Source organism: Crinia signifera, chromosome 7 (assembly GCF_055691185.1).
Source record: "Crinia signifera chromosome 7, ASM5569118v1, whole genome shotgun sequence".
Taxonomy (NCBI): Eukaryota; Metazoa; Chordata; class Amphibia; order Anura; family Myobatrachidae; genus Crinia; species Crinia signifera.
Genome location: NC_139223.1, coordinates 131,742,396 through 131,814,484, shown reverse-complemented (window position 1 = coordinate 131,814,484; position 72,089 = coordinate 131,742,396). Strand labels below are relative to the sequence as shown.

Here is a 72,089-nt window from a genome sequence, read left to right as displayed (position 1 = left end):
TTGTGAAAATGAAAAATTTTGAGCCAGAACTGCATTTTTGTGTAAAAAATGTAATTTTGCATTTGCACAGCCCAGTTGTATCAAAATTGGTGAAACCCCTGGGGGTTTGAAATGTACACTATACCCCTAGATGAATTCCCTGAGGGGTGTAGTTTGCAAAATGGGGTCACTTGTGGGGGGGTTCCACTGTATTGGTGCTTGGGGGGTCTTGCTAATGCGACATAGCACCCACCAAAATTCCACCAGAATCTGAGCTGCAAAATCCAAAAATCACTCCTTCCCTTCTGAGTCCTGCCATGCACCCAAATGGTATTTTTTGGTCACATGTGAGGCATTGCCGTACTCGGGAGAAATTGGGGCACCGATTTTGTGGTGCTTTTTCTCCTTCATACCTTCTGAAAATGAAAAATTTTGAGCCAGAACTGCATTTTTGTGTAAAAAAATGTAATTTTTCATTTTCACTGCCCAGTTGTATCAAAATTGGTGAAACCCCTGGGGGTTTGAAATGTACACTATACCCCTAGATGAATTCCCTGAGGGGTGTAGTTTGCAAAATGGGGTCACTTGTGGGGGGGTTCCACTGTATTGGTGCTTGGGGGGTCTTGGTAATGCGACATAGCACCCACCAAAATTCCACCAGAATCTGAGCTGCAAAATCCAAAAATCACTCCTTCCCTTCTGAGTCCTGCCATGCACCCAAATGGTATTTTTTGGTCACATGTGAGGCATTGCCGTATTCGGGAGAAATTGGGGCACAGATTTTGGGGTGCTTTGTCTCCTTCATTCCTTGTGAAAATGAAAAATTTTGAGCCAGAACTGCATTTTTGTGTAAAAAATGTAATTTTGCATTTGCACAGCCCAGTTGTATCAAAATTGGTGAAACCCCTGGGGGTTTGAAATGTACACTATACCCCTAGATGAATTCCCTGAGGGGTGTAGTTTGCAAAATGGGGTCACTTGTGGGGGGGTTCCACTGTATTGGTGCTTGGGGGGTCTTGCTAATGCGACATAGCACCCACCAAAATTCCACCAGAATCTGAGCTGCAAAATCCAAAAATCACTCCTTCCCTTCTGAGTCCTGCCATGCACCCAAATGGTATTTTTTGGTCACATGTGAGGCATTGCCGTACTCGGGAGAAATTGGGGCACCGATTTTGTGGTGCTTTTTCTCCTTCATACCTTCTGAAAATGAAAAATTTTGAGCCAGAACTGCATTTTTGTGTAAAAAAATGTAATTTTTCATTTTCACTGCCCAGTTGTATCAAAATTGGTGAAACCCCTGGGGGTTTGAAATGTACACTATACCCCTAGATGAATTCCCTGAGGGGTGTAGTTTGCAAAATGGGGTCACTTGTGGGGGGGTTCCACTGTATTGGTGCTTGGGGGGTCTTGCTAATGCGACATAGCACCCACCAAAATTCCACCAGAATCTGAGCTGCAAAATCCAAAAATCACTCCTTCCCTTCTGAGTCCTGCCATGCACCCAAATGGTATTTTTTGGTCACATGTGAGGCATTGCCGTACTCGGGAGAAATTGGGGCACAGATTTTGGGGTGCTTTGTCTCCTTCATTCCTTGTGAAAATGAAAAATTTTGAGCCAGAACTGCATTTTTGTGTAAAAAATGTAATTTTGCATTTGCACAGCCCAGTTGTATCAAAATTGGTGAAACCCCTGGGGGTTTGAAATGTACACTATACCCCTAGATGAATTCCCTGAGGGGTGTAGTTTGCAAAATGGGGCCACTTGTGGGGGGGTTCCTAAATTTTAGCATCTTATGGTGCCTAGAAACCTACATGGTGCCTAAAAAATAATCTCATAAAAAGGAGGCTCCAAAATCAAGTAGGTGCTCCTTCTATTATGAAGCCTGTGGTTTGGTCAACGTGCACACTAGGGCCACATATAGGATATTTATGAAAACAAAAGAATTGGGGGACTCAATTTTTAGTCACATTTCTCTAGTAAAATCTACTGTGTTCCTTAGAAAAATGTATTAAAATTGCAAATCTGCAAAAAAAATGAAATTTTGAAATTTCACCTACACTTTGTTTTAATTCCTGTGAAACACCTAAAGGGTTAACAAACTTCCAAAATGCTGTTTTGAATACTGTGAGGGGTGCAGTTTTTGAAATGGTATCATTTATGGGGGTGTCTCACATACAAGTCCCTCAAAGTCACATCAGAACTGAACTGGTCCCTAAAAAAATCAGTGTTTGAAATTTTCTTGAAAATTTGAGAATTTGCTATTCATATTGTAAGCCTCCTAGTGTCCAAAAAAATTAAAAGGAAGTTGAAATAATGATGGAAACATAAAGTAGACATATGGTCTATGTTAGTTATTAACTATTTTGAGTGGTATGATTATTTGTCTCACAAGCAGAAAATTTAACATTTTGCAAATTGCTAAATTTTCCATTTTTTTACGACATTTTGGTATTTTTCACAAAAAAACACAGACTGTATCGACCCAAATTTACCACTAATTTGAAGTACAATGTGTCACGAAAAAACAATCTCAAAATCACTGGGATACGTAAAAGCAAAAAAAAGTTATCCCCACTTAAGTGATACATGTCAGATTTGAAAAAAAGGGCTCTGTCAGGAACGCAAAAACTGGCTCTGTCAGGAAGGGGTTAAAAAGCTGAAAAAATGATTCATGTATTCCAACATTTTGGCCTCGACAGAGGTAATTTATACCAAAAATCCTGAATCCGACCCGGCATTTCGAACACGGATCCAAGCTAGGTCGGATCCGGGATTTGCACCGTTTACACTGCAGTGCCTACCTGCGGTGCCAGGACTGCAAGCACCCCCGCGGGGGCCACTGACTGCCGTGCTGCGGGCAAGCCCAGCACAAAGGTAAGCTGCTGGGCTGCCCCCAACCCTCGTACACACCCCCAGCCTCCGTCTGCAAGGTGAATGGATGCCGCACACAGGCATCCATTCACCTCCTCCCTGCCACGGCTGCTGTCCCCAGGTCCTAGCCGTGTTCAACCCAGGTCAGGACCTGGGTAGAAGTCCCATATAAAGGGACATGGGTGGACCCATTTACAGTGCCACTGACACGGGTTTTTGTGGTGGTGTAAAAGGGGTATTATTTTGTTCCCCATAATCCTTTGCATTGTGTAAGCCTTTGAGTGCCAAGTGAATTTGTCAAAATTGGTGTGAAAATTGTCAAGCAACTTTTTTTTTCATCATAATGACCTGTATATAAAGTAGGAGATATAATCTATTTTTACACAACATTTGTTATTTGAATTTGTATAACAAATGTGAACGATGCTGGCATTTTTAGACAATATTTTTCACATATTTCACAAAACTTGGCACTCATGTTTTGTGCATCTCTCACAGAGATGATGGCACTCAAAGGCGTAAAAAAAAGTTTGCAGTAGTCTCTCACATGATCGCCTGCCAGCTCTGCCGCAAGCCGCAAGCTATTTTTGTAATTAATAATCCAATCAAGTGATGGGGAGAGTGTGTTTTACACTGTTGTGCAAACTCAAGGACAGACTGGTCTTGACAGTAACGTTGGGTAGACACAGGGCTGGCGCCACCACTAGGCAGCTTTAGGCATTTGCCTAGGGTGCCAGCCACTGGAGGGCAGCAGGAGGGAGCAGGTCCCCCCTGGATGGAGGTAAGCAACTCCCCCCTCGCTGGAGCGACTCGGCGCCCACTGCCCCCCGCTGAGTGACTTGGCGGCTGCTGCCGCATCAAATCCCCCCATGCAGTGACTTGGCGGCCTCGCCGCATCACCCGTTGCCCCCCCCCCCGCACACACACACACCGTGGGCGGCCTGTGCAGTGTCATTTGGCACCACCCCTCCCCACATGGAGCAACGTGCACGGCGCATCAAACCCCCCGGCGCCTTGCACCGGCCCTGGGTAGACACTGACCATTATTCTGATTCACTCGCAATGGGAAATTCCCTCTCAAATGGACAAAACCATGTGCACTGCAGATGGGGCAGTGCAGAGAATTAGATTTGGGTGGGGTTTTACTTCAAAGTGAGATCTATATTGCAGTGTAAAAATAAAGCAGTCAGTATTTTCCCTGCACAGAAACAAAATTTGAGAAGGAATTTGCCTTTGCGGGTGAACCAGAATAAGGGCCACTATGTAAATCCCAAAGACAGTTCTTGCGGTAAGATCTGTTCCTGAGTTATATAGAAAGTGCCCTTACTAATGGCAATGGATGCAGTTATAAACAGAAGAACTGTACTGTGATCATTAGGTATGTGCACTGGGCTCTTTTCGTGTTCCGTGAAAAACGTTTTGGGTCTGTACCTTGGGCAGTGTTTTGAAACTGGATCTGTTCCAAAACACCACCATTTTTGTGTTTTGGGTTTTGGGTAAAAACTGCAAAAATTGCAGTTTTTTTTTTTTTTTTTTTTTTTTGCTCCTATGCTATTATTAACCTCAATATCATTAAGTTCCACTAATTTCCAGTCTATTCTGAACACCTCACACCTCATAATATTGTTTTTAGGGCAAAAGGTTGCACTGGGGTAGCTTAATAACTATGCTAAGCCACACCAGTGTGTGGCACAAACACGTGGCTCATCGAGGAGTTCCACTGCAGCGGCAGACAGGATGGCAGTTTTAAAAACTAGGCCCCACAAAGCACATAATGGTGAAAAAAAGAGGTGCAAGATGGAATTGTCCTTGGGCTCTCCCAACCACCCTTATATTGCGTAAATAGCACACTTTAACAAACCAATCATTTCAACGACAGGGTCTGCCACACAACTGTGACTAAAATGATTGGTTTGTTTGGGCCCCCCACAAAAAAAGAAGCAAGTCACCTCTCACTGCACAAACTGGCTTTATAGAGGCAAGATGTCCTCCTCATCCTCCTCCTCTGATTCCTCACCCCCTTCAGCGTGTACTTCCTAATCCTCACAGATTATCATTTCATCCCCGCTGGACTCCATAATCAAAGGTCCCTCTGTTGTCTCTGGAGACAATTGCTGGTCTTCATTAAAGAATTGATAATTCATTTTGATAAACATCATCGCCACATTTTGCGGAAGCAACCTCCTATGCCGATCACTGACCAGGTTCCACGCTGCACTAAAAACTCTTTCGGAGTACACACTGGAGGGAGGACAACTCAGGTAAAATAGAGCCAGTTTGTACAGGGGCCTCCAAACTGCCTTTTTATCCTGCCAGTACAGATAAGGACTGTCTGGCATGTCTACCTAGATGCTGTCACCAAAGTAATCCTTCACCATTTTTTCAATGGTGACAGCATCCAATGCAGCGACAGTAGACACATCAGCAATCGTTGGCAGGTCCTTTAGTCCGGACCAGATGTCCAACTCCAAACTCCCTCCTGCCTGCCCTGCATCCCCGCTAGTGGGTTGTGTGGGAAATTGCAGCTGTTTCCTCGCAGCCACAGGTGTGGGAGAAAAATGAGGGAGGAGCTGTTGCCGTGTCACGTTCTGCTTCAGATGACAATCTCCTGACCAGCAGGTCTTTGCACCTTTGTAGACTTTTGTCTGCCGGAAACAGAGACACAACATAAGCTTTAAACCGAGGATCGAGCATGGTTGCCAGAATGTATTCCTCTGACTTTAACAGACTGACCACCCTCGTATCCTGGCAAAGCATATGGAGGGCTTCATCCACAAGTGCTACATGCTTTGCAGAATCGCAAAGCTTTAGCTCCTCATTCACTTTCTCCAGCTGCTTCTGCAACAGCAGGATCAGGGGAATCACCTGACTCAAGCTGGCAGTATCGGAGCTGTCTTCACGTGTGGAAAGTTCAAACGGCTGGAGAATCTTGCACAACACAGAAATCAGCCTCCATTGCGCTTGAGTCAGGTGCGTCCCCACTCCTCTGCCTATGTCGTAGGTGACTGAGTAGGCTTGGATGGCCTTTTGCTTCTCCTCCATCCTCTGCAGCATATAGAGAGTGGAGTTCCAGTGCGTCACCACCTCTTGTTTGAGGTGATGGCAGGGCAGGTTGAGGAGTTTTTGCTGCCGCTCCAGCCTTCGGCAGGCAATGGCAGAATGCCGAAAGTGTCAAGCAATTTTGCGGGCCACTGCAAGCATCTCCTGTATGCTCCTGTCACTTTTTAGGAAATGCTGCACCACCAAATTTATAGTGTGAGCAAAACATGGCACGTGCTGAAAATTGCCCATATTTAATGCCCGCACAATGCTAGTGGCATTGTCCGACACCACAAGTGGGGTAAGCCACTGCGAGATGATTTCACTCAGTTTCTCTAAGAGGTTGTTGGCGCTGTGCCTCTTACTGAAAGCGGTGATACACAATGTAGCCTGCCTTGGAAGGAGCTGACGTGCAGTGCATCTACCCAGTGGGCTGTCACAGTCATATAGTCCTTAGTTTGCCCTGAACCACATGTCCACATGTCCGTGGTTAAGTGGACAGTGGGTACAACCGCATTTTTCAGGGCACCGAGGACACTTTTTCGGACGTCTCTGTACATCCTCGGTATCACATGTCTTGAGAAGTGGAATCTAGACGGGATTTGGTACCAGGGACACAATACCTCCATCAACCGTCTAAATCCCACTCCACTGATGGCGGACACCGGATGCACATCGAACACCAACATAGCTGTAAAGGCCGCAGTTATCCGCTTTGCCATCGGATGACTGCTGTCGTACTTCATCCTCATGACAAATGACTGTTGGACAGGACTACCTCCGATCTGGATGGAGGAGGAAATTGATGAGGAGTGACTTGCTGGTGTGGTTTTCAGGTGCTTGGATACAACTGTATCAAGGGATTTAGGTGTCCCTGGACTGCTTACGGTCCTAGCCACAGTTTCTGAACTAAACAGTGACTTATGAATTAACTTCAGGTGACGCAAAAGCGAGGATGTCCCTAGGTGACCAACGTCCCTACCCCTGCTTATTCCAGCTTTACATAAGCTACATATGGCGAGACAGTTGTTGGCTGGATCTGGATAAACATAATTCCAGACCAAAGAGGTGGATTTTTTGGTCTTCTGCCCAGGCATAGTGATGGCCTTTTGTATCCCACGGACAACAACTGTCTTACCCGGTGCCTCATTTAAGAAAACCACATCACCATCAGCAGCATCCTCCTCATCAACTTCCTCCTCAGCGCCAGCTACTGTACATCAATTTCCTCCTCCTGGTGTACAACATTGACAACTTCAAATTCAGAAACTGGACTGTGGGTGATCCTTCCAGCATATGCAGAGGACTTGCTGCAAATGGTGGAAGGAGCCACCTCTTCCAGTACAGTGATGGGAAGGTCAGGCTTTGCAACCACCAACACCCTTGGACTCTCCTTTGGAATTTGTGATACTTTATTGTGTCTTTAGAAGGCTGAGTTGTTTGCTGTATTTTTGTTGACAGCTTAACTTTCTTTAATTTTCTAGGGGGGGGGGAGGGGAGAATGAGGAGGAGGGCTGTGATCGTCCTGTGAAGCTGGACCACTAGTCAAAAACATAGGTAAGGCCCTTAGCCATTCCTTGCCACTCCATGTGGTAAATGGCAGACTGGCAAGCTTACGTTTCTCCTCCAAGGATTTACATTTATTTATTTTTCTTAAACGTACTCAACTTTGCCTTTTTGGATTTCACAAGCCCTCGACGATGACATTCGGGCATCAGCATTGACAGAAGACTTTGATGACATTTCATTGTCATGTTCTATGTCTTGACTAGTTGCAGCAGCTTCAGCACTTGGAGGAAGTGGTTCTTGTACTATTGGAGCCTCCATATTTTGGTTCTCCTTTATCTTTCTGGAGTACAGCCGCACAGCAGCAGAGACACAGAATAATTTTAAAGGATTATTATTTACGTCAGTAACCCTTATTGTAAAAAAAAAGAATGATTTCTTATTTTGCAGGGCGGCAGGGAAGACAGCTAGACGTGCACACTGTTCAATCTCCTAGACTGGAGTGAACATGGTGCCCGCCTGTCCTTATATACATATAGTGACATTGTCTGGATCTCGCGAGATCCAACAGTGGGATCTTGCGGGCTCCGGAAAGGCAGGAAAACCCGAACAGGCTCGTGAACGTGTTCGGATAGGGGTGTTTGGATTCCCGGAATCCGTATGCGCTCATCTCTAGTGAGCATGGCAGTTTCTTGCTTGTATCTGTGTGGATACTCACATTAACATGAAGTAGTCCAATCTGCAGGCAGGGTGATTTCAGCTTAATACTGCCTCTAGCCTGTTACTGCTAACTTGACGACGACTGCATATAAAAACCTCACCTGTTTAAAGGATTCCAGTACCTATATATCTACTTACTGTGCAAGTCTGACTGTAACTTAGGCCCTTATTCTGATCGGTGCGGATATATCCGCGTGCGTTCAGCCCGCCGATGTTTTGTGTCTGCGCATGTGCAGAGGCGTCTCTGCGCATGTGCGAGCGGGGCGTACGGCCAAATTCCGCATGATATGTGAACACTCCGAACAGGGGGTGGAGAGGGGGGTAAAGGGCTATTTGGGCTCATTACCATATGCATACGCCCCGCGTTTCATGGGAGTTCCCATGAAAACGCTGGGCGTACGTATGGTAATGCGGCCGTGACGTACGTGTAGGGGGCGGACATATGACATCGCCGGATGTCAGCTGCCCGCCCAGATCTCTGCTTTTGCACGGAAAAATGTCCGTGTGGTCTGAGGTTGCGGGTGCTGGTGGAGCACTCGGTCCTGCATTCGATGGTCTGCGACCATCGAATGATGGGGGAGGTTCCCTTAGATGGAGGAGGCATATTCCGTGAAAAATACACGTGCGGTCCGTTCGGACAGCTTCTTACCGCATACGGACGGAGTTGGCGATCCGTATGGAAGGCGGGGTTTCGCACGCACGGTCCTGGCCGCATAATCGGCTCCGGCCGCACCGATCAAAATAAGGGCCTTAATGAGACTATATAAGACTGTGTTGCTGCTATCAACACCCTCGGCACACTTGGAGGTATGCTAGCCACCTCCATATTGTACAGTACAAGGACTTCCTTGCAGCAGCCTGCATAAGCTCCTTTACACTTGAGATTCCAGCTGCCTTTTCTATAGTCTTAGTCATGGAAACATCTTTTCAGAAAATTATACAGGCCATATATGCTTCAGCTGACAGGCTTGTTAAAAAGTTTGATGACATCCAGGAAATAACCCTCTCCATCTCTCCTGTCGATACATGTGTGGAGATGTCCGTGGTTCACTATCATGAGGACTGGGTTGTTGTGGCCCTTGCAGCTCCTGCAGCTATGGATGTACGGGAGATTTGCCCTCAGAGATTTCCATGCACATCCACGGCCCCTTTGAATACCCTGCTTCAATGCCCTACACTTGCTTCTGCTTGCCCGGGATTGTCCGACCTATGCTTAAAGGTCTTCGCTCCACCTGTGAACTGCTGCTTTATTTTTTGTGGACGCCATCCCGATGGAGAGAACTCTGGCAACATACCCCCTGCTCACACTGGGCTTGAGGACTGGCCGGACTAATATTCTCTAACTCATTATTGAAAATACAAGGGCTTCCTTTGCTGTCCTTCAGCCCAATCATAAGCCTTTTTCTTTGAATTACTTTTCATGTAATTGCTGATTTAGCTGTTACTTTATAGATAGGCGTTTCATATCATTTATATTCCGTGTATTATATTTGTATACCCTGATGGGGGAGATGATTACCCTGAGATTGATGACATACATAGTAACCTGTTTTTAATATACATTTATTTCTATAATTTGATTTTAGGATATCTGTCCCTCTGGCCGTTATATTGATTTTGCCACTTCATTCTGTGAATATATCCTGCTCTGTATGCCCCTGGTAATTCTCCTTTTAATATCCTATATTTGGGTGGGTTAGTATGGGTGGTAGGGGATAGATAGTGGGGCATATCTTTCATTACCTGGGTGGGTAGAGGAGGGTTGGGTTAGATTAGTATTAGTGTAGTATAGCATTGATATAGTTGGGTGGGCAGGATGGGGGGGAGGCGGGGAGTAGGTTAGGTTTTTGGTACAAGTTAGCTACCATATAGCTAAGGACCAATAATCTGCTTCCCTATAGTTCATAATAGGTAGTAATGGGTAAAGGGGTAGTGTGGTTGCAGGGCTCCAGGTACACCTAAATTGGGGGTGGGTAGTACAGGGTAAGGGGTTATTTGGGAGGTTTGCTTTGGGTCCTTTTGGGGGGGGTGTTGTTTTTCTTAATGTTAGTAGACATTTGGGTTCAGACAGTGGGGTTTTCATTTGTTGTACGACACAGACCAATGGTGCCTTCTGATTTTATATGCACTATGTTTATGTGAATATGCCTTCTTCTACCTCTCTGTTTATGGGAACTTGGATGGCGCCTCCAGGTACTTGATCTAATATGAATCTATATCCTGTGGGGAAGGTACTCGTCTTACGCACAGACCACATATGTTCTTTGCGTGAACACGCAACCTTTATATACTCCTGTACACATACTGTATAATATGTGCGCTGCTACATACCTCCTGTATGCACCTATTGATCCTTTTGAAACTCTGCTGTCTGTTATGTAAATTTATTTTGTTGGTGTTTATTTCATTTTGTAAAATCAATAAAAAAATTACTCAATTAAAAAAAAGAAGTAGTCCAATCTGGTTTCTCATAATTCCCACACTTTGCATCTGAATCAGAATCAGGCATAATATGCCCATACGATAATGAATAGAGAGGGTATAGACATAGGTCTATCCTGTGCCTTTCTGACCTATCACAGAACCCTGAGCTCTTCTTCCTTAAGATGTTACCACTATCCATGTTAAGAGGACTCCTCCTATATTTCTGGTACCTTTCACCTGTCTTTCGTGTTTATCTGTATGATTACTTGTCTAATCCATCCGGCAAAAGCAGTCTTGGATAGGGCATGACCTTCTGAATTCCTAAGACCCTATGTGGTCATGGCTCTGACAAGGATGGCAACACAATGTTCTGGTTAACATGAAGTATAGATACTTCTAGCAAGAAAATGTAATAGCTTCGGGAACTACTTTATTGACATATATATCAATAGAGAGAACAACATACAGCGGCACTCAGAGGACTTGTACGTAGTAAAGCAATTATAGCATTTATTTAAAAATGCACATGTCCTACGTTTCGAGGCTCGAATGCCCCGTTTTCAAGGATACAGTGAGGTGAAAACATTGACATCAAGTGCTTACCTAAATAAGGTGTCTCTCCCGACGTTCATCCCCCTTCCTCCCTGTCTGCCGGGACGCTGAGTAGACCGGAAACTGGAAGCTTACTCTGGCCGGAAATGGTCACTGGAACACATTAGATTGCGCTCCCTTGGAACACACGCTCTGGGTTGTCTTGGCAACCTATGCTGTTTAATTGTTACTCACCGGCATGCTGTTAGACTGTGGGATTCCGGGGGTCTGAACGGAGAATAGACCCATGCACCGTGTTTGTCAAGTGTATAGAACACAATATCGTGAACATATTATGTATAAACATTAAAACAATTGTACAATGCCTGTAGGTGTATCAAACTCAAAATACAGGTTGAGTATCCCTTATCCGAAATGCTCGGGACCACGAGCATTCCGGATAAGGGAATATTCCGGTTTTTGGAATATTTTTTTTTTTAGGCATACTTACCTGCCCCTGGTGGGTCCCCGATGGTCCCTCGGCATCCATGGAGTCCTCCAGCGTCCACGGCAGGCCACCAGCACCGTCTCCGGCGTCTCCAGCGGTCCCAGGAGTGCTTTGCGCAAGATCCCAGGCGAGCCGGTTGTATCAAAATTGGTGAAACCCCTGGGGGTTTGAAATGTACACTATACCCCTAGATGAATTCCCTGAGGGGTGTAGTTTGCAAAATGGGGTCACTTGTGGGGGGGTTCCACTGTATTGGTGCTTGGGGGGTCTTGCTAATGCGACATAGCACCCACCAAAATTCCACCAGAATCTGAGCTGCAAAATCCAAAAATCACTCCTTCCCTTCTGAGTCCTGCCATGCACCCAAATGGTATTTTTTGGTCACATGTGAGGCATTGCCGTACTCGGGAGAAATTGGGGCACCGATTTTGGGGTGCTTTTTCTCCTTCATACCTTCTGAAAATGAAAAATTTTGAGCCAGAACTGCATTTTTGTGTAAAAAAATGTAATTTTTCATTTTCACTGCCCAGTTGTATCAAAATTGGTGAAACCCCTGGGGGTTTGAAATGTACACTATACCCCTAGATGAATTCCCTGAGGGGTGTAGTTTGCAAAATGGGGTCACTTGTGGGGGGGTTCCACTGTATTGGTGCTTGGGGGGTCTTGCTAATGCGACATAGCACCCACCAAAATTCCACCAGAATCTGAGCTGCAAAATCCAAAAATCACTCCTTCCCTTCTGAGTCCTGCCATGCACCCAAATGGTATTTTTTGGTCACATGTGAGGCATTGCCGTACTCGGGAGAAATTGGGGCACAGATTTTGGGGTGCTTTGTCTCCTTCATTCCTTGTGAAAATGAAAAATTTTGAGCCAGAACTGCATTTTTGTGTAAAAAATGTAATTTTGCATTTGCACAGCCCAGTTGTATCAAAATTGGTGAAACCCCTGGGGGTTTGAAATGTACACTATACCCCTAGATGAATTCCCTGAGGGGTGTAGTTTGCAAAATGGGGTCACTTGTGGGGGGGTTCCTAAATTTTAGCATCTTATGGTGCCTAGAAACCTACATGGTGCCTAAAAAATAATCTCATAAAAAGGAGGCTCCAAAATCAAGTAGGTGCTCCTTCTATTATGAAGCCTGTGGTTTGGTCAACGTGCACACTAGGGCCACATATAGGATATTTATGAAAACAAAAGAATTGGGGGACTCAATTTTTAGTCACATTTCTCTAGTAAAATCTACTGTGTTCCTTAGAAAAATGTATTAAAATTGCAAATCTGCAAAAAAAATGAAATTTTGAAATTTCACCTACACTTTGTTTTAATTCCTGTGAAACACCTAAAGGGTTAACAAACTTCCAAAATGCTGTTTTGAATACTGTGAGGGGTGCAGTTTTTGAAATGGTATCATTTATGGGGGTGTCTCACATACAAGTCCCTCAAAGTCACATCAGAACTGAACTGGTCCCTAAAAAAATCAGTGTTTGAAATTTTCTTGAAAATTTGAGAATTTGCTATTCATATTGTAAGCCTCCTAGTGTCCAAAAAAATTAAAAGGAAGTTGAAATAATGATGGAAACATAAAGTAGACATATGGTCTATGTTAGTTATTAACTATTTTGAGTGGTATGATTATTTGTCTCACAAGCAGAAAATTTAACATTTTGCAAATTGCTAAATTTTCCATTTTTTTACGACATTTTGGTATTTTTCACAAAAAAACACAGACTGTATCGACCCAAATTTACCACTAATTTGAAGTACAATGTGTCACGAAAAAACAATCTCAAAATCACTGGGATAAGTAAAAGCAAAAAAAAGTTATCCCCACTTAAGTGATACATGTCAGATTTGAAAAAAAGGGCTCTGTCAGGAACGCAAAAACTGGCTCTGTCAGGAAGGGGTTAAAAAGCTGAAAAAATGATTCATGTATTCCAACATTTTGGCCTCGACAGAGGTAATTTATACCAAAAATCCTGAATCCGACCCGGCATTTCGAACACGGATCCAAGCTAGGTCGGATCCGGGATTTGCACCGTTTACACTGCAGTGCCTACCTGCGGTGCCAGGACTGCAAGCACCCCCGCGGGGGCCACTGACTGCCGTGCTGCGGGCAAGCCCAGCACAAAGGTAAGCTGCTGGGCTGCCCCCAACCCTCGTACACACCCCCAGCCTCCGTCTGCAAGGTGAATGGATGCCGCACACAGGCATCCATTCACCTCCTCCCTGCCACGGCTGCTGTCCCCAGGTCCTAGCCGTGTTCAACCCAGGTCAGGACCTGGGTAGAAGTCCCATATAAAGGGACATGGGTGGACCCATTTACAGTGCCACTGACACGGGTTTTTGTGGTGGTGTAAAAGGGGTATTATTTTGTTCCCCATAATCCTTTGCATTGTGTAAGCCTTTGAGTGCCAAGTGAATTTGTCAAAATTGGTGTGAAAATTGTCAAGCAACTTTTTTTTTCATCATAATGACCTGTATATAAAGTAGGAGATATAATCTATTTTTACACAACATTTGTTATTTGAATTTGTATAACAAATGTGAACGATGCTGGCATTTTTAGACAATATTTTTCACATATTTCACAAAACTTGGCACTCATGTTTTGTGCATCTCTCACAGAGATGATGGCACTCAAAGGCGTAAAAAAAAGTTTGCAGTAGTCTCTCACATGATCGCCTGCCAGCTCTGCCGCAAGCCGCAAGCTATTTTTGTAATTAATAATCCAATCAAGTGATGGGGAGAGTGTGTTTTACACTGTTGTGCAAACTCAAGGACAGACTGGTCTTGACAGTAACGTTGGGTAGACACAGGGCTGGCGCCACCACTAGGCAGCTTTAGGCATTTGCCTAGGGTGCCAGCCACTGGAGGGCAGCAGGAGGGAGCAGGTCCCCCCTGGATGGAGGTAAGCAACTCCCCCCTCGCTGGAGCGACTCGGCGCCCACTGCCCCCCGCTGAGTGACTTGGCGGCTGCTGCCGCATCAAATCCCCCCATGCAGTGACTTGGCGGCCTCGCCGCATCACCCGTTGCCCCCCCCCCGCACACACACACACCGTGGGCGGCCTGTGCAGTGTCATTTGGCACCCCCCCTCCCCACATGGAGCAACGTGCACGGCGCATCAAACCCCCCGGCGCCTTGCACCGGCCCTGGGTAGACACTGACCATTATTCTGATTCACTCGCAATGGGAAATTCCCTCTCAAATGGACAAAACCATGTGCACTGCAGATGGGGCAGTGCAGAGAATTAGATTTGGGTGGGGTTTTACTTCAAAGTGAGATCTATATTGCAGTGTAAAAATAAAGCAGTCAGTATTTTCCCTGCACAGAAACAAAATTTGAGAAGGAATTTGCCTTTGCGGGTGAACCAGAATAAGGGCCACTATGTAAATCCCAAAGACAGTTCTTGCGGTAAGATCTGTTCCTGAGTTATATAGAAAGTGCCCTTACTAATGGCAATGGATGCAGTTATAAACAGAAGAACTGTACTGTGATCATTAGGTATGTGCACTGGGCTCTTTTCGTGTTCCGTGAAAAACGTTTTGGGTCTGTACCTTGGGCAGTGTTTTGAAACTGGATCTGTTCCAAAACACCACCATTTTTGTGTTTTGGGTTTTGGGTAAAAACTGCAAAAATTGCAGTTTTTTTTTTTTTTTTTTTTTGCTCCTATGCTATTATTAACCTCAATATCATTAAGTTCCACTAATTTCCAGTCTATTCTGAACACCTCACACCTCATAATATTGTTTTTAGGGCAAAAGGTTGCACTGGGGTAGCTTAATAACTATGCTAAGCCACACCAGTGTGTGGCACAAACACGTGGCTCATCGAGGAGTTCCACTGCAGCGGCAGACAGGATGGCAGTTTTAAAAACTAGGCCCCACAAAGCACATAATGGTGAAAAAAAGAGGTGCAAGATGGAATTGTCCTTGGGCTCTCCCAACCACCCTTATATTGCGTAAATAGCACACTTTAACAAACCAATCATTTCAACGACAGGGTCTGCCACACAACTGTGACTAAAATGATTGGTTTGTTTGGGCCCCCCACAAAAAAAGAAGCAAGTCACCTCTCACTGCACAAACTGGCTTTATAGAGGCAAGATGTCCTCCTCATCCTCCTCCTCTGATTCCTCACCCCCTTCAGCGTGTACTTCCTCATCCTCACAGATTATCATTTCATCCCCGCTGGACTCCATAATCAAAGGTCCCTCTGTTGTCTCTGGAGACAATTGCTGGTCTTCATTAAAGAATTGATAATTCATTTTGATAAACATCATCGCCACATTTTGCGGAAGCAACCTCCTATGCCGATCACTGACCAGGTTCCACGCTGCACTAAAAACTCTTTCGGAGTACACACTGGAGGGAGGACAACTCAGGTAAAATAGAGCCAGTTTGTACAGGGGCCTCCAAACTGCCTTTTTATCCTGCCAGTACAGGTATGGACTGTCTGACATGTCTACCTAGATGCTGTCACCAAAGGAATCCTTCACCATTTTTTCAATGGTGACAGCATCCAATGCAGCAACAGTAGACACATCAGCAATCGTTGGCAGGTCCTTTAGTCCGGACCAGATGTCCAACTCCAAACTCCCTCCTGCCTGCCCTGCATCCCCGCTAGTGGGTTGTGTGGGAAATTGCAGCTGTTTCCTCGCAGCCACAGGTGTGGGAGAAAAATGAGGGAGGAGCTGTTGCCGTGTCACGTTCTGCTTCAGATGACAATCTCCTGACCAGCAGGTCTTTGCACCTTTGTAGACTTTTGTCTGCCGGAAACAGAGACACAACATAAGCTTTAAACCGAGGATCGAGCATGGTTGCCAGAATGTATTCCTCTGACTTTAACAGACTGACCACCCTCGTATCCTGGCAAAGCATATGGAGGGCTTCATCCACAAGTGCTACATGCTTTGCAGAATCGCAAAGCTTTAGCTCCTCATTCACTTTCTCCAGCTGCTTCTGCAACAGCAGGATCAGGGGAATCACCTGACTCAAGCTGGCAGTATCGGAGCTGTCTTCACGTGTGGAAAGTTCAAACGGCTGGAGAATCTTGCACAACACAGAAATCAGCCTCCATTGCGCTTGAGTCAGGTGCGTCCCCACTCCTCTGCCTATGTCGTAGGTGACTGAGTAGGCTTGGATGGCCTTTTGCTTCTCCTCCATCCTCTGCAGCATATAGAGAGTGGAGTTCCAGTGCGTCACCACCTCTTGTTTGAGGTGATGGCAGGGCAGGTTGAGGAGTTTTTGCTGCCGCTCCAGCCTTCGGCAGGCAATGGCAGAATGCCGAAAGTGTCAAGCAATTTTGCGGGCCACTGCAAGCATCTCCTGTATGCTCCTGTCACTTTTTAGGAAATGCTGCACCACCAAATTTATAGTGTGAGCAAAACATGGCACGTGCTGAAAATTGCCCATATTTAATGCCCGCACAATGCTAGTGGCATTGTCCGACACCACAAGTGGGGTAAGCCACTGCGAGATGATTTCACTCAGTTTCTCTAAGAGGTTGTTGGCGCTGTGCCTCTTACTGAAAGCGGTGATACACAATGTAGCCTGCCTTGGAAGGAGCTGACGTGCAGTGCATCTACCCAGTGGGCTGTCACAGTCATATAGTCCTTAGTTTGCCCTGAACCACATGTCCACATGTCCGTGGTTAAGTGGACAGTGGGTACAACCGCATTTTTCAGGGCACCGAGGACACTTTTTCGGACGTCTCTGTACATCCTCGGTATCACATGTCTTGAGAAGTGGAATCTAGACGGGATTTGGTACCAGGGACACAATACCTCCATCAACCGTCTAAATCCCACTCCACTGATGGCGGACACCGGATGCACATCGAACACCAACATAGCTGTAAAGGCCGCAGTTATCCGCTTTGCCATCGGATGACTGCTGTCGTACTTCATCCTCATGACAAATGACTGTTGGACAGGACTACCTCCGATCTGGATGGAGGAGGAAATTGATGAGGAGTGACTTGCTGGTGTGGTTTTCAGGTGCTTGGATACAACTGTATCAAGGGATTTAGGTGTCCCTGGACTGCTTACGGTCCTAGCCACAGTTTCTGAACTAAACAGTGACTTATGAATTAACTTCAGGTGACGCAAAAGCGAGGATGTCCCTAGGTGACCAACGTCCCTACCCCTGCTTATTCCAGCTTTACATAAGCTACATATGGCGAGACAGTTGTTGGCTGGATCTGGATAAACATAATTCCAGACCAAAGAGGTGGATTTTTTGGTCTTCTGCCCAGGCATAGTGATGGCCTTTTGTATCCCACGGACAACAACTGTCTTACCCGGTGCCTCATTTAAGAAAACCACATCACCATCAGCAGCATCCTCCTCATCAACTTCCTCCTCAGCGCCAGCTACTGTACATCAATTTCCTCCTCCTGGTGTACAACATTGACAACTTCAAATTCAGAAACTGGACTGTGGGTGATCCTTCCAGCATATGCAGAGGACTTGCTGCAAATGGTGGAAGGAGCCACCTCTTCCAGTACAGTGATGGGAAGGTCAGGCTTTGCAACCACCAACACCCTTGGACTCTCCTTTGGAATTTGTGATACTTTATTGTGTCTTTAGAAGGCTGAGTTGTTTGCTGTATTTTTGTTGACAGCTTAACTTTCTTTAATTTTCTAGGGGGGGGGGGGGGGGAGAATGAGGAGGAGGGCTGTGATCGTCCTGTGAAGCTGGACCACTAGTCAAAAACATAGGTAAGGCATTTATTTATTTTTCTTAAACGTACTCAACTTTGCCTTTTTGGATTTCACAAGCCCTCGACGATGACATTCGGGCATCAGCATTGACAGAAGACTTTGATGACATTTCATTGTCATGTTCTATGTCTTGACTAGTTGCAGCAGCTTCAGCACTTGGAGGAAGTGGTTCTTGTACTATTGGAGCCTCCATATTTTGGTTCTCCTTTATCTTTCTGGAGTACAGCCGCACAGCAGCAGAGACACAGAATAATTTTAAAGGATTATTATTTACGTCAGTAACCCTTATTGTAAAAAAAAAGAATGATTTCTTATTTTGCAGGGCGGCAGGGAAGACAGCTAGACGTGCACACTGTTCAATCTCCTAGACTGGAGTGAACATGGTGCCCGCCTGTCCTTATATACATATAGTGACATTGTCTGGATCTCGCGAGATCCAACAGTGGGATCTTGCGGGCTCCGGAAAGGCAGGAAAACCCGAACAGGCTCGTGAACGTGTTCGGATAGGGGTGTTTGGATTCCCGGAATCCGTATGCGCTCATCTCTAGTGAGCATGGCAGTTTCTTGCTTGTATCTGTGTGGATACTCACATTAACATGAAGTAGTCCAATCTGCAGGCAGGGTGATTTCAGCTTAATACTGCCTCTAGCCTGTTACTGCTAACTTGACGACGACTGCATATAAAAACCTCACCTGTTTAAAGGATTCCAGTACCTATATATCTACTTACTGTGCAAGTCTGACTGTAACTTAGGCCCTTATTCTGATCGGTGCGGATATATCCGCGTGCGTTCAGCCCGCCGATGTTTTGTGTCTGCGCATGTGCAGAGGCGTCTCTGCGCATGTGCGAGCGGGGCGTACGGCCAAATTCCGCATGATATGTGAACACTCCGAACAGGGGGTGGAGAGGGGCGTAAAGGGCTATTTGGGCTCATTACCATATGCATACGCCCCGCGTTTCATGGGAGTTCCCATGAAAACGCTGGGCGTACGTATGGTAATGCGGCCGTGACGCACGTGTAGGGGGCGGACATATGACATCGCCGGATGTCAGCTGCCCGCCCAGATCTCTGCTTTTGCACGGAAAAATGTCCGTGTGGTCTGAGGTTGCGGGTGCTGGTGGAGCACTCGGTCCTGCATTCGATGGTCTGCGACCATCGAATGATGGGGGAGGTTCCCTTAGATGGAGGAGGCATATTCCGTGAAAAATACACGTGCGGTCCGTTCGGACAGCTTCTTACCGCATACGGACGGAGTTGGCGATCCGTATGGAAGGCGGGGTTTCGCACACACGGTCCTGGCCGCATAATCGGCTCCGGCCGCACCGATCAAAATAAGGGCCTTAATGAGACTATATAAGACTGTGTTGCTGCTATCAACACCCTCGGCACACTTGGAGGTATGCTAGCCACCTCCATATTGTACAGTACAAGGACTTCCTTGCAGCAGCCTGCATAAGCTCCTTTACACTTGAGATTCCAGCTGCCTTTTCTATAGTCTTAGTCATGGAAACATCTTTTCAGAAAATTATACAGGCCATATATGCTTCAGCTGACAGGCTTGTTAAAAAGTTTGATGACATCCAGGAAATAACCCTCTCCATCTCTCCTGTCGATACATGTGTGGAGATGTCCGTGGTTCACTATCATGAGGACTGGGTTGTTGTGGCCCTTGCAGCTCCTGCAGCTATGGATGTACGGGAGATTTGCCCTCAGAGATTTCCATGCACATCCATGGCCCCTTTGAATACCCTGCTTCAATGCCCTACACTTGCTTCTGCTTGCCCGGGATTGTCCGACCTATGCTTAAAGGTCTTCGCTCCACCTGTGAACTGCTGCTTTATTTTTTGTGGACGCCATCCCGATGGAGAGAACTCTGGCAACATACCCCCTGCTCACACTGGGCTTGAGGACTGGCCGGACTAATATTCTCTAACTCATTATTGAAAATACAAGGGCTTCCTTTGCTGTCCTTCAGCCCAATCATAAGCCTTTTTCTTTGAATTACTTTTCATGTAATTGCTGATTTAGCTGTTACTTTATAGATAGGCGTTTCATATCATTTATATTCCGTGTATTATATTTGTATACCCTGATGGGGGAGATGATTACCCTGAGATTGATGACATACATAGTAACCTGTTTTTAATATACATTTATTTCTATAATTTGATTTTAGGATATCTGTCCCTCTGGCCGTTATATTGATTTTGCCACTTCATTCTGTGAATATATCCTGCTCTGTATGCCCCTGGTAATTCTCCTTTTAATATCCTATATTTGGGTGGGTTAGTATGGGTGGTAGGGGATAGATAGTGGGGCATATCTTTCATTACCTGGGTGGGTAGAGGAGGGTTGGGTTAGCTTAGTATTAGTGTAGTATAGCATTGATATAGTTGGGTGGGCAGGATGGGGGGGAGGCGGGGAGTAGGTTAGGTTTTTGGTACAAGTTAGCTACCATATAGCTAAGGACCAATAATCTGCTTCCCTATAGTTCATAATAGGTAGTAATGGGTAAAGGGGTAGTGTGGTTGCAGGGCTCCAGGTACACCTAAATTGGGGGTGGGTAGTACAGGGTAAGGGGTTATTTGGGAGGTTTGCTTTGGGTCCTTTTGGGGGGGGGTGTTGTTTTTCTTAATGTTAGTAGACATTTGGGTTCAGACAGTGGGGTTTTCATTTGTTGTACGACACAGACCAATGGTGCCTTCTGATTTTATATGCACTATGTTTATGTGAATATGCCTTCTTCTACCTCTCTGTTTATGGGAACTTGGATGGCGCCTCCAGGTACTTGATCTAATATGAATCTATATCCTGTGGGGAAGGTACTCGTCTTACGCACAGACCACATATGTTCTTTGCGTGAACACGCAACCTTTATATACTCCTGTACACATACTGTATAATATGTGCGCTGCTACATACCTCCTGTATGCACCTATTGATCCTTTTGAAACTCTGCTGTCTGTTATGTAAATTTATTTTGTTGGTGTTTATTTCATTTTGTAAAATCAATAAAAAAATTACTCAATTAAAAAAAAGAAGTAGTCCAATCTGGTTTCTCATAATTCCCACACTTTGCATCTGAATCAGAATCAGGCATAATATGCCCATACGATAATGAATAGAGAGGGTATAGACATAGGTCTATCCTGTGCCTTTCTGACCTATCACAGAACCCTGAGCTCTTCTTCCTTAAGATGTTACCACTATCCATGTTAAGAGGACTCCTCCTATATTTCTGGTACCTTTCACCTGTCTTTCGTGTTTATCTGTATGATTACTTGTCTAATCCATCCGGCAAAAGCAGTCTTGGATAGGGCATGACCTTCTGAATTCCTAAGACCCTATGTGGTCATGGCTCTGACAAGGATGGCAACACAATGTTCTGGTTAACATGAAGTATAGATACTTCTAGCAAGAAAATGTAATAGCTTCGGGAACTACTTTATTGACATATATATCAATAGAGAGAACAACATACAGCGGCACTCAGAGGACTTGTACGTAGTAAAGCAATTATAGCATTTATTTAAAAATGCACATGTCCTACGTTTCGAGGCTCGAATGCCCCGTTTTCAAGGATACAGTGAGGTGAAAACATTGACATCAAGTGCTTACCTAAATAAGGTGTCTCTCCCGCCGTTCATCCCCCTTCCTCCCTGTCTGCCGGGACGCTGAGTAGACCGGAAACTGGAAGCTTACTCTGGCCGGAAATGGTCACTGGAACACATTAGATTGCGCTCCCTTGGAACACACGCTCTGGGTTGTCTTGGCAACCTATGCTGTTTAATTGTTACTCACCGGCATGCTGTTAGACTGTGGGATTCCGGGGGTCTGAACGGAGAATAGACCCATGCACCGTGTTTGTCAAGTGTATAGAACACAATATCGTGAACATATTATGTATAAACATTAAAACAATTGTACAATGCCTGTAGGTGTATCAAACTCAAAATACAGGTTGAGTATCCCTTATCCGAAATGCTCGGGACCACGAGCATTCCGGATAAGGGAATATTCCGGTTTTTGGAATATTTTTTTTTTTAGGCATACTTACCTGCCCCTGGTGGGTCCCCGATGGTCCCTCGGCATCCATGGAGTCCTCCAGCGTCCACGGCAGGCCACCAGCACCGTCTCCGGCGTCTCCAGCGGTCCCAGGAGTGCTTTGCGCAAGATCCCAGGCGCGCCGGTGACGTCACCGGCGCGCGCGCGCACTCGCGCAAAGCACTCCTGGGACCGCTGGAGACGCCGGAGAGGATGCTGAAGGCCTGCTATGGACGCCGGAGGACTTGATAAGTATTAAAAGAGGGTATGGGGGGGGGGGGGGATTTTTTTTTTATTATTCCAAAAAAACACGGTTTTTGGAATAATTCGGATACGGGATGCCCGGATACGGGATACCCGACCTGTATTAGTGTAATCAGCGGATTATATTATAGTGCAAAACTCAAATGTGTGTACAGCATTGTACTGTGCTATATTATAACTAAAACTAGTGTGTTATATATAAAACGCTAAGTTAAAAGTATGTAACCGCATCAGAGCTCTACCGTATGTAGACGACACTACATCCTCAAATTAGAACCTGTGACTAACAGCTTACTTATACTTGAACTAGAATACTCTCTGTACACTGCTACATCAGTTTATTTATTCAATGAGACTGCGTCCATAGCATCATGTAGTAATGTCCAGAACCCTCTGTTGGTATGTGAGAACCAGAATATGTTCAGTTGTTGCCAGTACTATTTTTCTGGAAAAATAGGTCCAGGAACTCCAGGTCTGGGGGCGGATCAATTAAATTAAAAAAAAATATATATAATAGAGAGAGGGAGAGAGAGATAGATCTATATATTGGATTTAGAAACAAAGGCACTCACAGGTGACTTTAAAATACAATTTATCTTATGAAAAGTAGATTTTCAGTTCCTGATGATGTCATATTTCATTAGAGGTTCAGGAACTGAGTTCCTGCTGGTTCCTGCTGAAAAATAGCACTGGTTGTTGCCAGCTACACGTCTCTTAGTTATGTTCGGTATCATATACTAAACTCACTGGTTTAGATAAAATGCTCCGGTGCCCTCTGGGTCAATGTAACAGTCAGTGGAAGACCAGCGACACTCTGCACCCTAGATCTAAAAAGGCTGATGGTAAATATACTGCCCTAAAAACCTGCTGATACTATTCCAGGTATATCTAGGAATGGACAGGGTCACCAAGTGCTGCAATACATGCTTTCATTTAAGTGTGGTTTTTACATACTTCTATATATCTGTATTTAATGACATTTTTATATATACCCATGATTTATTGATTAAAATGTGTATTTTAACTTTCTAAAATAAACCTTATATGTAAAGACAATCCAATCGGCATTCAGTGTTCATTATTATTCTTTAGGCGCTGCATTCCTTGTTTCTCTTTTTGTGTATTTTCCCAGGTTTTGACTAAACCTATTTTTGCAGCAGTCACATCAAGTGGAAAAGCCCACTCACTGCGCCCCTTATTTTTCTGTCCCCCTTTTGGAAGACAGAGATACACCCCACCACATGAATAGGTGGGTGTGTAACGTATAGATGATATGTCGGTGAATGACCTTGTTCACAGACATATTGCATGTGCTCTGCAATATAGCAAATGCCAATATATAATGCAGATATGTCGGCGCATATTCATCTGTGAATGGATGGCCCATCAACCACCGACAGTGACATCACAACTGGGCAAGTTGATTTAATGCCTGTGGGGCTGTGATGTCTGGAAAGACATATTGAGTGGACAATTGGTAAGACTATAGGCTACTAAATTTTCCACTCGGTCATTTCACCGATCCATCGTTAAAGTGTACAACTTCTAACATCACCAGTTAATTTGTAACACTTTATGGAGAGGTTGTCAGGCCAAAAGTCAGAAATTTAAATGGGATGTTTTGCCCCATGGTTCAGAGCCTCAGAAACTTCCTTTTGTGAGCTCACAATGGAACATAAAACTAAAGCCTCTACACACGGGGCGAAGGGGAGTCTTTACTGAGGCTAAAGCATGAATACTCAGCACAGATCATGGTACTCCTGAGATGTGTTCTAAATGATTTGTGCAGAGCGGGGCTTCGCCTGTTGTGACTGTGCAAGCAATGTCTTTCCCTACGGGCATTGTCGTCCTCCGGGGCTATACACATGGTGGACGGTTCTGAATGTACAGTATGTAGTAGCGGATCAGTGATATTAGGTGGGCAATATTAAGTACAATATGCCCATTATAATTTGCTTTGCTATTACAGGGTGCTAATGTCATTCTATAAGGGTAGCTTTGATCCCAGGCAAATACAGGAAAACTTTCCTTAGCCATAGATTGTCCACAGAATGTCATTACACTTAGAAATGCTGAGCTGGGCCTGTGTGGTCATTAGAATGCATAAGAGGTGTATCTTGAGCGAGATGACCATGTGACATGTGTATGTTATCTATCTGTACATTCTTGAGGAGCCTCTCTCCGGACAGATCTTCACTTTAAAAATTGTTAATTAGGGAAGAGAGTGAACCAGGAGCTGACAATCAGATTAACTCGGACTGCCACTGTACTAACCAAATGGTTCAGTCTGCTGATGATTGTCATGTCTGTACATCAAAGAAAATGGAATTCAAGGGACAATTACCTGATAGGACCGTCTATTCTCTGTTTTAGCATCTCAAGTGGAGCACCCCATGGAGGGGGGCGGATTGTCATCAGACCACCTGTATATTGTACATTACAAAATAGGACTTCTCTTAGACTGCATTAGATGATGAGACATGTTCCGGATATTAGAGCATGCAGGAAATATTAGGACACATAGCAGAGTTTGGTTTGCAGGTGAGATGGGAAATCTCTAATATGCATTGTTCCCAAGATGTGAAACCTCGTCACTATCCCACGTCACAAACACACACATACATTTATATTCTTGCCTTAAAAATGGATTAAACACCAAAACGTCAGCTATACCATACGTCTTTAGTCGTTTTCTGCAAGTCCTTGAGCTCCAAACTCAGTTGGTGATATGCTTAATTCCATACCTGAGCCATTTGAAGCATTTGCTTCATTTGATCCCACAAATGAAGATGAAGTATCTGCACTTTTCTCTGGCTCCTACTCTACCTCTCCTCTTGACCCTATACCCTCGCAAATAAGTAAATCTCTGTCTCCTGTGCTCATCCCAATCTTAACTAAAATCTGTAACCTCTCTTTCTCTACTGGTGTCTTTCCTTCATTGTTCAAACAAGCAGTTATTACTCCGATTCTGAAAAAAACAGAATTCTGATCCAAGCTCTCTCTCAAACTACCGTCCCATTTCTCAACTTCCATGCACCTCCAAACTACTTGAAAGACTTGCCTATACTCGCCTCACACACTTTCTTAACTCGCACAACTTAATGGACCCGCATCAGTAAGGCTTTCGTGCCCAACACTTCACAGAGACAGCACTGACTAAAGTTGTGAATGATCTGGTCACTGCTAAGTCTAAAGGCCACTACTCACTACTAATTCTTCTAGATCTCTCTGCTGCTTTTGACACTGTTGACCACACACTTCTCATACAAACACTAAAATCCATAGGTCTTAAATACAGAGCCCTCTCTTGGTTCTCATCCTACCTATCTAACCGCTCCTTTAGTGTTCATTTCTCCTCCTACCTTCTCTTCGCTACCTCTTTCAGTTGGAGTACCTCAGGGTTCAGTTTTAGGTCCCCTGCTTTTCTCAATCTATACCTCATCTCTTGGCAAACTAATCAGCTCCTTTGGATTTCAGTATCATCTGTATGCGGATGATACTCAGCTCTACCTATCCTCCCCGGACCTGTCCCCATCTGTATTGAGCCGTGTCTCTGAATGCCTTTCTGCTGTTTCATCCTGGATGTCATCTTGCCACCTCAAACTTAATGTCTCAAAAACAGAATTAATTATATTTCCGCCAATAAATAGTAGTTACCAACCTGATATCTCTATCGCTGTTGAGAACATGACAATCACTCCTACCTCTCAAGCTTGCTGCCTAGGTGTTATCCTTGACTCAGAACTTTCCTTTGTATCCCACATTCAATCTATCTCAAAATCATGCCACATGCACCTAAAAAACATATTTAAAATTTGCCCTTACCTTACACAAGACACTGCAAAAACTCTAATCCATGCTCTCATCATCTCACGCATTGATTATTGCAATAGTCTCCTTATTGGCCTTCCCCAATACAGACCATTATGAATGCAGCTGCAAGGCTACTCTTCCTAGCCAGACGTTCATCGTCTGCAAAGCTACTCTGTCAGTCACTTCATTGGTTACCTGTATTCTACCGTATTCAATACAAAATTATTTTACTTACACACAAAGTCATAAACCAAACTACACCAACATACATATCTTCTCTTATCTCAAAATATCATCCAACACGACCTCTACGCTCCTCCCAAGATCTGAGTCTCTCATCCACACTCATTATTCGCTCCCATTCCCGACTGCAGGACTTTCTTCGGGCTGCACCCACTCTGTGGAATGCCCTCCTAAGCACAATAAGACTCTCCTCCAGTCTCCAAACCTATAAGCGTTCCCTAAAAACTCATCTCTTCAGGCAAGCTTATCAAATTCCAGAACCAGTCATAGAACCTTGCATTCTGGTGGAATCGATGCAATAAAGAATACAGTATCTATCCTTATGTATCAATGCCTATTTCCCTATAGATTGTAAGCTTGCGAGCAGGGCCCTCCTATATTTTGACTGTCTGTAAATACCCTGTTTTGTTGTATCACGGTCCCCTTTGTAAAACGCAACGGAATATGCTGCGCTATATAAGAAACTGTGGTACTTCTTTACTTTCACGGCGCCAGCATGGCGCCGTGCGTCTGAGTCCCCTTGCTTCGCTCGCCCACGCTGCGGGCTCGGTGGCTCGCTACGCTATTTAAAATCAACTCCATGCCAACATGGATAGTGGAGGTATGAACTATCCATGTTGGCATGGCGTTAAGTTCCTTTATTTTACATAGTTTGTGGCGAGCGTAGAAGCCGGAAGTAGCACGGCGCCATGCTGGCGCCGTGAAAGTAAAGAAGTACCGAAACTGTTAATAAATAAAATAAGTCCGAGTGAGAGCCACTACCTCTCCAAGAGAGGTAGGCACAAAACAAGTAGGTAAGACCGGGTTTATTAACAAGGCCTTGCTGTTAAGGCACTCACCCTGTCTCTGTAATAGAAGGTCCCAGACAGGCTCTAGCACAGGGCTGGGCAACACCGGCCCTCCAGATGTTGATGAACTACACATCCCAGCATGCCTTGCATCAGTTTCAGCATGGCCACATAGCAAAACTAATGCAAAGCATCCTGGGATGTGTAGTTCATTAACATCTGGAGGGCCGGTGTTGCCCAGCCCTGCTCTAGCATCACCAGCTCTCTAGCTTGCTTGCTTCATTCCACACAATACCTTCCTTTCTCACAGGCAGTGTCCCCTTTTTAATAATCTTCAGAACTGCACCTGAATTCCCAGTTCAGGAGAGCAACACAAAACCTTGTGTGTAGTATGGGAATGGCCTAGCACGAAATCCCTACCAACACACCAAATCCCAGGACCGTACCATCCATTTCAAACCGGTTTGAGATTTATACCACTGACATCAGCAGTCTCAGTGGCACATACCTGCCATCTAGCAATTTTACTGCTGGCTTCCTACAATATATATATTATATATATGCGGCAATGCAAACACAGGCATCCGCACCGGTTACATTGTTTTAGAAGGCATCCAGGGTTATTGTCCTATTGAAGAGTGCCAAGCTGACTGATTCACACATTTTTTTTTCATATCGTTGTTAAAATAGCAAATACGTTAAATGGGCACCCCATATCTTCAATTAGCAGATCAAGGGAAAGTTATGCACAAAAATGTAATGTTGATTTATAAAGTCACACGAGCATATCCTTGGAGGTCCAAGGTTTCATTATTCGCATCAGCCCATCACCCAGGTGTGGGGGGAGATAAAAAAGGATTGTGATCTATGGTTCTAGGTTGAAAACCGAGGAACCATAACATGGATTTTAACCTGCAGTCTATACATATATTTCTCATTGTTACCATGCGCATAGACCTAGTTTCTGGTTAAGGCTATAAGTTAACCCTATTTTTATTTCCAATTTGCTTACCTGTATGTACAGTATAACTTTTCTCGTAACCACTATTTTTTTGTAACATTCTAAAATACCTATTTTTCAGTTAATAAACCTTCTTGATTATTTAATGTGTAATATGCCTCCAAAATCCACCAATTTAGATTGGCAAGTATATGCTATGAATTGTCAAGTAGGAGGCCATGCAGGACTGGGGTCATTTGTGCTTGGTCAATTTAATGATATTATCAATACCACAAAGCTTATTGATTGCTTAAGTAGGCAGCTTATCGAGCAGATAAGTGTGGAAGTCTGGGGTTTGCCGATCCTAGGCACATTGGTATCGAAAGGGCGATATCAGACTGCATGGATGTGGATACCGCAAATCCTTGTGTGCAATTAGTATACAAGATGTTGGGAGTCCCGCAACTCCCATGGTTTTATCATTTGTAAGATTATTTCGGGTGGTGGCAGAGGTATAAACCCGGTCAGAGGACCTGCACCTCCTTTGGGTCCCTGACAAAGAGGGTAACCCCTTAAAAGCTATTCAGTTGGATCAGTCCTCCACATATAGTACATACGTTTCTAATGGGTGTCGGATGACTGACCGGCAGTCGGGATTCCGACAGTCATTACACCGACGTCGTAATCCTAACTGCTAAACTCCCGACAGATGGGCAGCGGCTATTCTCCTTCATGGGGTGCACGCCCCCATAGAGGGAGAATAGAATAGGTGGCAAGCCTGCAAGGAGCTTCGTTGCGCTCGTCCCGCTGTCTGAGTCCGGGCAGTCTGGATAATGACTGTCGGAATCCCGCCTGTCGGTGTGTTATACCACACCTGTTTCTAAACTATGTTATAAACTTTTTTTAAAAAGACTCAAGTGAAAATCTTAGTCTAAGTATGACTTGGACACACATTATTTTTCGTATTTGGAAAGTATTAGATAGCAATATTGTTGGTGCAGCTGATATCCCTGAGAATGTAACCCATCAATTCAATTTAAAATTCAGCAAAACTATAGCTAAGCATCTGTAATCTCATGACCATTTTGCATTCTCCAGTTCCTTAGTTTATTCTATCTCAACTCCAGTCCTTAAAAAGCATCAAAAGGTCATATTGTAGGGATTTCTTTGGTCATGCACAGATGAATCAATCTATTTCTTCATGTCCATAACTATGCCACCTGCTTCTACAGACAGATCTTTAGAACATGACCTGTTGGGAAAACTTGAGTGTTGAGAACCCATACCTTGGTTTATCAATAAGCGGATTGTTTATGCCAGAAACTGACTGCCTCAATTAGGACCTGTGGCCTAGCTTCTGGACTGTATTGAAAACAATTAAAATAAAGGAGACCGAGTAACCTTAATGAAGCCTTTATTATTTAAAAAGGAGAAACGTAATAAATACAGCAGAAACATTTACAAATCAAACATACAAGGTGACAGACATTGAAAAAACTAACACTGTCCATCTGTTAGACAGTTATAACGTATCTGGTTGTTACAATATTTAAATACAGAGAAAGCATTGGCTAACTATCTTGTTGTAACACTGCCCAAAGCACATAGTTGCATTATTGAAAGCGTACTGCTGTGGTTATACTATTTGAACTTGTGGCAAATTACAGGAATGGAATCCGTTCATTGACATTCCAGCCGAGGCGGAGGGCCTTTCCTCTCTGAAATGTTAGAAGACGACTGTAATTGTGCCAAAAGCTTGCCTAGTGCTGTTGTATAGATGTGGCAGAGTGGTTGTCTACACATGAAACAAAGTGTATAAATTGTCATAACAAAGACACATGCTTCAAATAACGAAGCTGTTAATTGAAAGAATGCTTGCATTCAACAAGCAAGTGGTGGTAAGATATGCAATAGCTGAAATTTTGTTTAAATGACCAGACCTCCCAAGTCAATGCTCCAAAAAGTGAATGTGATGTTGCATATAGTCATCTACATCCTGTGCAAAAAGGGGACTCCTATCCAACCCTTTCATAGTAGAATGCTCAAAGGTCATGGCTGGTAGAAGTTAAATGAAAGGTTCCGGCACATTTGCAGATAACTACTATGTAAACAATAAGAACATTTTCCAAAGAGAAAAAAGGAAAAAATAAAATACAAAAACCAGGGAGACCATGAGATCAGACACTCACTGTTGATTTGCAGAGTTCCATTGACATCTGGCACCTACATTTTTTTTTTACGTTGCAAGGATGGAGTTTACTGAACGTTGAAGGAGTTTCATAGCCTGGTTCACTTTCTGTTGAAAATACCAGCTAATCATATAACTTCAAATATAAACATAACAAAAACATAAAAACGAACAAAAAACGATCACATTAAAAAGCTAGATCACTGAAGACGTACCATGGACTACCTGGCCTATGTAGCTGTGCAATAATGTTATACAAAAAGGAAAAGCCAAGAAGAAGGTTTCCAAAGACTTTTTCCTGTAGAACAGTACAATCGATCACTGTGGTCCTCTTGTACAGAACACGCAGGGTGATTTTAACAAAAGGGTCATCTCTCCAGAGAGCAAAACTCACTACAGCCAGTGAGTACTAAGATTGCTTTGAACTTTTTGGCTAAAGAATGTGGATAAAGACAGGGAATGGAAATTTGAGACTGATTTTTTTTTTTTGAGAAACGTAGACACATTTTCCCCCATCTGTCTAAACATTGCAATTGCTTCCTATTTTTCGGCATATCTTTCTCCAAAAAAAAGAGCGTTCGCTGAAATATCCAACTTTCATCTTCTGTGCGGTCAGCATGCTGCATCCATATCTACCAAATCGATTGTGAAGAAAATCCTTATCAGCTCTGGTTTCCCAACAATATTTACCATTTTGGCAGTGCCCTTCATGGAGTATTCACCAGATCTTCATATGATTCCACTATTAAAATCTGTCACATTATACTGCAGCTCTTGGCTTTATCCTTTCTCAAGTCCGTGGCTACTGTGGTCAGATCTGGTCTGCTAGGCATGTGTGAAATTCTTTTTGTGGTTCTCTGAGTTTTATTCCGTTTGAGATTTTTGTTAGATTTATTGACACATGCCAAAGTGGCCACATGGAAAATGTCCCTTACGCTGTTCTCAGACTGTAAGGCTGAGCATTCTATGTAAGTGGCTGCTCCTATCTGCTTGGCCATATTTGCACCCTATGAAAAAAAGAAATGAGAATTAGAACATGAGAAAAATCTGTGAGAATACAAATTAACAATATGTACTTCTCAAATCAATGAATTTTTCCAACAACATTTCCAAATAGTAAATCAATCAAGTATAAAACGATGTTGGTAAAGCTTTCTTATTTCCATCAAAACAGAAATACATTATGAAGATAACAAGAGAAGTCAGCCCAAGTCAAAACGGTGCCACAATACTAAGTCTGTCCGTACACAAAGCATCGGGTTTTAAAGAATCTAAATTTATTGTCTGGCTTGTGTTAATGGCTCAAGGTTTAAAAACAAGATAACAAAAACAAAAAACACAATGGCATTATCTGTAACAGTGATGACTAACCAGATATTCACATCAAAGGCATTACAATACTCAACCAGGGTTGGCTGGTTTAAACCCCCCAAAAAAGCCCATTGTAAGGGAATCCCTGGTGTCATTCCACATTTTAGTTTAAGGTGGTCTTTATCTTATGGGCCCTACACACGGAGAGCGTTCTGAGCGATGCTACATCACTAATACCCCTTTTACACCGCCGAAAAATCCGGGTCAGCGGCGGGTCAGACCCGGATCTTCGGCGGTGTAAATCCCTAACGCCGTGTCCCTTTACACGGGACTTCTACCCAGGTCCTGACCTGGGTAGAACACGGCTAGGACCTGGGCAGAGGGCGGTGTAAATGGGAACGCCGGGTCGGATGACCCGGCTCCCATTTACATGAATGGGGAACGTCCAACCTGCGGACCGCAGCGTCCGCAGGTTGGACGGATTGTCAGTCTGACACTGACAGCCGGCGCTGCTGTCTGCTATACTCTGCAGACAGCAGCGGCGGCGGGGGGAGGGAGGTGAACGGATTCCTGTGTGCGGCATCCATTCACCTCCTGTCCAATGGCAGGGGGGGGGGGTGCGCGCGGGGACTGGGGGCAGCCTAGCAGCTTACCTTAGTGCTGGGCTGCCCCCAGCAGCATTCCAGGTATGGCGGCGTCGATCGGCGCTTGAAGATGACATTGCGCTGTCATCTTCAAGCGCCGGGAAGGGGCGGGAGGGGGGTGCGGGCGTTTAAGCCCGTCCGGTGTAAAAGCCCCTAAACGCCGGGTCGCACCCGGCTTCAACCAGGGTCCAAAAAGCCGGGTGCGACCCGGCGTTTTGGTCTAAAAGGGGTATTAGTTCTCTCGGCACACAGCGTTCTGTGATGAGTGATCCGTCAGGAGCGGTGTTCTCTGTTGAAAACACTGGCCTCGGCCTATAAGCATTTAGATCACCCTGTGCTCTACACATACACACAGCGATATTCAGGCCTTTTTGAGCAATTTAGTGAAATTATATATATATATATATATATATATATATATATATATATATATATATATATATATATATATATATATATATATATATATATATAAAAAAAATAGCTAAAAAATGCCTGAATATCGCTCCGTGTGTAGGGCTCATAAGTAAGCTGAACCAATGCAGTAAACCACACAGAGAACAAAGATATATGTAGGTAAATCAGAAATAATAGGTGAACATTCTGCCTAGCATCAAGCTTCTCCCCCAACATTTGTTAATCCTAATGCATTTCCCATTATTGAACAACTTCTTCCCACTTCATAATCTCCAACTAGTGTAGAAAACTGTTTTCTTCTTTTGGTTTAGTTTATTTCAATCCTTTGAAAACAGACTGGGAACTGAAAAGGCATCTACTGTAAACTAGTGCTTTAATAAAAAAAAAAGTTTAAGGCCAGTTTTATATCCAGTGCTAATGCTTAACACCTTTTTATGTGTTTGTGCATTTCTCTGAAAAGCATTTTTACATGTTTTAAATTCTGTTTAGTGTAAAATTGGTTGTATTGCAAGATTTCAAATAAAATCATATCAAAACCTAATAACTTTGGATTGTTAATGTTAGAAAGCATTAAAACTTTCTAAATGGTTGATCAAGGTTTTTCATTAAAATGTTAATACAAAAAAAAAAAAAAAAAACCCTCAACCACCAAAAATGTATATTTAAAAAAAATTTAATAATTATTATTTTTTCCAACCCTGTTCTCTTAAGTGTTGAAGAAGAGTTGGTGCTAAACTTAGCAGGGATAAAATAATGTACAGGGCTCAGGACTGAGCTAAGCTGAGGAAGTACAGGAGAAGGCTTAAGGCCCCCCTACAGTCAGCCCAGACTTCCCCAGGAGAGCTCCATAATATTTGGCTAGAAATTCTATTCAAAAGACTGGGCAGCCACTGATTGGCTGAGAATGCCTTTTGAAAAGGATTTTTCTATTCCGTCGCCACCTGCCGCTACCCTGCTCTCTAGTCCCCTCCCGCTGCACCAGGGACCCCCTATTTTTTTATTGTACAGAAATGGGGTATAGTATTCCCTATAACATACAAGTTTCAACTCAGAGCAAATAAAGTTGTGTTCATTATGACATACCTTTGTGGAACAAAGATGAAAAAAAAAAAGTGACCACTTCTATACAAATAAAAGTGGTGTCCTGTATGGTGAGTAGTGAGGTCACAGTTGTAGAACAGATTGCAGGAGGACACTATTCATATAGTCACGTGGCTTGAGTAATAAGCAGTTATTTCCGGTTATATACTTACTATCATGTTGTTTAACTAAAAAACAAAAGTAGTTCTAAATAACTAGAATTAAAAGAGCATGTAGCGTCTGTCCGTTAAGCTTTATAACATGCCCGTTACATAACATTCACATTCCAAGCTTCTGGTTCATGTTCCAGAACTCTTGATTCGCTCATGGCTGAACACTTGAGTACATACAAGTGATAATTACCCAGCGCATGCTTCTAGAAGGCCATCATCGAGCTTTGATTGTAATTCTGACTTATGTGAAGCCCTGATGGATTTAGATAACACATTGTGATACATCTTAAGTACTACATACAGACAGAGGGAGCCTTGTAATTAGCTCAGATTGTATTATCTATAATTAGCTATCTGGTGGGAACATTTCGCCCCAAAGGATTCAAATACGATCAGTCATAGATTTTACTACGATTTCATAGCGTATTTACCTGATCGTATGATACTGGTGTTTGTCTGTGGTTGGACAATTCCACTAGCGTAGTGAGGTCTGTACGTAAATCAGACTTGCAGCCAACCAGCAGCATTTTGGTATTGGGGCAAAACTCCTGAATTTCTCCTTTCCACTGCAAAAAATAAAATAAAACAAAAGTGTAAATGATGAAAATTCTCTATAAAATCCTCAACAATTTTCATTAGGCAATATGTATGCCTTCAAATAAGAAGTGTCATTTTTTAAAGTTATTTATGCAATAGACCTTCTAAAATCCTGGAGTCCATAACTTTGTCTGTGTCTTATAAAACAAAGGGTACTTGTTTCCTAGCACAGCGCCACAGATTTTAATTGTATGCAATCGGGTCAATCGCATCGCATGCAACCAAATTCCATGCGATGCGATTGACCCAACCAACCCGATTTTTTACATTGGAACCAATGTTAAATGCCCACCAGAACCCATTTTTCATTGTATGCCCCCCCATTGTTAACGCCATGATCAACGTGAACCCGAAGCGTGGCGAGCCCGCGAGGGGCGGCGGTATGCATCCTCCGACCTTTTCATACCCCCACTATCCACGTCGGCGTGGAGTTGATTTTATATAGTGTGGCGAGCGCAGCGAGCCAGAAGCGTAGCGAGCTGACGCGTAATACGTCTAAAGTAATGCGCGGGGCTCGCTGCGCTCGCCACACTATAAAAAATCAACTCCACGCCGACGTGGATAGTGGGGGTATAAAAAGGTCGGAGGACGCGTACCACCGCCCCTCGCCACGCTTCGGGTTGGCGTTCGTGGGGTGGCATTTGACATAGAAATTACCCATCAGGGTGGGTATACAATCAAAAATTGGGTATGGGGGGGCCATTTAACATTGGTTCCTATGTAAAATTGGATCCATCACATTGGTCGCATTGTATGCCATTATAATGGCATACAATGGACCCGATTTTACATAGGAATTTAACATTACATACAATGCTTACAGTGAAAAATCGGGTCGGTCGCATCGCATGTCATTATAATGGCATGCAATGGACCAGATTTTAATTTGTCAGGAAACCTAAAAAAAAAGCCAGAAAATCGGGCCCCGTCGGGTCCCATCGCATACCTTAAGTTAAGGTATGCGATGGGACCCGATGGGCGCCGTGCTAGGAAACAAGTACCAAACAAAGTATTTAGTGCACCTAACTCAGAGCCAGCATAGAGGAGAGAATTACCAGGACCCATGGTTTGATTAAGGGGCCCAGCAGTGGCTTAGGCCAGCTGGGCAGGGTCTGGAATGTCCTGCTCCTTGATGTAGAACAGTGCTGCTCAGCTGTGCACTTAGTAGATTTCATTCATTTTTCCGGGGAGACACAGCTACATCACATTGATTTGGACACGTCTACCCCATCACACAGGCCCGTCATTGTGTTCTATGGCCCTGACTAACTGGATAGTATGTAAATTCATAGCTGAACCAACTTGATTTATTAAGCGATTTTTATGCAGTAAAGAACAAGGGAAAAAATAAAAAAGGATTTATGTCAAAATGTAATTACGGTACTTGGTAAACTCCGTGCGAGGCACTTTACTGAATAAGAATGAACGAATAATGTGTTGGACATTCAGAATTGCAAATAAGGGATCTTGGTTTCAGCTCTGTAAATTGCTGACAGTTCATATGCAGAGAAGAGGCGAAGTTACCTTCTTAAGAACGCTATCAAGAGTCTCAGGACGGCTGATGTCAAAACATATTAGGACGGCATCGGAATCTGGGTAAGAGAGTGGACGTACATTGTCATAATAAGGAGAACCTGCAAATTCAAAGAATATCTATGTTAAAATACCAAAGGAGGATAGATTACACACACACACACACACACACACACACACACACACAAAATACATATATTTCAGAACAAACTAAAAAATTCAAGTGACTATTCTATATACAGACAGAAGGGTGGAAAATAAAATAATGGAAAAATAAAAAAAAACAGACAAAGCACGCTATGGTTTCATTTCTAACTAGAAGAAAGAAGTGTATCTTGCCAGCCATAAACATATTAAGAAAATAGCACCTTTATAAAATTATATATACACTTTTTACATGACTATATGAATTACTCAATGTAGCAGGACTCCAAGACAACCTGGAGGCCAGTCAATATAGCAGCCATGTAGCGACCTTTGTGCTGTGGGGTTTATTTACCAAGACAGGAGTTCTATTGAAGATGTGACGTTGCGATGGCCAATTAACCTATCACTATTTATTTTTTTCGAGTGTGGGAAGAAACTGGAGTCCCCGGAGGAAACCCATTCAATTATGAAGAAAAGATACAAACTTCTCACAGAAAGGGCCAAGGTGGGAATCGAACCTATGACCTCAGTGCTGTGAGGCAGTAATGCTGTCCATTACACAATCCATGTTGCCCAGTATAATGGGAAGTTTCCAATGTAATTGTTCTTTAAGGTAATTCCATTTCTAATAGGTCTCACTATTTCCCAAATATCAAAAAGTTTTACTATTGTAAATTCACACACAGAGGCAGATTGTTATCTGTAAGAATGGAGTAGGCATTACATACAGAATAGATGTAAGTGGTGTGTCCTTGAAATGTGATTTTATGGAGAGACAGAACATGAAGTCTCTTCAGGAAAGTGTAAATAGAAGCCTAATGATCTCACCCTGGAACATTCCAGACATACTTGTTCTGTACGTTTCAAATTACTTTAAACAAAACGAGGCAGAAGATTATTTTTGGAATCGCAACTATTGTTTTAAAGGCCACTATATACAGGCAGCAATAAGGGTGCTGGAAACACTCATAAGATTAGGATTAACTTTACTTATAGTTAAGGCTTCTCCTGTGCGTGCGGAAACTTGCTGTGAAGGGAGAATGAATGTACCTTCAGAGCAGTGCAAGTCTCCATTTTCAAATTTCTGTAAATACTTTATGAGCGGCTTGGACAAACAGTGACTCTCCAGCTGCTGTGTTATGTAAAACAAGGTGTATACAAGGATACACACACACTAAGACATTTGGTATTTTGTTATGGTGCTTGAAAATTGCTTTTTTTTTTTTTTTTTTTTTTTTTTAAGTAGCCTGTGTGGTAGGGGTGGCAGGTTAGCAGGTGTCGCTAATATTTTATCATATTAGAGGTAGGCCAGTTCCCATGGGTATGGGTCACAGGGTTAACAGGTCGACCACTATTGATAGACAGGCAAAATGTCGAAATGCCTTAGGTCGATATGATCAGAGGGTTGACACAAGCAATATTGAAAAGCTATGGTTTTTGTTTCCATGTCGTCACAGGTCAACAGACACCATATCAGTGTACCGCTTTGCTCGCCATGTTTTGGGCACCGTTACTTGCTACGCTCGGCACACTATAAAAAGAGGGGGGGGGGGGGGGGGGGGGGTAAAAAAAAAAAAAAAAAAAAACACCACACACACACGTCGCCCTTTTTCAGGTGGACCTATTGCTTGTATAGATCTCTGACCAAGTCTACCTAAGGCATGTGTTGACCAATAGGGACGATCTTTACTATCAACTTGCTGACTGCCTCCCGTGCCCACAGTACTACACTTTCCAGCATGTTCTATCAGCCTCTTCATTATTTTCTTGCGGTCATCTCTCCAAAAATACTGCATAGTAATATAGCACTGACAGCAGAAATTATCGTTACCATTTATTTACACAGAAGCCATTAAGGAGGCCAATCCCAGGATTGGGATCAGCGGTATCCTGGAACTTTGGCCTAAAATCGCCAAGATTGCAGGATCAATATATGCAAGCGAATATGTTTTTTCTACACCAGCATTGAGCACCTTTAGTATACAGCTCAGATGCTGCCTGGCTGCCCCTGCCCCGAGGCTATGCATCAGTGTGCAGTGTGACATGGTGTCACGTTGCGCACCCTGCCCGCTGTACCACACCTGCCACTGAACAAGGGTCCTGCTGCCACCAAAAGTGCAGGGTAGTGGTTGGGGTGGGGGGGTTTCGGTGTGGAGTTATTCTTTTCATTAACAAACTCAATGCCAGGGATCCAAGTGTAGAGCATTTTTCAATCCTAAAATCGCGAATATCCCCAGGCATCACTAGTAGCCATCAAATACTCATCACATAACCCTATGGTTGAAATCACACATAACCCCAGTGCTGTAAGGCAGCAATGCCATCACAATGCCCATCATATACACATAGTCCAATATAAAAGTAATTTATTTAATTTGCAGATCGCTTTGGAACGCTCATCGGTCACAAGAGCCTTTTCGCAACAGAAGCTGTCTGGGCGCGCAGCACTGGTGTGGTTATGCCATCATGTAGTCCTACAGACAGAACAGTAACATTCGAGGAAGTGTGTGTGGGGGGGGAATGAAAATGTAAAAACTAGGTCTCCTAGTATTTTTTTTTAGAAATCATGATTGATATTTGTAGTCAAATTTCATTATGAAAAGCAAATTACTAGTAATCATGATAGCCCTATATTCAGATTCAACATGTGTATGTAAAGCTCCTTCTGACTACTCGTTATACATTGTGCAATAAACTTGCTGTTTAGCATCACCTGACTCAACCATGCATGAAAATGAATGCCATGTGCGATTTTCATAAGCCTCACCCATAGGCAGTGACTTCTAGCTCACATACCTGCTAGCTGAAATCACTGTACTCTCATCCACTATACCATATATGTGCAGAACACTGGGCTGTCCCAGGACACAGCGGTGGCATAAACCCGTGCATTGGTCATGCTAATCACTAGGTAGTCTATTGGCTCTTAAGCTCCATTTATGACAGCAGCGGAAGGCTTGCATAGAAGTGCTTAAAAGCATTTTATAGGTGGTGTGTGACACACTGCTTTACCGAGCATTATAGGATGAGAAACAAAATGGTTAAAAGTACCTAGCTAGTGAAACTATTTTATAGAAAATATTGACTACATTCAGAACAAATTTTTGCTTCAAGCATCAACCTTTGATTGGCTGCATAAATATAAAAATTACAAGTTTTTTTTTTTTTCCAGATTTTACACACTTTATTACCCGAAACCCAGTTATATGATGTGCCACTTACAAAAGGAGTATTCCTGCACTTTCATTGCGTTGTGCTAATCCCAGACCTATTTAACCTCACATTTATACCAAAATATAATGAAGGGTCACCCTTTTGTAGCATATATATCCCCCAAGTGTCATACTGTAAACAGGGAAAGTTGGAAAACAGGGTAATAAATCAGACATGAAATGTTATATTACAAAGTAGGGTACTTCCTCATCTTTGCGGCCACAGCTTATGCCAGTTACGTTAGCCGCTTGCAACAATTTTTCTAGATAGTAATAGATGGTGGTATGGACCCAGGGTGGTGCGGGTAAGATGTGGCAGCAAAGATGAGGAAGTACCCAAAGTAGTTTTTTTTCTTTTTGGTCTTTTAATTAAAAACTTTTAAAAGAAAAAAACTTCAATAAAAAACAAAACAAAAAAAAAAAAACACACTTTCAGCAGATGGAGTCAAGTTTTAACTCTATATGAACAGAGAATGCAAATTCTGAACACCATCAACAGAAATATTCCTACAAAGTCTCGCTTCTAGATGGTAATATTACTCACTCTGGAAAAATGCAAAAAAAGTATACGCCTATCACTTTGGATACATGCCGTGTACATTTCCAGTTCTGTCTGTATCCAAGCTCCCCAGAGTCTTCATTTTCACATTCCCTCTTAATGTGCAAGGGCTAGGACCCTGAAGAACCATGGTTGCACACTGCAAACATTACAGCCCCAGAGAAAAGGAGAGTCCTAGCATTAATCATCCTGTATGCTCAACTATCCGAAGGCTTTTCTATACTGGATTAGGAAGTCAGACTGTTTAAGTGATTAATATACAGAAGGAGGGAGCACATTTACACAGATTTTTAAATTTTCTCCAAAATGGTGCAAATCCCATCCCCCAGTCATAAACGAATAGGATTTGAACAAATTAAAACAGAACCAACTTGAAAAGCCTCAACCATTTATGTGGAGGATATGCATCAAGTCTTGGAGAGCGTCAAATTGAAGTTGCATGAAGCTTCTGACTTCTGTCATTGAAAGCATGTGCTAGATCAGAATTTTCCAAACTCTGCCAATACAGTCCAGATTTTAAGAATATCCAAGCTTGAGCTCAGCTTAGTTTGTACTTCAGGTCAACTTGATATAACCATATGGATATATAAGCATGGATCACCTTAAAACCTGGACATTCATGGTGGAGCCTGAGACCCTTGGCACTAGATAAAAGACAGAAGCAATTTGGTTGCTTTGGACAACTTATCTGCTGTATTAAACTACTGTAGTGTCTTTAAAAGTTGCACTACCACTTAATAAAGTACTGAGGACTTCCCCCTTTACCCCAAAACTGCCCCAATAACCAGAAAAAGAATGGCAAAAGAGGAAGGCATTTTTGAGTGAACGTATTTTATTCAGTAGTGCATAAATGACACAATGGCGCAGATGTATTAAGCCTTAACAAGAGATAAATTCAAGGGTGATAGAGAGATAAACGTCCAGCCAATCACCTGCTAACTGCCATGTTACAGGCTGTGTTTGAAAAAAAGTCAGTAAGGAGCTGATTGGCTGGACGTTTATCTCTCCTTATCACACCTGGATTTATCTCTTGTTAAGGCTTAATACATCTGCCCCAATGAGATTAGACCAGACGTTCCCAAACTTGGTCCCCAAGGCACACCATCAGTACAGAGATATTCATGCTTGAGCATTGGTTAAGTAATTAGCACCTTCGCTATGTTGATTTAACCATCTGTGCTGAAGCATGGATATCACGGAAACCCTGCACTGTTATACCACTTTCAGATATATGACTCAGCAATTCCCCTGCTCCGGCACAGGTATTTTAGCCTCTGAAAAATCCCAGCTTTTGCTCAAGCCCACTTTCGCACTACACCAGAGACCTGAGAAATTCCCCAGTTGACCACTTCCAGACATACTGTAAAGACTGGTCTGCCCCGGCATTCTATGAACCAGGGCTGCAAGGCTGCTCTCATTTCACACTCATACACACACCCAAACCAGAGTTCACAATAATGGGTTCGGTCGGCTGCTGCCACCGCACACTGCAGGGTGGACTGCAGCCCAACACCTCCAAATCACCGATTTATTGCATGTAAAGATAGCACAAGTGCCAAATCACGTGAGCCTCCTGGGGAGCTGGCCAGGGGGCGCTCAAGGGCAAATTGGTCCTTATGATTTGGGTGGGGTGTGTTCAAACTGAAATCTAAATTGCATTGTAAGAATAAAGCAGCCAGTATTTACTCTGCACAGAAACAAAATAACTCGACTATAAAGTATCTCTCTCAGCGCATGTTACATCAGCCCCACCTGCAGTGCACATGGTTTTGTCCATTAAAGAAGGAGTTTGCTTTGAACTATCGCTCTGAACAAATGGCACGTAAAAGACTATTATTTTCGGCTATAGGTAGACATTGACAAAACGTTGACACAAGTAAAGGCCCCCATACACTAGTACAATTTGGGCTGATTTCCCCTATCTCAACGGATGTGTTTGACATCCCATCCCCTCCCCCCTGTGTTGGGTCCGATTTTGTGAGTGCCAGCAGTGAAGCACAGCTGGTACTCACCTAAGTGTACTTACAGGCAGTGTGGCTGACAGGGGCGAGTGCCTTTTATTGTATCGACAGGTTGTTTTAGTTATTTATATAGGGCAGACAATCCGCAGCGCTTTACAGAGAGAATATTTAAAACACTGACATCAGTCCCTGCCCCAGTGCAGCTTGCAATCTATGTTCCCTACCACATGTACATGCACAAAGACATTCTAGGGTTAATTTTTTTGGGAGACAATAAACCCATCATTATAATTTTTGGATTGTGGGAGGAAACCCATGCAAGTATGGGGAGAATATACAAACTCCACACAATTAGGTCCATGGTGGGAATTGAACCCATGACCTCCGTGCTGTGAGGCAGTAATGCTAACCATTACTCCTTAGCAATAATTGGGAACAAATAAAATACTGTAATACACTAAACATGGCATTGATCATGTACACTTTACAATAAACCCACAATTGAAAGTACTAACAATTGCTGACAGAGGTTTTTTTTGCTGTTTGTTTAACACGCAGCCTTTCCAAAGCATTTCTGCTCTGAAACATGCAGCAATAGCCCCGGGACTGTCGGTCACAGTGATGTAGCTAGCACACGGAATGGATTCAGCCTGGCTAGGGCTATTTCACCTATCGGTGGCTAAAATTCTGGCACTCAGTAGGGAGCCTGGGGCTTGTACAGTATATATTAGGGCTGTTTACCTGGCTAAGTGGCTCATGAGCATTTCTAAATAGTTTCTGCAACTGAAAGTATAACTATTGTAAATGTAAAAACTAAATATTTTAAAAATTAAATAATGGTTATTCAGCAAAGTTCCTGTTAAAGATCTTAAGGGGCCTACACATGGGGAGATGTGCCGAGCAATACAAGCTTGCTCGGCACACAGTGATGTGTCAGCGCTGTGTGTTGAGTGATCGGTCAGGACCAGTGTCCGCTGGTGAGAGCACTGGCCCTGACAGATTAATATCCAGCATGCTATATGTTACTTTGTACTGCAAATGGTTAGGCACACGTTGGCGGCTTGTCACACCTCTAAACACGGGGCTGTACCACTGCATGCTCCCGGTGGGCTTTTATAACCGTCTGATGGCAGATGTAACATGTTCAGAGAGAATTAGATTTGGGTGAGTTAGTTATTTTTCTTGCACAGAAAACAAAATTATTTCATTTCTACACTGCAATATAGAGCTCACTTTGAAGAAAACCCCCACCCACCCAAATTTAATTCTTTCTGCATAAGTTACATCTGCCCCACCTGCAGTGCACATGGTTTTGTCCATTTGAGAAGGAATTTGCCTCAGAGTGAACCAGAATAAGGCCCATAGCCATTGTCAAATAGGAGAGGAATTTTCTGGTAACAATCTCATCAGTTCTTTGATTTTACCATCATACAGCAAAAGAGTACTTTGATTGGAGCACATATGATCCTGATTACTGCTAAGTGTACATATAGAGACAGTTTCCACAGAGTGATGATAAATGGATTCAGTCCTCAAACTTTTACATTCTATCTTGATTCAATATCCTCTATATTCAAGTAAAATTAAAGAAACCAATAGTGGCCCCCAGAAGCAAGTTTGTCTCTTGCATTGAATAAGACAGGACTTTTCACATATATAGAACTGAAAACATGTTTTTCAAGGAAGAAATTCCAAACTTTGGAGTCGCTCCTTTACCTACACATAGGGAGACCCCCTTAAGTGCAAGGCATTTGAGGAACGGTGCTCTTCAAAGAGAGCATTTTAGACAAGTGAATGGGCTTGATGGACAAGTCGCTGGTGTGTGGCGAGGGGCAGAACTTGCACAAGATGAAGTTGCTCAGGAGTGCCACAAAGACCTGATGACCCCTCACACTCAGGATTTATTTAAATCAGAAATGGATGCATGCCACCCTCTGGCGCCTGCATACTGGCATCTGTAGTAGCCAGTATGCAAGAGCTGCCACTTGTGATGTGGATCTGTCGCTTGTGATGGCCGGAGTGTAATACAAGGCCACTCAGGAGGTACAAGGGATTTCTGCAGAAAGAAGACCTATTCCTCAGAAGTTATATATAATCGCACTCCATCCAACAAAGGGCATCTCCTAGGGTGTCATCCAGAACCAAAGTCCATGTATGTAGAAAAAAAAGGACGCACTCTCCAGTATTTTAAATGCAATTAAAATTAGCTGTGTACTTGGGACCTTCGTCAGGAGTTAAGCAACAGGTACAGCAATCCAACAGAGGGCACAGCTCAGACCACACGGCTGTAGGAACCTGCTGTGTGGTCTGAGCTGTGCCCTCTGTTGGATTGCTGTACCTGTTGCTTACCTCCTGACGAAGGTCCCAAGTGGACGGAAACGTTGAGTACCCTGATACTTATCCTTTTTGTACATTTTTCTTGAATACACAGCTAATTTTAATTGCATTTAAAATACTGGAGAGTGCGTCCTTTTTTTCTACATATACATATATATATATATATATATATGAATTTTACCACATTTTTGGTCAGAATACAGATGCTGACATCCCAATGGAGAGATTCTGAACAAAGGGTCATGTAATTATATTTACCTTCTCCCTGCCCCCTCCTAACCCTCCCCTTACCCTATCTGCTAGTGCATAACCTTAACTCCACGTCCCCTTTCGCAAAAGAAGCCCCCTCTTGTGTAGCTTGCAATGAAGGAACCATCTATAGAGTGTGGGTGCAGGGAAGGTTGCCCAGACTGGAATACTATCCCCTTTAGGTGGGGCCCCCCTGGCAGAACTCCTCTGATAGATCCTGTGGGGATTAAATGTCAGCCACATGGTAAACATGAGTATTTGTGTGTTGCTCTGATTAAATACTGCAGGAGGCCACGGATTTGCAGTTGGCATTGTTGACGTGTTAGTCAGGGCATAATGAAATATCAAGTGCGTGTGTATTCTGCAGTAGAGTTTATTTTATGGTTTGAGGGCAGCTAATAAGCAACAATTGCTTTACTTCAATAAACTACAGTCCTTAATTTGGGGTAACTATCCTTTAAAATTTACCTCATAAGAGCAGGGTTGCCGACCCTCCCGGAATGGCCGGGAGGATCCCGAAAATTGGGTCTTCCTCCCGGCCCCCCGGAAAGGTGGGCAACCCTTCCGGATTTCGGGGGACCCCCACGCCACCCCCCGTCTTCGCCCATACCTTTGGATTTAAAAGCGTCAATCCGCGGGTCTCAGGAGGGGGCGGAGCTCAAATGTCCACAATCGCGTCATTTTAGCCCCGCCCCCTCCACGGAGATCCGTGAATTGGGGTTTCTTACCATCCTGGGGCGGGGCTTAATGATGTAAAGCTCAAGCCCCGCCCCCGAACTGCAGCTCGAAGTCTCCTCTCTGGGCTTCTCCTGGAGAGGAGACAGAAAAAGTCGGCAACCCTGCATAAGAGTAAAATTATTTGTGGGTTAAGTTGCATGGTTTGCCTGAAGCGATTCCATTTCAGATCTGCAAGCAAATCCAGAGGCCACATGATCACCACTCTCCGCCTAGAGGCTATTGGGGAGGCCATAGCGTTTCTGTCAGAGTAGCTTTGCAGGATCGCAGGGCAGAACTCAACCTGTGGCTGACTCAATTTGTCCCATCGTGTGAAAAAGCAAACTGCAGACACAGTACCAAAGATCACTCATGTTCAGCCATAAAAAGATAAATAGCTGATAATAGTGTTTACTGAATATTTGCGGCACACAATTGTAAGCACACTCCAATACTCCAAGATAACCTTTCTGAGCAGGGAATTCAGAGAACTCATCAGGGCCACACAAACGGTATCGTTTATAATAGAAACAGGAAATTCTTTGCCTGGAATGTCACAAAGCACTGCAGAGTATACATTATATACAGCTGCTGAACATTTTTTTCTGAGGCATCTTCCTCCACTTTCCACGGAGGCCCACGACATGTCCTAGCAGGGGAAGGTTGTGCAACGGAGCCCTGGAAGCCAGCCAGATATACTGGGAGCCTAACATTTTTTTGGCAGATCTTTTTAATCATTTCCATGCTTTTCTAGAAACTTCCATCCCAAACACAAAAGAGCTTTAACACAACCAGGAGATAGCAAACATTTTTAATTAAAACGCAATATCCTTCCACATAGAAATTGCACCAGATTTTTTTTTATTTTATTTTTAAAAAACACCCAAATATATAATGGAAAGTACAAAGCCTCACTAAAACTCACCACACATAAATTGGAAGGCGAATAATCAAATGTTTACTGAGCCTTTGAAGACAAATGGCTTAAAAATGGTTTCTCAAACAACCAGGAGAACACACGTCTGGAATCTGCCATCAGAGAGGGATTTGGTCTTGTTGGGTCTGGGTGACAGTAATTGCAAACAGTTCACACAAACGTGGAGACTCTAATAAGGCTCTGGCTGATGGGGACTTCTCAATACAAAAGTAGCACTATTAATTTTAGAATAAAATATGCAATATCTATGCCAAGGGATTTACAGAGCTTAAAGGAAACAAGTAGAAGCAGCCGCTATGTTGACTGTACAAAGATTAATGAGAACGGCTTCTGGTGAACTGTTGGGTGGCAGTAACGGGACTAAGGATTCCAGGCCATTTGTGCCTCGACTCTCGGTGAGGTAACTAGACCAGAGTAAAAAGGTGAAATGTCCAAATGTCCCAAACATTGGTATATTGGTTCCCCAGAATACATATTTATCCCAGACTGCTTAAAAAGGCCCAATACAGAGCTGTACGCTTATGTATACGCAGCAACTGCAAAAAGATTGCAAATGCCACAGCCACCTGGATTTGTATTGAGCAGACCAGTACTGGACCAGACCCCGGGAATGTCGGACCATCAAACTCTGTATTCCGGAGTTTATAGTGTCTAGCCCAGGGGAGGGGGTGCGTGTGCCCGTGATAGCTTTAACCGGGAACATGGGGGGGGGGGGGGGGGAGAGAGAATTAGTTTCCTCATATGGTCCGGACCATTCCATTTTTCTATTACATCCCCAGACCATGCAGGGAGGTTTTAATTCTCCCACTCCTCCTCTCCCTGGTGATAGGGGTCACAACATCCCCCACCGGACAGAACACCCCACAGACCGGACACTACAAATTCCAGAAGGACAGATATTGATTAAAGGAGCCTGTCCGGTCTTCTGGGGTCCTGTCCGGTTCCTATCCATACCCTGGCTGTGCCCAACAGCAGCTTTGGGAGTTTCATTGGTGGTGTACGAAGATGCAGATTAGTAAACTTAATAGCTCTATGATTACCCAGGAAGTATAATGCCGGAAACACTGCAGTTGCATACGGAATTGCAGTTGCATACGGAATTGCAGTAACAGGCTAGGTCACTCTCTGGAAAGAGCCATGGCATGCCTGCTGTTGCCCCCACGGGCTGTCAAGTCATGGAGAATAAATCTTTTCTGCAAGCGCTGTTGTAAGACCATCAGCACTTGCGCAGCAAGGCATGGATGCATGTGTAAAACTGGGTTTGAAAACATCTGGGAAACAGGCCCTCAATACAACAACAACAACCACCAAACACAAACCTAGGCCTGTATATGTACCATTTACAGGAGGTAAATGTAACACAGTGAGAGAATACCTGGTTGCATCCGGTGGGTGCAGCACTACAGGATATGTGTAAACAGGCCCTGTTAAAACGCTGTGTGTGGCCAAGTCTAATGATACAAATTGAGTAATCACCCAGTCACCTGCTCATTTAGAGCCCAATGCAAAAATGAACATACACTTGTTGGTGGAACAGAATATATTTTCTCAAGGTGTATGTAAATATGGGCAGTGGCGAGCCACATGCATCACTTCCACATGCAACTGTAGAGGCATAACTGGGCTGTTATGGGACAGTCTCATGGAAAAGTTCAGAGAGGCCGTCAGATTTGCAGTATATGCAAAGATGCAGAAAGATGAAAATAGGTCTGTCATCTACACCAAACTGGTGCCGGACAGTTTCCAGACAGTCATTACCCCCGATGCTCTGGGTCCCGGCGGCCACCAGCTATTCTCCCTCGTGCGGGGTCCACGACCTCCATAGAGGGAGAATAGAATAGGTAGCAAGCGTAGTGAGCCACCGTGCCCGCAGCGTGTCGAGCGCAGCGAGCCCGGAAAGGGCTTTGTTGCGCTCGCCATGCTCTCTGTGTCCGGCCAGTTGGGATCCCGACGTCGGGCTAATGACTGTTGGGACCATATACCACACCAAACATAGGGTACACCTTAATGGTGACAAATAGCAGAAGAAGCTTACGGGGGGGGGGGGGGGGGGGGGAGGGGGGGTTTAATAGTGATCCCTGCAGGATTAGATCAGGGCAGTGTGGAGGAGTAAAGAGGGCAGCTTGAGCTCGGCGTCCCGGGCCCGCTGACGTCACTAATGGAGATGCTGGGCTTCTGCAAAGCTTCCTGGTCAATGTGATTAGATGTAATTTGTATGCACACGGTATCTAGTCACGCTGCGACGGGCCTGCCTGTTCAACAGAGTGCTGCTTAATGGGCAAAACAAAATAAAAAATGGTGGGCAGGGAGCAGCACCCTGCTAAAAGTGCCTTGAGTTAACACAGTATTTCCTCATCTTTGCGGCTACCGCTTACGCTACAGAACTTATGTAATGGTGCTGATAAGCATCATCGTTCACTTGCCACACTTCGGGCTCAGTGGCTTGCTCCATATCACTCACTACAACTTTACTAAAAGGTAGCGTGGACACAGGAAGGTGGCGTGGACCCAAGGGGGGTGGTGCAGTTCCCTCACCGAAAATCCTTACGTAGCGGTTAAGAAGCGGCTAACTTAGCTGGCAAAGCGGTGGCCGCAAAGATGAGAAAGTACTGTTAACAGTACTATAAAGAGGTTTAAAAGCTGGTGTGGTATGATTGGTCAACAGTTATGCCAGCATGAGCATGTCAACATAGTTGAACAGTTGCATGCTAAGCAAACAGTGACCATCTTCATATACAACAGGTCTACAAGGATGATTTGTCGACATAGAGAACTGTCAAACAGTCTAGGTAGTCTATTTGTGGGTCTCATGCTGAGCAGTGACCTGCCAATGAATTCTTACCTCATATCCCCAATCCTACCATCTCACCCTTTACCTACCCCCCCCCCCCCCAAATGGAACCCTGTTAGCAGCTGCAAAACAGTATAATTTCACATCTTAACATTGTGAGAATGTCGACATTCTTAGGATGTAGACATGGGGCCTGTCAATATTTTGACATTCTAATGTCATTGCACTTTGTAACACCATATTCCATTGCACTATGCTTAATTGTTACTCGTGAAGTTTTTAAGTAATAGCAGCCAGTGGTAAAATAAGAGGTAAAAAGAAAAAAAAAAATACATGCTAAAATAAAAGAATACAAACCATAAGCAAATCTAGTGCTATTTATGTATAGTAATCTACAAACAAGACTCTATAGAAGAACAACAATCAGGAGTCCTGCCCTAAAATGCAAGAAATAAATGTAGCATAATCTATATTGGAAAAAATAACATAGAAAACATTAGCCATCACAGAACACATGAAAGGACAGAGATTGTGGCACTATCCAAATATATCAGACCCAGCAGGTGCGAGATACAACACGTCTGGACACAAGGCAGTTAAATCCTTGTTTCCTATTTTTCTTCCTCCCATAGATTCCATTGCCTGAGATCAGCTTTCAAGTGCCTGGGCAGGGAACCATGGTTTTCCCCACACCCTTTGTCCCCAGAGATCAGTTTACAGGTCCTGTACTGACAATCAGGATGTCCTTGAATCTGCAGGACACAGGTTCCCTCCCACCCCTCTGCAATGTGCCTAACAGGTCAGCAAAGGTCATCCCCCATTTGTTGTAATCTCTCTTTTTGTACCTATGGAGATCACAATGCATTCTGCTTAGGAGGAGAGTCCACAGGGAATGCTGGAACCATGTGAAAATGTGAATATACTTCTGTTGGATTGATGGTTTCCAGCTCATAAGAGCAGCTATATAACAACGGAGTACTTCAGTCCAACAATAGTTAATAGGGCCGGAAGTAGATGTTCCACATGAACACTGAATGGCCCATCTCAGGTCCCACTCCCCCAGCTATTCACCACTTCCACAGTCAGCAGACCAGCTGCCAGAAACCTAAGGAATGTCAAATATTTCCATAGGAGCCACCCTATTCAGCACACAGTGTGGAACAAATCTGCGCAAGCTAAGGGGTTAACCAGCTGCAGAGTATCAGGGCCACATGAATAAGCAACAAAGCAGATTAGGACATAGGATTCACTGGCTACTTCTTTCAGTAGGAGAAACTGAAATAAGCATAATCATAAATGAAAGAAGCCATTTACAATCTATATTCTAGTCAATAAAAAAACACAAAAACCTACAAATTGCAAATATACATACAAAGACACAACACAAATTATCCTTAAAATCACTGTTATTGTTGATATAGGTTATGCTTTGCATATAGGAAGCCAACTTGTTCCAAAGTACTGTACAATCAAGGAGACGGATGGAAATGGCCATGAGGTAACGATGTTCCGACCATTTTTAAAAGAAACCTCGGGACAATCAACGTCTCACATGTTTCCTTGCACCTTATAAAGACATGCTTAAAATCCTGTAATGTTTGACTACAGATTATTTTTATGAATATATTTTATGGTATTACATACAATGCCATACAGTGATAAGAGAAATACACAGAACAAACAAGAAATATTAATGATAAAACTAAAGACGAATGGATGGGACCAACAAAACTTGGGATTAGCACCAATTGCACAGCGTACCGAATTGCCCAGAATAAAACAAAATAGGTGCGAGGGCCAAGTCTTCAGCCCAATACACAGTAAGCAATATTTTAACCGATATCACTCATTTTGGCCTTTCAAAGCTATACCGTTTGTAAGATCACTTAGACCTGCGCACTCCTGCAGGTCATTAACGATGGCCTCAATTGTCTGCACATGCAGCTCCATTTGACTAGATCGTTAATGACTGCATGTAGGGTGCGGGGAAAGGATGACATTAGCAAGATCGTTCAGTTTGTATGCACTATCGTTCCCCTGGGAAATCGTTGATATCACTCATGGAGGGCAATTATCTAGTGTACCCGGCTTAGGTTGCGCACCCAGACCAAAAGGAGCCTTTACATCGGTTTGTTCTGGATTCGCAAACTGACCACTTAGTGAACAGATTTGACCACACAGTATGTGTGTGACAAAGCTGATTGGTGCACAGCCACCTTAATATACCAGAGGTAGTATTTGCTTTGCATATCTAATACTTTGATATTTGAATAAAATCCACATTATATTGCAAGAAAAAAATTGGAGAAAAAGGATAATTGCAAATCTTGATTTTATTTTAATGCAGCAGCACCTAATGCTGTACTGTACAGCTGTAGATTAATGCAGGCATACACAGAGAACTTCATGGCATTGTTGTAGCCTCATGCAGACGTGATAGGACAATCTTCATCACTCTAATGCGTACACTAGCTACCCATAGAATGCCAGGCTGTGATTTAAGTCAATTACAAGGAACTGTTCAGACACTGATATAATCAAATTACAAAGCCATTGTATGGTCAAAGTCACGGATAAGGACTTTCTGGGATATTTAAATGATACAAATGTGAAACAGCAACCGGATCACATGCACACAATCAGTATTCCACAGTAAGGTGATCCCTGGGAAATATTTCAGCCAGTACATCACAGCATGCCACATACCATCCTCCTGTTACTCCCTGGCAACGTACATGACATGAGTAATGGAATAAGCTAGCTATTACATCATAGGAAATACTGCACATATTCTGTAAAACCTTCTACCGCTCCATAGAACGGTGTGCGGTATTATGCAACCGCTTGCGATCATCTGATGTTAATAATCATAGATTTTATATGACAGTGTACAGGAAATCAGATGGTCCTGGAAGAGATGCCTTAAGCAGGGCTGCATCCATTTATTTAGAACAAGGTCTGCTGGACACTAGAGAAATTTAGAATTGGATGAAGATAGAGTGGTCCGTATTGTAGAACCAATTGTTCCCAGTGGAGCGGTCACAGTAATGATTTGATCCTGCAAGGGGAGGACACTCATCACAAAAGCCGGGTGGGGGTGGGAGACTGGCGCAAAGCAAGAAGTGACAAATCGGTGACGCTGGCTGCATAAGAGGTTGTGGAGGTCCGGGCTCCAGAACCAGCGTTTGGGTTTCCCCCATTTGCAAATATACAGCATTTTGTACTATAAACTCCTGTCTGGGGGGTGACTGATATAGGTGTCCCAGCTACAAAAAAGGGGACCAACAAGATTAAATAAGTCCCCAAACAGCATCACACTACACAATGTCGGAGTCTAACTACTCCTCCATTCAACAGCAGCACCTTGAAAATTAAGTCAGTATTGCTCAATATCACATCTGTAATGGTCAACAAATGCAGCAGCAAATGATATATTAACAGGTTTTTGGCTTAATATAGGTCATCTTCCTTACCAGATGTATCCCATAGACTCAGTTCTATCCTCTGGGTGTCAATTTCAAAACTGGCCGTGTAATTTTCAAATACAGTGGGGACATAATTCTGAACAGAAAGACAAAAAATATAGATTGTATTAAATCGCCCAGCATAACATCCCCTCTGCCAGGCTGTCCTGAGCATGCCAAAGTTATCACAAGATGCTGCTACACTTATGTTGCTAATAAGATCTTCAGGTATCAGACCTTCCATAGATATACATACAGCATGTTTCCATAGCTATATTACACAATACATTTTATATTATCATTTACATAGTAAATTTAACACATATTTCTGTGGAAAGCTAGAGCACATAGAGACTCTCCCCAATGACCCACAGAGCTTGCAATCTAACCAAGCCTGTAGAACTCCTATTAATGGATTACTGAAGTTGGCAGGTTTTAGCAGGGGACCCGGCAGTAACAATATACCCCTGAGAACAGGGAGAGAGGGTGGGTGGGGGAGTGAGAGATTAGCTGATACTAGAGAGGATGATGTATTAACCCCATAGGAGCCACAACAAGCAGATGGGGTGCGCAATGTTAGGGGGCAGCTCTGCCAGGCGGGGGCACCTTGGTGCAGGGACTTACCTCTGGGAAGGAGTCCTTGGCAAATACGTGCAATAAAGCGGTCTTGCCACACTGGCTGTCTCCCACTACCACAATTTTACATTTAACATTCTGGTTTGGATCCATGATAGATTTGCTGGATAGTTTCTGGCTGGTTCGTCTTTCCTTCATTGAGGTGAACTTATTCCTCCCTCCGAGCCGAATACAATAGAAGTTGTGCAGAGAGAGAAGCTGCTGCAGCTGCTTCCCAGCGATTCCCCTGCGATATCCTCCCACAGCCGAGCTGTGATAACACATCCAATTGAGAGGTGACTGAGCTTTGTTTCACTACTCCTGACTGGTTTTATGCGTCCACCCCCTGCACTATTCTCCTGCCAGAGACCCACCCTGTTCCCTTCGTAAGGAGCCGCCTGCTGCTGCTGCTGCCGCTGATAATCCTGTTATTCGCTGTATTGTAGGCAGGGCGCCACCTAGCGGCCACTAGCGGAATGCATGAAATGACTGCTGGCGTGTTCTTTGCAGCTGTAGTATAGTTTAGCTGCTGAACTGTATTGAACTCTATTGCAAACAAACGGGATTTCAGTTTACTAAAATGATTGAGGTATATGATAGAAAATAGCCGTATAGTTGTCATGGTAACAATTATTTCCTTGCAAGGTGGCAGCAGAATTGTGCATCACTACTAACAACCCATTTAGAAGGGACACTTTGTTCTAGCAAAGACAGTTTGATTAGACTAAAATGAGACCACCATCAGACTGACATATCAAATCATGCCTCATTGGCACCCCATTAGGTCAGGGTGTGTACTGCATACTTATTGTCAGGTGTCTTGTGGATTTTAGTGCTAAAATCAAGGAAAATAATCTCGGAGCAGTTATAAAGTAATATGGGCATTCAGGGCCGTTTCTAGACAATTTAGCTCCCAGGGCAAAAAAAAAAAATTCACACAGGAGGCAGGCTGGATGTTACCACATCACCGCTATTAGTCACGCCCAACGCATTTTATCATAAAGTGGATTTAATCATGTGGTATACAGTGCATTCGGAAAGTATTCACAGCGCTTACATTTTTCCACATTTTGTTATGTTACAGCTTTATTCCAAAATTGAATAAATTCATTTTGTTCCCTCAAAGTGGGTTGGTATTGGCCTGTTGATGAGCAGTGCCTGGTTTCCTCCAAACATAACACCTGGCATTCACGCCAAAGAGTTCAATCTTAAGGTGCCCATACACGTTGCGATTTTAACATGCGTTTTGAACTTTTAAAGTTCAAAACGCATCGCATCGGTTAAAATCGCACCGTGTACCTGCGGGGATAGCACAAAAAGTCGCATCAGTTTTGTAGTACATGCGATGCGATGTCCATTAGGTAACTATAAACTCCCCCCCAAAAAAAGAGTCTAAAATCACATCACACCGCACCCGCACAGTACATCGCATCGCATCCCCCTACAAGTGCCAAAATCGCACGGCACAAATGAAGTTCAAAACGCACAGCACACATATCGCAACATTTATGGGCACCTTTTGCCTCATCAGACCAGAAATTTTTGTTTCTTATGGACTGATCGTCCTTCAGGTGTATTTTGGCAAACTACAGGAAGGCTGCCAAGTGCTTATTTACTAAGGAGTGGCTTCCGTCTGGCCATTCTACCATACCTTGTTTACCAATGTCATTATGGGGTATTGTGTGTAGAATTTTGAGGTAAAAAATGAATCTATTAGTATATCATATACAGGGGCACATCAATTTCTGCCCGCAGGCTCTACTCTGCCCCCTCTATGGCCCTCCGCATTCACTCTGCTGTCCCCTCTACCCCACTCAAATTATGGGCGAGATGTAGTAAACATTGATAAAATAGACACTGATAAACCCCCAACCAGGGCCGGTGCAGGAGCGCCCCAGGCGAGTCGGGGTGATGGCACCCCGGGGGGGGGCGGGGTGTACCTGCTGCGCTGTCTGGGGAGCGGGCAAGGGGGTTCGTGCCGGCGTCTGACAGGAGCGCGCAGGGGTACCTGCGGCACTGTGTATAAAGCTGGCAGTGGCGGCGGGTCCCTGCAGTGAATAGAAAATAACTAGCGCTATGTGGCGGCTCGGGAAGCGCTTCTGATTTTGAAAACACTGGCCACACGCTGATTGGCTGAATCTCAGCCAATCAGCGTGCGGCAAGTGTTTTCAAACCCAGAAGCGCTTCCCGCGCCGCCGCATAGCGCTAGTTATTTTCTATTCACTGCTGGGACCCCGCCGCCACCGCCAGCTTTAAACACAGCGCCGCAGGTACCCCCGCGGCACGGACACCCCTGCCTGCTCCAGCATCTTAATCACTGCAGGGACGCTGACGCCGCCAGCTTTATACACAGTGCGCTAACCCTCCATGCTGGGGCGAGGGGCGAACTGCCACCCTCCAGTGGCCGGCGCCCTAGGCAAATGCCTAGAGCTGCCTAGTGGTGGCACCGGCCCTGCCCCCAACCAATCAGCACCTACTGTAAATATAAATTTTCTAACCCAGCCTGTAGCATGGCAGTTAAGAGCTGATTGGCTGGTTGTTTAATACTCTCAATATTATCACTTTTTTAAACTTAGTACATCTTGACCAGTGACTGTAACATGTGACTGACATCATTCCTGAAACACTTTACAAATACAAATAGAGTCAACTGTCACACATAGAAGTTGACATGAAAATATGGAATTAACAACAGAATGCTCCTTCATTTCTATATTATTTCCTATCCTACACCAATGGGTACAATTCATCTTATGTAACAGCTTGTAAGCAGCAATTGTGGCGAGTCTTCCTGTATTTTAAAGTGGCAATCATTTAAAAAGCAAAACAAACCTGGTTTTGCTTTTAAATGATTGCTGTCTTCAAACTACAGACACACTCACCAGAGTTCCCACAGCTCACAGGTTATTACATAAGCCCCAATGTTTGAGATACCTTTATAGAAAAGTATTCATTTAAAACGTGCAATCTGATTTAGTAGCTCTTGCAATCCACCCAGTAGTTTGGAAATGCTTCTTGTATGACTCAATGCTAGTAAGATATTTAAATACTGTATAATGTCAAGGAAGCAGGAAAAAGGCGTGGACACACTTGATCAAGGTGTATTCAGGCAATCTGCCAGCTCAGCACTTAAATAAATTAAAACTTTTATTTATCCCTTTCACAAATCAACCAATAATATGTGTGAATGAGTGCATCCTATAAATGATATTGCTATTTGAACCATGAAATCTGGCAATTTAGTAGCAAATAAAGTACTTATAATTTCCCCAATTAATGGTACACAAAAGGCTTGAATTATAAAACTGCCTCTGTTTGCCTCTTTGTGGTAGAGTTGTAGCAGATTGTGGGGGCGATTCTCTAACACAGAAATGCGGTAAAAACCCCATTATCAGGGTTTTTACCGCAGTTCTGTATGCTCTAACCCCCCTCCGCAGTGGCAGAGCTGCGGAGGGAATCGCCAGCAAAAGCTGGCAATTCCCTGCAGAAGCCTATGGGCTTCTTACCGCAGCGCTGTTTGAGGGATCAGTCACGGATCCCTCCCAGCATGCCCTGCGGCCGGCGCCGTCACTCTGCACATGTGCGTGCACCGCATCGCAAGGGACAGCTCTTATCGCAAGAGCTGTCCCTTGCGTTAATAGCCGCATATGTTAGAACATATGCCGTTATTAAAAATGCGATGCCCGGCGATACAGGGCTGCGGATGTTACAACATCCCGCCCCCTATGTTGTTTAATGGCTATCCAGTAGGTTGGCTAATAACATACATGCCTACCTGCCCCTCTCCATGTGGGAGAAAACGCTCTGTTCCTGGACTTCCCTGGTAATGTATGATTGGCATCACCTGTGGGGAGCTAGGTAAAGGTGTTTCACCACAGGTGATGGCAATCATACATTACCAGAGAAGTCCAGGAACAGAGCATTTTCTCCCGCATGGAGAGGGTCAGGTAGGCAAGTATGGCTAATAGTTTATATGACCAGCAAGTGCCTTTAATGGGGTACAGTGACTGCATTATGACCCTCTCCAGGAGGGACACAATGATCTGCTCCTGGACTTTCCTCTTAATGTATGATTGCGAACACCTGTGGTGACTCACCTTTCTTATCAATTAACCTGTTTAAAACAGGTGGTGGCAATGGGATGCAGTTAAGATCCCGGCGGTCGGGATCCCGGCGTTCAGAATCCCGACGCCGGAATCCCGGCAGCCGAAATGCCGACACTTTCTCCCTCCTGGGGTGTCCACGACACCCCTGGAGGGAGAATAAATTAGTGTGCCGAGCGTAGCGAGGCACCAGGCCCGCTGCGTGGCGAGCGCAGCGAGCCCGCAAGGGGGGGCGATCCACGTCCCCCCCTTGTCGGCATTTCGGCTGTCGGGATTCCGGCGTCGGGATTCTGAACGCCGGGATCCCGACCGCTGGGATTCAATACTGAATCCGTGGCAATCATACATTAAGAGGGAAGTCCAGGAGCAGAGCATTGTGTCCCTCCTGGAGAGGGTCATGTTGGGAGGTATGCAGTGTGTTGTCATCTGTTAATTCCCTCATTACATTCATTAATTCATTTATGTTCCACCTTTGGTTTTTTTGGTGGGGACCATAATTTGTATCTAAATTCTAAGCACGGACCAAAGATACATATGGAACATGCCAGGTCTTTGCTGCCACACTCTCGAAGAAGTCATCATGACAATGAAATGCATTGAATGGTAACAGGTGGCTAAACAACACATGCAGTCTGACACGCCCAATCTGTACTTTTCTAGTGTGAGAGTGGGCTGTTAACACCCAATTCTACCAGTTGCAAGTAGAGCCTGAGGCTATGTACACACTAGGGTACTTGTTTCCTAGCACGGCGCCCACGATATTAAGTTGCATGACATCGCATCGCATGCCATATGTCCGCATGTGATGCGATTTTAAATTGTATAAGCCTCTATACGATTTTTAATTGTATAAGCACTAATGGGTGCTTACCATGTTAAATGCACCCCCACGCCACCCCCACTATCAACGCCAACCCGAAACGTGGCGAGCGCAGCGAGCCTGCGAGGGGCGCCGATACGCGTCCTCCGACCTTTTCATACCCCCACTATCCACGTCGGCGTGGAGTTGATTTTATATAGTGTGGCGAGCGCAGCGAGCCACCGAACCCGAAGCGTGGCGAGCGCAGAGAGCCCCGCGAGATGACGGGTATTACTTTACATGTATTCCGCGTCCCCTCGCCACGCTTCGGGCTCGGTGGCGAGCTGTGCTCGCCACACTATATAGAATCAACTCCACGCCAACGTGGATAGTGGGGGTATCAAAAGGTCGAACGACGCGTACCGCCGGCGCTCGCCACGCTTTAGGTTAGCATTGATAGTGGGGGTGGCATGGGGGTGCTTTTAACATTGTAAGCACCCATTACAGTGCTTATACAATTAATTATGTTATAGGGGCACATTTAACATTGAAAACACCCATTAGGGTACTTATACAATTTTAAATCGTATACCATTGTATATGGCATACAATGGCATACAATGCGATGGTATACAATTTAAAATTGTATAACATTGGCTGCCATCGCATCGCATACCATCGTATGCCTTATGGTATGCGATGGGCGCCATGCTAGGAAACAAGTACCCACACTAGAATGATGGGATGCAATAAGATATATATAAATATATATAGAGAATAAATCTCAGGAGATCCCGGCGGGGGCTAATCCCAAGAAACAGGCGGCACTCAATGGGCTAAGGATAATATCCAAATTTTATAGAAGCAAAAAGTGCAGCATGTCAGCAAACAGTCATGTCGACGTTTCAAAGCCGAGCGGCTTTTTCCTCAGGACGTGGAGTACGTTAAGGTGCATAAGGTGCTGTGAAAAGAAAATTAGAGCAGTGTGCTCTCCTACCTTATATTGGGCAGCTCAATCGTATGCCTTATGGTATGCGATGCGATTGGCGCCGTGCTAGGAAACAAGTACCCACACTAGAATGATGGGATGCAATAAGATATATATATATATATATATATGTATATACAATACCCCTTGCTCTCATGTGATATCTTATGTACACACTATACAATGTGACATAAGATCATAATATGTGCAGATGATAACCCAATATCTCACCATCAAGCCTGCATGTAGGACTATCATGCAGTGCCTCACAAGACGAATGGAAGTGAGCATCTTACGACAGATCGTGTGTAGATATACATGTACTGAACTGAATTGTTACAATCAGGGCCGGATTAAGGTCTGTGGGGCTCTGGACAACAAAAATTGTGGGGGCCCCCTCTTCTCACCCACCCTCCTCTCCTCTCACCCCCGCAGCACTCACCGGAGTAGTTATTCTCGCTGCCCATCGGACACTGAGGACCTGTGCTACACAGCGATTTCCCTATTGAGTTATATTGGAGACAGAAGTTTACAGCCAATATACTGATGTCAAAAGTGATTCATGACCTTTCACCATCTTGTTGGAGTTTTGTGAGCAGCATTTGTAAAATCGGCAGCCCAGAAAATACCTGTCGCATTTAAAAAACAACAGCATCAAAAACTTGTTTTGACACCATCATCTCCACTTTTATTGCCCCTGATGAAGTCCTGAGGGATGAAACGCATTGGGCTGAGGATTGATCTTTCGTTTGACACCTGTGAAAACGCTGATGAATTTTGAAATCCAATAAATGTCAATTTATTTTTACAAATTATTGATTCATTTGAGTTAAAAAGTATCGGTGTTATAGCGCACCTCTATCCTTTGTTTCTATGTTCTTCCCTGTACCTTTTTAACAGCAAGGTTCTATATGGGTGCTGCTCTTTCTCTACACTCTTTATATATATATATATGTATACAATACCCCAGGACTATCTTCTCACCCACCCTCCTCTCCTCTCACCCCCGCAGCACTCACCGGAGTAGTTATTCTCGCTGCCCATCAGAGTCAGGGCTGCTGCACAGGCACGGCCGCCTTATGGCGCCTGGGAGATGGGGTGATCAGGTGGGGAGATCGGGGTGGGTCCCCCCGGAGACAGTGTGACAAGAGAGCAGGTCGCTGACTGTCCAGGCGCCGCAGCCACCTCCTGGCCGCCCTGAGCTGCCCGGACCACAGGGACGTGCTGCTCCAACCACACTGCCTGTCATCCACCCACCACTTACCTGGAGTGTGGGGGCCCCTGATGTATGCCCCTAGTTGCCCCTTGGTGGATCCACCACTGGTTACAATCATGTACAATATTGCATAATCTGTATGGGCCATGTGATACTTTTTACTTTGCCTGGCCTGTACTTGCTTACTCACAGCATGCAGAGTGTGACAGGATGCAATATACACTCCACATATGGGTGTACGTGCAAATCAGCAGCATGTCCATACTGTTAAAAATTATTTAAATGAAAAGCGTGATTTGTAATGGAAAATCCAGTTAGTAGTGGTTATTTTAGTGCTGTAAATAATAGGCAGGGAAGGAGGGGGGGAGGAGTTCTTTGTGGTTCCTCAAAGTGTTTTAAATGTAGAAATTTTTTTATGAAATTGATCAATTCTAAAATTGTGGCATTCATTGCTACAGTTGTGCTAACAAAGCTTGTGGTATCGATGACACAGTTCAACCATGTACTCTGAGTCATTTCAAATTATGTCCCTATTAAGAAAAGTCCTGACTGTGATGATGGAGGGACAGGAAGATCGGACTATCCCATTAAAATCTGGACAGTTGGGAGGTTTGCAGTGGCGCAACTATATAAAGATCGCCCCCCGACGGAAATTTCAGCAGCACCCCCCGCCCCTCGTAAAATAAAGCCCGCCCCCCCAGTAAAATAAAGCCTGCCCCCCCCCCTCCACCAGTAAAATAAAGCCTGCCCTCCCCCCCAGCCCTGCCTTACCGCCGCCTCCTCTAGCATCCTAAAAAAGTGTCTGCTATAAGCAGGCCCGGCAACAGGGGGCGGTCAAGGGGGACACCCGTGATGGACCTCGAGGGTCAGAGGGGTCCTGGGAATCAGGCGCAGATTTAGAGCTGGAGCTGCATCACAAGGAACAGCTCTTACCAGAGGAGCTGTCCCTTGTGCTAATAAAAGCATATGCGATTATTAAGAATGCGAAGCCCCGCGGAGGGGGGGCAATATATGTTAGAGCATCCCGCCCTTAATCATTTAATCAGAAAAAGTTACAATTTCTTAGTGGTTTTGAGGAAAAATATTAGCCAGTCAAGTGGTTAATGGTTTTGTTATGACCAATGTTTATGTTTCTATATTTTTGTTTGCCAATGAATGTGATTGAGCTGAGTGCGTTCTGGGCTAAAATAGCATCCATTGCGATGCGTTGCGATGAAAAGCAAGTACAAAAAGTATGTGCAGCACAACCTTTTTGTACTGTGCGATGAGGTGCTGCGGGAGCGCGCACCTCAAAGCACACATCGCACCGCCGGGATCGGAGTGTGTATGGGCACCTTAAGCCTCATTCACACTTGATCGCACAGCTGTGAATTCACACAGCAGCCAATTATTGAGACTGCGTATGGATATGTGGCGCAATACACCTGTGCAAACCTTCCATCAATTAAATCCTGCTACTTTTTCTATTCGCAAGCCATTCGCAAGGTGATTTGACAGGAAGTCTGTGGGTGGTAACCGTCCGTTTCATGGGAGTGCCAAGATACACGCTAGGCGTGGCAGAAAAAAAATGCTTGCAGTGTCAGGGAAACCACAGTCGCACCAAAGCGTTTTAGCGGAGGGAGTTTGATGTCAGCAACAGGCTGAAAATGCCTCTTTTCATAGCAGCCGCTGAGTCTGTGAGTAGTGAACAGTATATAAACACTATAAAATCATTTGATAATTAGCCTGTAACAAAGGGTTTTGGACATAGTCGCTTGGCCACAATCTTTTTGCATGGTGTACACATCCATTTGCACATTCATGTGCAAGGCGAGATATCACTCTAGCGAGGAAGCTACTCACTGAGCACTTGCCGCTGCACAATCACGACCATGCGATCAGGTCTGAATTATCCCCTATATTTTGAGTTATATTGCATGAGTTTTATTTAAACAGAACAATTTATCCCTTGAATCTATCTGTAGACCCACATATTATAAGTTAAGAACCTAGGAGTTAACGCATACAGTACTGTACAGGGCCAGATGCACTAAGCTTCAAAAGTGATAAAATAGGCCAATCAGCTCCTACCTGACATTTTTCAAACACAGTCTGTGACATGGCAGGTAGGAGCTGATTGGCTGGCTGTTTATCACTCTCCATTTTGAAGCTTAGAGAATCTGGCCCATGATTTTATTTGTACCCATTAATAGAAAAAAATGTGATGCTCAGTTTCTAATTCAGTTATTATCAAAGGCAGCGCTTGAAGCTGCCAAACATACCAGCCAAGGGGTAATATTACTGGGAGTTACAATTACTAAACCATGGCTAGCCGTAACTGACTAGTGCAATGTAATTTGTAAATGACACAAGAATGCTCAGTTATTAAACCATATCATTTTCACTACAATCATTTTGATATGATATATTTATTTCTGAAGAACAGAAATCGTATATGCAAAAATTCCAAAAAGTATCACTTTACATAAAACTAATTGTAAATATATATTTGTAAAATATTCTGAACAATAGATGCTCAGTTTCCGGTAATATATGTATCCCTTGTGACACCTCTTGCAATACATCAGCAGATATGAACAGTAATGATTTTGCTTCCATTGCTTGGCCTTCGGAGCTTACTGCGTTGTAGTTGCCATAGCGATGACTGTAACAGAGACGGTGAGGAGAGATGACATTTTCCGTCCTGGCTACAATCCCATGTCATCAATTTCTACTCAAGAAGGGGGAGCGGTGGTGGCAAAACAAATGTGCAATTTGTAAGTCACCCTTTATTCCAGTCTCCTCGGGGCTGACCAATTATTTAGCTAATTAAGTGCAAACCACAGGAATTCATAATGTTCACACATTAGGCTTTAGAATTATGGCAAAACATCATACACTGGTTGGTAATTAATGCGCGTTTACTGGGAGCCAGCGCATAGACACAGAATATAATTTTTTATCAGTAAGCGCCTTCATAGTTACAATAAATCAATGATAATGAAAAATAATGCAAGGGTATAACTGTATGATTATTCCCACTTAGATGTGTATGTTTTCAGCCTGTATTGTTCTACTTTGTGACATGGTAGCCCCTTCCCCCTGGCACGTCTCCTGAAAGTCATTGTAAAGTGGTACAGATGGAGCGCCTCTCAGCCAGCTCAGGGAATCGCTCCATCTGATATGGACCAGCTAGCGTCTCACACGCTCGAGCGTCCCAGTCACTCGGCGGAGGTAGCGGATTCCCTGCCCATCTCCACTTCAGTGGAAGTGGCAGGGAGCCAGCTGAGGGCGGCGGCAGGCTCCGTCAGAACGGGGAGCGCAAGTGTCTTGTGCATGCGTGCCCCCTGCTGGTGGATGGCGCACATCGGCGATCTAATGAGCTGCTCCATCTGTACTTTAATTTAGAAAGATTTTTCATTAATACCCCTATCAGATAGCAATTCCGGGTGCGACCCAGGTCCGGCGTATTCACATTAAACCCAGGCCACCCATTATACAGAGGGCAACCCGGGTTTTACTCTTCTTATATCACGGGTCAAAAAGCCAGGTTGGTCAATCCGGGTTTTTCGGTGTGGTGGGTTCACATCGCACCCTGACTCTGGTCGACGATGTAGCAACCTGGGCCCGACTCGGGTTATATGTGCGATGTGAAAGGGGTATCAGTATCCTGTTATTGCTGAAGAATGGTGATGTATAATTTAAACTGTTCACTTATGGGCCGATTCAGATCTAATTGCAATGCTGCATTTTCTCACAGGTGATTATCGAAGGGCCACGCATGCGTATAGCCCGCAGTACTCATGCACTAGCCATTCTCCGAAGGAAGCTAGCCATCTCAGCCTGCATGCAGAGTAATTGACACCCTGCGGATGTTTGGAAGGCAGAAACAGCGTTTACCGGGAGTGTCCCGGAAAGTGCAGGTGTTACCCTGCTGTTCGGAGGGAGGACCCCTGATGTGCCCAGGAGCAGAGGGTCTATGCGGAGGCAGGGCAGCATTTACTTGATCGCTGAGCTACAAAATCCCTCAGCCCAGGTCTGAATCGGGGCCCTAGACATTTTTGATTCTGTCTACAGCTGTCCAGAGATGAGGTAATATGACTCCACTTATGGGCACACAATTTTTGTCCCTCTATAGGTGCCTTACATACATTGCAAATTTGATGGGAAATTAGAGCAAACTGTACCAAACAGGCAGCTGATCATGATTTAGTAGAAGCTGAGCAGGTTGGACAGTTACTATGATCAGACAAAGGCTTCATCTGACTACTAATTGCGCCATACTAGATCCAACAGCAATCCACCAGGGCTGTAGAGCGCACTGAGGCCTGGATGAGGTGGACAAACTACTTCTACTACACAGATTGTAGAGGACGGCGTTCTTTTCCCCCTACAGCTGGCCCAGACCCCTGCCGAACCCATTAAAACAAATCATTAAGTGAATCTGCAAACCACACTGGAGATGCTTACAATTTGACAATTGTAACAATAATTTATGTATATAAATGGGAGCAATTGTTCAAACATGGGCACATGACCTCACAATAGAAGTTGTACTGTACTTATGTACTGCTACACTTCCTTTTGATTACAATCTTTCCTGGGGGAACTCATTGAATGGACTTGAAGTGCCCTATTCTATCCTTGCTTCAAATCTGTTACTCTTTCAGATTAAATACTGCACATTGTCTTGAGTCACTTTCTAATTGTATAGAGTATAAGTATGCATTTACCGTACTTATATAAAGAAAACCTGTATTTAATGTATGCAAATTCAGATAGAGGTGATTGGGCTTAACTGCCCTCAGCCCATTCTACATTTATCTCACCTACTTAATCCAGATACCTGAGCTAAATGCAACACCCTACAGCTGATTGTACCGCTCCATCACCAGGGAGAGCTTCCAGATAATTACCAATAACATTTTATATCAACTAAAACAACTTGGTTTCATCTGTTAATAAAGCAAATATACTAACTATAGACATGACACACTAAACAAAGGTGTGGTCACTATGTAATTGTTGCTATTATTGTCGCAAACATATTCCTGTGTGCAAGAGAAGGAAAAAAGCCTTTAGACTTATTGGAGGTACGTAGTCAAATAGTTGAAAATTATGCTGTTGGCAGCCAAAATGTCAGCCATTTTGTAGTCGTTCTGTGGAAAGTTTGTTCGTCTTCATCTACTTATGCAGATTTACTGGCTGCAGCAGCGGAGATGAGACGGGCATCCTAAATAGCCTTATGCTCACTCAGATAACGATGTTGTCACTATTGGTTGTGATGGTGATCCATTGTTGCTTCCTCAGATCTAAAATGCCAGCAGTTAGCATATTTTGACTTTAGATGCCTCCTGCGACGTTACTTATTTGCACACTGCAGCTGTCTCCAAAGTCTCTGCAATTACCGTCTCTCTGAATCAGGCCCAATGTTAGTAGTAAATGCTAATGCCATATTACCTTATTTGTATACAATATAATAACCTAATGAAATGTCGTATACACTTATTTATAATGTGTTGTGCAGAGTGTGTGTATGTGGGGGGGGGCATAGTAGAAAAAACACCAGAAAAATGGCCGCCGTACAATTTTCCCAGAGATCCGTGCATGCACATTAGAGTCTGAGCCCCATAGTGCTCAGACTCCGCACCGCTGCCGGCAAAGAAGAGGGGGCAAGGACAGAGGAATTTTTACACGGGCCTTCTCCACTCTTAAAACGCCCCTGGTCATATAACCAAGTGAGAATAGTGCCCTGACAGTTATAAATATGTATTAAAAGCTGCATTTTAAAAATAAACTGTATTTGTATACAAACATTTTTACTTTCAGTAGTCTAAATAAAAATTAGGTAATGTGAATACATAGCCATGACCTGATATAATAAAGCAGCACTAATGTATTTAGTACTAACACCCGGACAGGGATTTTGAACTGCAACTGAAGAGTGCCTAGAGACACATCATTATTATTATGCATCTTTACCAGGCACACCACTGCCCGCAAGAGATTCTCCTCCTAAAATGGCCTGGGTCCATGTCTAATTGGTTCACAATTACGTAATTGCTTGGGGTCCTATTCAATAATTTGAAAGTTAACCAAAAATTGTTTAGAAATCTGTGTTAAGGTAACAGTAGGAGTTAAAGTGTTGAAATCCCCAGACAAGTGAAAAGTTGACAGAGCCGTAACCATATCTTTTGGTGCCATGAACCAGACAATAATTTTTAATGCTTGCCTTAAATAAATAAAGGAGCATGTGACTGAAGGTGCTTAGGGATGAGAGAGGAAGAAGGGGGCGGCCAGGAGATCCTGGGGCTTTTAGCAGAGGAAGTTACAGGTGAGAACGAGTAAAGCAATCTTGGCAGTACGGACAGTGTAATAGACAGAACCACAGCCTCTCAGCACTCAGGTTATGGGTTTGATTCCCACCATGGCCTTCATTTTGTGGAGGTTGTATATTCTCCCCATGCTTACGTGGGTTTTCTGTGGGTACCACGGTTTCCTCCCAACTTTTTTTTTTATTGTCCCTAGTGTATATATGTGTGCATACTGTATGTGAAAGGCATATAGATTGTAAGCCACACTGGAGCAAATACTGGTGTGAATCATCAAATATTCTCTGCAAATTGCTGCGGAATATATTAGCTGTGTATAATAACTGTTAATACAGAAAATTGACAGTCCTTGCGGTGCCCTGTGTTCAGGGCCGGTGTAAGGCTTCTCAGCACCCTAGGCAAAACTTCAACCTACTGCCCCCCATACATGCCATCAATACCCACTTTCCCATCCCTTAAGGCAGTAGTTCCCAAACTTTTTCAGTCCAAGGCACCCTTTGGGTCTCCATGACTTTTTCAAGGCATCCTTAAGCCAGAATAACTAATGAATTGTCCCTTTTTTTAAGTAGTTAAACCGCCCTGCACACTGTCTTGGCAAAAGCAGCCCCTCTGCTCCCTGCACTCAGGGGCGGATCATGCCTTTTCTTCTAGGGTGGGCAGGTTACTGTTTAATCTTGACCCTCCCCCCTTTAGTCTCGACTCATCACCTTCCCAGTCCCGACTTGGACTCATCACACACATAGTGTTTCACTGCAATGCCCAGCATATTAATCAACACAACATTTTAAACATTCAAAACTTTTTAAACTATAAGTGCTCAAGTGCTCCATTGGACTTCTATCCTGGGACTTGTAGTGGAACTAATTATGGGGTTAGTGCTCTGTCATACCCTCCAGCTGGACCCTATGCACCTGTACTACTACTACAAACATCCTACCATGTCCTGTAGCCAGCTCTCCCAGCTTCCTCTCTATCACCCCTGGCTTGTTAGTAATACTGACCACAGATGGTCAGGTTGTGCACGGTCCCGGGTAGCAACAGCCGGGAGTCCAGCACATGGAACCAGCCACTGAGATAGACCAGGGCAAGTCACCCTTCTTCCCCCGCCTGCAGACCAGGTTGGCAGTGTCAGCCTCACTGTGTGATGTAGCCCACCTGGTCCGGGCTCTGGAGAATGACCAGTGGCCAGTCTTAGCAGTGGCAGCAGCGGTAATGTGGGCAGGGAGTGGGCTCTGGATAGGGGAGAATGGCAGGCCGGAGCAGGGCAGCAGGCTGAGGGGGAGACTTCCTGCACTGGCCAGCAGCATGGCCGGGCTCCCCCCCCCCCCCCCCAGATAGCGACGCTCTCTCCGATATCTGTTTCTGCTCCTAAGCTCCGTCCTGCTGCTGTTGCCGACCGGTCATCCTGCTGCCGCTGCCAGGACATCTGTCACAGGAGACCAGAGGCAGATCTAGACCTCTGTATCCATTTCTGCACTGACCCCTCCGGCACCTGCTATACACTGCCCACACCATGCACCCCCCCCCCCCCCGGCTCCGTACACACTCACATACAAAATATTTTTAAAAGACATGCCTACGTCAGGCTGTGGTGGCTCACCCCTGTGACATTGCTGCAGCACCCCTGGGAGCCGCGGCACACAGTATGGGAACCACTGCCTTAAGGCATACTTGCCTAACATTCTGGAATGTCTCCGAAAAATTGGGTGGTCATCCCAGCCCCCCAGGAAGGTGGGTAAGTCCCCTGCTTTCCCTGGAGGCATCCTTTGAAACCCACAACAGAGTGCAATGAGGAGGGGTTAGCAAAGTAGGGAAGTATGCCTCTAAGTATGGAGGTGAGGTATATGGGGTTAACCTCCCAAAGATCTTAGACTACTATATGACTTGAATGTGAGCATGAGAAGTAGAGGGATGGGGAAAACTGATGGGGCGAATAAATTTAATAAATTTAATAAAGATGACCGCGTTCCCGAGACCGAGATTGGAAGAAGGAACAGGTAGGGACTGCGGGTGGGGTGAAGAGTTTGTGGGCTAAAAACTGTCCCAGTTCAAAGTTAAAGTAAACTGTTACGACTTCTGCAATGTAATTTCAATTTGAGCTGTATTTTTGATAGGCCTTTAACTATTTAAAGCACTAACAAAAGTGTATCTCTACAATGCTTTTTTAAGTGTGCAATGCATATTCAAATTGGTAAAACTTTGGAAAATCCTTGAACTCCGATCAGTCTGATAAAAAAAAACCCTTTCCAGGAAAACATTTCAAAATAGATGTCCCTCATTTAACCTATCTTTATGCGTTTTAGAGAAAGTTACCTGAAAAAGTACATCACTATTGCTCAGATTTTATTATTTAAAAACCTCTAAATTCATTATTTATTGATGTCTTTGATATACTGCACCATGTCCTGTCATTTTTTACATCAAAATGTTTTACCCAACTTTTTTTAGGGCCATCACTAGGGTTTTGCAACATGTGCCACCACAACACAGGCAGAGTCTGCCTATCAAAAAATCAAGAATGTCTATGAGGATCCTTGTTGTACTTAATACAGGTGGCTGCTGTAGAACTTCTGAAGGCCTCTATCGGGTTACACAGAGGTGTAATTCTGGTAGGCAATGGAGATATCTCCTGCCGGGCTCCTGCTTCCAAGAGGGCACATCTCCTCCACCACATGTTTGAATCAGTTAATTAAAAGCCCTCGATATAACTTCTGTGGCTGACTCCCCCTCCCAGAAGGACAATACGCCTCACACTCCACACTCTCTATTATTATTCTAAACATATTGTTTGTGTAGAGCCTACACAGTGCGATTTATTTTCTATTCAAATTGGTATCGACTCGCACGGCGCCATGTGCACATTCAATTTAGGCTATATTGTACAGATCTGTACTGTATAGTCTTGCCTGCACAGTCTATTTTTCTATTAGATTTGGATGCTGTGGGGTCGCACATTGGGATCAAATCAGGATTGAATGCGGCTGATAAATCATTTGATTTCTATTTAATTTTGATTACATTTTTAATTTGCTTTATTTTTGTTTTACAATACGTAGGCTGGTGCAAGGTTTTAAAGCACCCTAGGCAAAAACTTCACATTACGCCTAGCACCACCACCACCCACACACCAATACCAACTTTCCAGGACCTCAGGTAAAAGTGTGGAGGTGGCATCTTAGATAGTCAGTGCCCCCCCCAGGACTCCGGAGCCTCTAGCCAACTGCCTAAATCTGCCTAATGGTAAAGCTGGTCTTGAGTATACTAGACTCATTTGTTTCTAAGGACCAGAGTCATATATATATATATATATATATATATATACATGCATACATACAACAGAGGTGACCCGGCACTCCAGTCAAACAATGCAATGCCTTGGTGCCCGCTCAGCCGTAATATGCAGCAAGATCCCTGGACCAGGGGGTAGAGAGCGTCACTCAGAAGGGCTTCAAAAGCTGAGTAAATCAAGTCACATCACAGGTAAACGGGTGATTCATATATATATATATATATATATATATATATATATATATATATATATATATATATACAGTATATATATATATATATATATATATATATATATAGACCAGAGAAAGACCGCACTCTCACTATGTAGTAGACAACTTGAGGGGTGTTCAGAAAGAGGGAAACATGTACCACATGATCCTCGAATATAATCCAATGTTCCCTCCCCACAGTGGCGGGGGGGGGAAAGATGAACACTCTCCTTATGAACAATAAAGTCACTGATTCCGTGTAAAATCACAATAATCCATTTAATGTAACAGGTTAATTCCCATCTTGCTCCGACGTTTCGGTCCTTGCCCAGACCTTTATCAAGGAGCTTTAGCGATGAGACATCAGCGTTCAAATGAGGCTTTAACCACAGCCCTGGGGTGCTCCTGATTCCCCCAGGGCTGTGGTTAAAGCCTCATTTGAACGCTGATGTCTCATCGCTAAAGCTCCTTGCTAAAGCTCCTTGATAAAGGTCTGGGCAAGGACCGAAACGTCGGAGCAATTAACCTGTTACATTAAATGGATTATTGTGATTTTACACGGAATCAGTGACTTTATTGTTCATAAGGAGAGTGTTCATCTTTCCCCCTCCCCCGCCACTGTGGGGAGGGAACATTGGATTATATATATATATATATATATATATATATATATATATATATATATATATATATATATATATAAAATGAAATGTGATATAATGGAAAAAAAAAACATTGGAATCATGTAAACTGGTGTTGCCATCAGTACTAACAGAGTTTGAGGGCTTCATGGCTCCAGGCTAATTCATAATGAAAGTTTTGTATTCACTGTGACTAAATACATGTAAATACTAACATTTATCTGATGTTAAACGAGCGCTGCATAATATATCTCAGGCAAAATAGGTCAGGTGGCAGAAACCATAATGGTGTGGTGTGGTTTAACTCATGAGGTAATTTGTTTGTAGATAAAAATGGAAAGCGATGACTGAGATAAAAGGAACAGGTTCCAGCATTCCAGTGGTGAATCAGAAGGTGAAGTCACTCATCAGTGCTCATTGGTCGTATCCTCAAACAACCAGGCATCCGCCTGCACAGTGCTTGTTAAATGATAGTTCTGCTTCATAATTCCATATCTATTGTTGTCTGCATAAGAACATATCACAACTGCAGGTGGAAGGTTTATGGCTGAATATCACTTGTTCCTTGTCAAACAGAAATTGTACAGAAACTCGAATGTACTTGAATGCACTTGGATTTAAAAACAAAATGATTGAAGTGACGCTTTTAGTCCTTGAACAAATTAGCATCTTTCCACAAAACACTACTCAACTAGCTGTTTTCCCAGGGGCTATTCAATTAGCCCCAACATCCAGCAGCATTGTTCATTTATTTTTTCACCTGCCCAATTCATTAGACATATGAGGCATAGCCAAATGGGGGAGGGTTAACACCTGGAGCTATTCAATTATTTTTTCCCCACACAGTCCACCTTTGGGTAATACATGGCAACCCATAGGTTTTGTGTAACGTGCAGGAATCTATGGGAATGTGTTTGAGCTGACAATTAGCCCAATTGGATATGTCTCATACACTAACATCATTTTATGCATTCAAATGGGATCCATTAGTTTGGTCAAGTTTGCCCCGCTAAACCCGACCGTAATGAGCGTGATGTGCGCAGAAAAAAAGATCAAGTGAATATCACCCTGTGAACTCCCGTCACTTTAAAATATCGCCAGTCTGAGCCCCCCCAAACACCGACTTCCTGTCAGTCCACCTCCGGCCACATTGTGTTTATGATCCATATGCCTTTTCTGTTGTGATTTGCTCACATATGCAT

The 72,089-nt window shown here is 44.0% G+C and overlaps 1 protein-coding gene across 1 annotated transcript; it reads right to left on the bottom strand.

Annotated features, from left to right (window-relative positions):
• Positions 1 to 29,797: 29,797 nt before the first annotated feature.
• Positions 29,798 to 53,683, bottom strand: RND3 (Rho family GTPase 3). The gene is made up of 5 exons (XM_083153838.1): positions 53,339 to 53,683; positions 52,724 to 52,811; positions 36,335 to 36,444; positions 34,645 to 34,779; positions 29,798 to 31,595 (listed from the first exon to the last, which is right to left on the bottom strand). Exons 1-5 carry the CDS (start codon positions 53,612 to 53,614, stop codon positions 31,344 to 31,346), a joined length of 861 nt encoding a protein of 286 aa, XP_083009964.1. The 5' UTR covers positions 53,615 to 53,683; the 3' UTR covers positions 29,798 to 31,343.
• Positions 53,684 to 72,089: the final 18,406 nt, after the last annotated feature.

What these genes read in the sequence shown, in the direction of transcription:
- RND3 (XM_083153838.1), bottom strand. Translation starts at nt 53,614, where the DNA reads ATGTGTTATCACAGCTCGGCTGTGGGAGGATATCGCAGGGGAATCGCT. An exon ending in TTGATAGCGTTCTTAAGAAG is followed by an intron (nt 34,780 to 36,334) that starts GTAACTTCGCCT and finishes TATTTTTTGCAG; the next exon opens with TGGAAAGGAGAAATTCAGGA. An exon ending in CACCAGTATCATACGATCAG is followed by an intron (nt 31,596 to 34,644) that starts GTAAATACGCTA and finishes TTTTTTTCATAG; the next exon opens with GGTGCAAATATGGCCAAGCA.